The following is a 72,089-nucleotide window of genomic DNA, read 5'->3' as shown; positions in this document are numbered from 1 at the left end:
GCATTCGAGGCCGTCAAAACCAGCATGGTCGCCGATCCAATCCTGGATTGCCCCAACTTCACATACACGTTTGTGTTGCAGACGAATGACAGCGATTATGGACAGTAGTCCGATCAAAGCGAACGAGATATATCCTACTCTAGAAGAATGCTGCACGGGGCGGAGAGAAAATACTGTGCAACAGAAAAAAAATGTTGAATAATAGTGTGGGCCGTAAGTATATGGAGACCGTACCTTGAGAGTTACCAATTCAAAGTGATAACAAATCACATTGTTCTGAAATGGCTGAACAGCATCAAGATCCCGTCCGGAAGGATCGGAAGGTGGGCGCTGGAAATTTAACAGTTAGACTTAGAAATTGGGGTTGCGACATCACTTAACGCAGAAGCCTCTTGCTGAAGAAGGGAGGAAGACGATATACGGTGTCTAGGCAGCACAGAAACCTCATACCGTTGGAGCTCAAGAGCGGGCCCGAGCTTTTGTCGGGGAAAGGACGGCTAGAGTCCGTCTATCAAATTAAGATTTCAACATGGCAGCACGTGCCAAAATAAACTAGCGGAGTTGCAGGAGACTTGCATCGGAAGTGGTTCGATATGTAGTAGGTATTCTGATTCCTACTTACAGCTGGCGTCACGCCTGGTGTCGCAATCCCCATCCCCGATGGGTACGGAAAATCCGGAGAAGATTCCGGATGCCAAGATATCGGACGACGAGCCAATGACGTAGTCCGAAGGAGCAACCGAGGTCGTCACTCTCTTCTCCGAGAGTGAGGAGGACGTCGGGTATGAGACGGTCACCCCGGAGTACCAGTATGTACGATGGGGCGGGGAAATTCGGGTCTTGAAGGCCGAATTAATGGGGAAAAACGCAGCGAGAATCAATTCTCAATCAATAGAGTTGATTTGGTCAGGGGGGAAAGAGGTAAGGGTGACATCGGTAGCCCAGCGGGGCCAGGCACAGAAAATCTAGATGGCGGCGCTGCGATAGCGGCTTTCGATCGATATGGAAAAAAGACTGGAAATACCTGGATTTCGAAACAAGTGATCACACACTATGGATTAAAATCGTCAACGAAAACAATTTCAGCAACAATTTTCAGAACCTAAGCCCCGGCAAAGCTGAAAGACCGTGAACTAAGGGTACCGCGCTGGATCTTTGTTTCGACCTTCGCGTTCCTCCCAAATGGTTACGTCCCAGTCTGTTACAGGTATGTAGTCCGAAAGTGTGTAATTTGTCAATTTTACTGTTGCAGTTGTAAAGATCGTCATTAAAAGCACTTCTAGTATTGATGTTAGTCTAAGATAAAAATAAAAAATTTTAATTTCAATTCTATTTCTATTTCCGAGTATTTGTAATTCTTTTTTTTTATTGTCTTTTATAAGATTGTCTTTTATTGTCTTTTATAAGGACTGTTGATCCTTAGTCTGCTTCCACTATGCCACACTTGGTCGAATGCTTGAGCAACGTCGAGGAATACGGTTGTGCAATATTCCTTGTGCTCAAAAGAAATTCTGAGCTCTGTTGTTATTCTGTTCACTTGGTCAATTATTCCTTGATTTTGACGCAATCTAATTTGATGTGATGGAACTGTGTTACGAGTTTTCAGATGTTGTGATATCGTACAGCACAGTTTGGTAGCTCCATAATCATATTTGGAGATATTAAGTCATGGCCAGGTCCTTTCCTTGGATTCAGTTGTTCTTTGATAACTTTTTCAATTTCGTTCGTAGGAAAATTCAGTGGATCAGTAGGCTGTCCATCAAAAACGTGCGGGAGCGTAAAGCCATTTGTTTGTGGGTTCGGCTGAGACACCTTTTGTAGATGAGCAGCAAATACATTTGGCTTTTCTGCATCACTACGGACCCATTTCCCATTGTTATCCCGAATAGGCATCCCTGCTTCCATAGGCATACTTAGGCAAAGATTGCCTTCCACAATGACTGAATTGTGTTTGTCGGTGATCAATATACCGGTGATGTTCTTTATCCTTCTCATTCTTAAGAGCTTTCGTTAGGGCCGTCTGCCGGATTCAGCCGTTACTTTGTGGCTGGTGATCTGTGGGTTTGCCACTCTCGTCGGAGACGTTGTTTTTCTAGCACTAAGTTCTCTAGTGTTGCTTAGAAGTCATTTAAGGTGTTGCAGCACTAGCAGCTTTTGTAATTATCAACTCAAATGGTTTTACAGAACTTTCAATATCTGAATTTGTGTCTAGCATAGGATTGAGTTCTAAGTGTGTGCTGACATATTTTTTATACTTTATCCAATTGTGGCTGATGTTTTAAGACGACGCGGCCTTTCTTTAATTTCTGGATACGGAAAAATGTTGAAGAGTACGGGTGAGTGGTCAGATAAGAGATTTTCAAATGTTACAGCGTTAAAAAGCACTAAAGGAATTTTTACGATCGCAAAATCAATCAGATCTGGGGGTCTATAGGCCAGTATGTGGTTTTCCCGGGTGATAGACAGTTCAACTAATTTATCGGACTGATAATTGCAGTATATAGCCGTTTGCCTTTGGAATTTACTAAACGGGATCCCAAGTGTGTATGTTTGGCGTTGTCGCCAGCAGCAAAAAATTGATCCCCAAGGGTGCAAAAGAATTCCATAAATTGATTCTCAGTAATTGAGAAGCAAGGCGCAAAGTAGACGGCGGCCAGAGTTATATTACCGCCACTAGAATGGACCACCACAGATGTAGCTTGTTGGTAGTTTTTCTCAAAATGATCAAGGAAGTTATGTTTAATGCGACTACTGATCAAGATTCCGGTTCCTCCATGTGCTTTTTAATCGGGTTGATTAGTGGCTTAGAACACGTAGCCATTTATTTGAAAATTTTACTTGCTGGTTAGATGGACCTCTGAGAGCAACATAATATTAACTAATTTATCTTTCAAGAGCCTAGCGAGATCTTGTTTGTTGCGGGAGACGCCATTCGCATTCCGTAAACATATACGAAGGGAGGAAATTTTTTTATTTTGAATGTTAAGATGCAAGTACTTGTACTAAGGCACGTGTAAGATCCTGCGTTGTTGTTCTTATGAACGACATAAATTCCGTCATCGTTGCTGGGAATGATAACATCATTTCTTCGATGGCACTAATGGGTTGTTGCAGGTCGTCTGGCACGGCTCAAGGTTGCGGCGCTTCTGAGAACTCTGTTGTGGACGCAGGACCTTCCGTTGACGATTTTAGGGCACTAGCAAATGAAACACCCGGTATGGGGCTTACTGGAGGAAGGGATGACATTCTGGCGTTGGAGAAGCAAATGTCAGGAAACGATTGGGAGAATACAATACATTTTTGGGTAGTATTACTATTAGTACTATTAGTATTAGTACTAATTATTATTAGTAGTACTAATTATTATTAGTATTATTAGTACTATAATTATTAGTACTAATTAGAGCCGAAGAATTCGTTTGTTCATGCGACTTTTAAGATCTTCGTAGACAGGGCATCCCCGGTGTGTGTGGTTTTCACAACAATTGCAATCAAGTTTATTAGCCGGGCAAGTGCCAGATTCGTACAGATCCCAGGCGACGCAAACGGAAGGAAGGGTACAATATGTCTTGGTGTGGCCATATTCTTGGCAGTTGGAGCATTGTACTAGAACATTACGGTTCTTACTGGTTCTTCTACAGTAATTTTACGGTGTAATAAGAATTGGAGATTGTAAATTGGGTGCACTTCATTTCTCTTTAGTGTTTGGCTAGTTGGGTCTAGCTCGACCTTATAGAACGGTTAGGCCTTCTTATCTTAATTAATAACTGATTTAACGTTGAAGTCCTTTTTGTGAAGTGCATTCGCAACTTCATTGAGTGTGACATCAGGCTCATTGCCGTTTAGTGCCACTTTACTGCTTTTGAGTTGGTACGTGTAATATTTTGTGCCGTTTTCGTTTAAAAACTTCGAAACCGCATGAAACTGCTTTTCAGTTTTAACCTGAAGCTTAGTTTCTTGAATTTTTTCTCTTCTTTGAGGTATAACTTGAAAATTATTATTTCCTATAACCTTAACTATTTTATTAGCCAGTGCGTTCGTAGTAATATCTCGGATTTATATTGGTGGAGGTTTTGGTTTTTGAGATACACTATCTGTCGTTTTATTAGCTTCCTCGATTGCGTTTTCTGCTAGCAGTGCAAACATGTTTTTATTGTTGGTAGTAGTAGTTTTTGTTTCGCTACCACAATTTATTTTGGCTCTATTACCTGTTGTGCGTTGCGGACTCTGTTTACGAATTACAAAAACGTAGCGATCCATACCAGTCTGCATGACCGAATTCGGGCGGTCACTTATATTGCTCTTTGATTCACATAAATCGGTAATTGTAGCTGTTAGTTGTTTTGTTTGCAATGCAAAAGCCGGTGAGGCCGTTGACTGAATCGTTTGAGTTGAAGAGACTGTTGCGGTTGTTGTTGTTGTCGATGCGATTGCAGTTTTAAGAGAGGCAACTGCTGGTAGTTACTGCAGCTAGGCTTAAGAGAGTAGGCTTCCCTACAATGGTTAACGGAGTATTTGTGTAATTTGTTGTTGGTTGCGGCATTGGGGAAGCGCATTTCCATTCGGCAATGGACCCAAAAGATCACTGGCTATCGACATCCAAGCGCTTGTTGGAAATGATGTTCTCTGCATCGGTGCTGGGCCTAAAGGTTGAGAGACTACTAAACAGTCTCTACATGTGTACGGATTATGAGCGGAGTCACCCGGTGCTTCAGCTGTCATAACAGCGGATTAACATTTTATGTATCGATGCTAATTGAACTGAACTGTATTCTTTCTTTCCTTCTCTTGTAATTTTGCGGTCATAGCGATCAGACGTGATTTTTTGTATATGAAGAAATAAATGAAGTTAAATAGTGTATATATGATTCTTATTTGCGAACCCCATTACAATGATGTCAAAGCAGTGAGGCATCACAACTATTCATTGGTGGCCCATGAGGGGAACCTTGCTCATAAGAATCATAATTAATAATTGCTAAAAGCTGTTTGGCAATTTTATCTTCGTGGTCGGCTTCATCCAGATAAATCACCGTGCCTACGTTTTCTATCGCGCTCGCTCTCATCACGACAGAGCAGTATACGCAAACATTCGCGCTCGCTCTCATCACGACAGAGCTAAGTCCCGTTGCCCTTCGATTCCGTTAGATTTGCCGGAATCTCTGCCAACTCAAAAACAAGACGTCAAAGAAGAACACCGATAACATACGAGCATTTGTGCATATTACATACAGTGGAGCAAAGTCAGTATAAACAATGTCGAAATTTGACCAACTGGTGCGAGTTCAAACTGACCGCATTGAGTCTTTGAAGCGCTTGTTCAGTAATGTGAAAAAAGACTCGAGTGCGCGGAAAACGGAAATATATTTCGAAAAACGTTTGAATCAAATCGACGAGTTTAACAAAGAATTTCATCAGACGCATCACACACTTATATGCATGGCAGACTACGAAGAAAGTGTGTATAAGCTACAAAATACAATCAGCCAATTCGAAGACCTAGGCATGGAAGTTTACTGTTTCGTGGCCGAAGAAAAGAAACGAATTTATCCAGGTACAGTGACGCACAACGAATCAACTAACTCTACAATAACAACACATGTAGAGGAAGTACGGATACCACTGCCAAAATTACCAGTTCCGAAATTCTCTGGCAACTGCGCGGACTGGCCAAGTTTTCATGATGCATTTTTACGCTTAATTCACAATAATGAGCGTCTGGATAAGATTCAAAGGTTCCATTTTTTAAAGGAAGCATTACCAGTAGGCCTAGACAACGACATTCGCCAAATCGCTCTAACTAAAGCAAACTATGAAGTCGCTTGGACCACACTTCTACAACGATATAACAACCCACGAATTGTGTTCGCCAGCCACATGAACATGCTCTACAACTTACCGAATCTTTCGAAAGAAAAATCTGCTGACATACGGTCTATGGTTAGTACAGTCAACGTCTGCATTGCCGCTTGCAATACCGTCAAGGCGCCACTACAGGGAGGAGATTTTTGGCTGACTCATTATCTAACAACCAAACTACCCAAAGACACTCACACAGCTTGGGAGCATCATCTGGGCAGCAAGATTGACGTTCCTTCATACAAAGATCTGCAACAGTTCCTCAATGATCGACTTGTTACGTTAGACGCCATTGAAAGCCGTAACGCGTGCAGCGGCATGAAACAGTCAAATGAAACTTCAGACGGTACTAAACGCGTGCGTGTGCACAGCGCCCACACCAGGTCGGGTGCTTCCGCGTCCGCTTGCTATCATTGTGGCAACTTACACATACTTCGAAGATGTCCGCAATTTCTTTCAATGGATTGCTACCAACGGAAGGAAGTGGGCAGCAAGGCAAAATTGTGTCTAAATTGCCTGGGAAAATCGCACACACAAGCAAGCTGCCCCAGCAATAAGAATTGTCTTCATTGTGGTCAACGTCATCACACGATGTTACATTTTCCAGTAACACAGCCAACGCTGATACCCTCCTCGACATCATGCCAAAGTTCGACAGCCAGTTCAGATGCCAAGCCGACTCTACAGTGCATGTCAACTACAACTTCATCTATGACTCATCGAAAGGTACTACTAGCAACAGCTCGGGTTGTACTCAGTAACACACAGACAGGATGCCAGGCCACGGTAAACGCGCTTCTTGACCAAGGATCGGAAGCAACTATCATTTCGGAGCATGCTGTACAGTCTCTCCAGCTCTCCCGAAGCACCACTCGCACTTCAATCACCGGAGTCGGTCAAGATTCAGGACGACGCTGCAAATTCATCGTAAGTTGTTCGGTGCAAACAGCAACTAACCCAAATTTCTCGTTAAAGGTCGACGATGCTTATGTTTTGAACACGTTGACATCACACATGCCAAGTCAAAGTTTTCCAGCAGGAAACTGGAGTCATATCCATGGTCTCATGCTCGCAGACCCCTATTATTATAGATCCAAGCGAATCGATATCATTTTTGGAGCCGACCTTATGGCACAACTCTTGTTACCTGGAACTAAGATTGGCTTGCCAAACGAACCCATAGCGCAGAATACTCAACTCGGATGGGTTCTGTTAGGCAATGTTGGCAACACGCATATTACACGCCACATTCGATGTAATCATGCCATAATAAACTCCGAAGAGCTGCTTAAGGTATTTTGCGAGGTAGAATCAGTTCCAGAACGCCCAAAGCTCTCCAAAGAAGATCAATGGTGCGAGTCTTTCTTTAAGCAGACCCATCAACGTCAACCAGACGGCAGTTATCAAGTCCGTTTGCCATTCAAGAGGAACTTTGACCCCAGTATGACGCTCGGAAAATCTCATCAGATCGCCCTGAACAGATATCTTCAACTCGAAAGGCGCCTTCAAAGGGACCCAGACAAATGGATCAGATACTGCAAAGGAATTGAAGAATATTTTCAACTAGGTCAAATCACGTTGGCAGAGACGAGCGAAAACTCAACCATAACCACGGATTCCTACGGTCAGCATGTTGCATCATGCGTGCTACCACATCATGCAGTTTTCAAAGAAGAAAGCCTCACCACAAAACAACGTATCGTTTTTGACGCATCGGCCCGGACCTCAAATGGCAGATCGTTAAACGATGTACTATGTGTAGGTCCCACGCTGCAAAATGATCTGCCAGCCGTTCTCTTAAATTGGAGACAATATCAGTTTGTTTTCACTGCCGATATACAACGAATGTATCGCTGTATCAATGTCCACCCTGATGACACGCAGTACCAGAGGATTTTATGGCGGGCGGCGGATGGAGTCATCAAACAGCATTGCTTAACTACCGTCACGTTTGGAACAGCGTCTGCACCTTATACAGCTATAAGAGTCATCCATCAAATCGCTGAAGACACACAGACAAAATATCCTATGGCATCCAACGTTCTCAAAAATGAGATATATGTCGACGACATTCTCTCAGGCGATCATTCACAAGAGGCAGCAATACGGAAAAGTTTGCAAACTATGCTAGCTTTAAAATCCTCTGGCATGGAGCTACGAAAATGGGCTAGTAATGACCAGGATCTGATGGCAACGATACCTCTCGAGCATCGATGCAAGCAGACATCCCTCAGTTGGGACAATGCGGACACCATCAAAACACTGGGTATGTACTGGTTGCCCAAGCAAGATTGCTTCACTTATAAATTACTAGCAAATACTCCAGCCGGTATAACAAAACGAGAAATCCTATCGACCATAGCACGTTTATTTGATCCTCTTGGATTAATCGCTCCAGTTGTAATTTCAGCAAAGATTATATTGAAAGAAATCACACTAGCGAAGCAATATCGCGAGGACGGATCGAGTACATCACTGGATTGGGATGAGCCAGTTCCCAACACCATTGCCGTCAAATGGCAACAATTTCGACAGCAACTAATGAAGGTTAACACGATCAAAATACCACGCAGCGTCAAATTTACGCCACTATTTAGTAGTGAGATACAACTGCACACCTTTTGCGATGGATCCTCCAGTGCTTACGCAGCAGCAGTGTATGCACGCACCCAACAGTCTGATGGGACTTTCTATACAACGCTCATCGTCGCAAAATCAAAAATTTCGCCAACCAAGCCGTTAACAATACCGCGCACTGAGCTATGCGGTGCAGTATTAGCTACCAAACTCACCAAATGGGTGCTGGAGAATAACCGATGGACCAATGCACACATATCTACCTTTTACTGGACCGATGCTACCATTGTTCTGCACTGGATTAAAGGAGACATTACTAGGTGGAAAACGTTTGTAGCCAACCGAGTGTCTTACATTCTCGACCACACCTCAGCGGCTCAGTGGCACCACATAGACACATCGGAAAACCCAGCAGATTGCGCAACCAGAGGCTTACCACCGAGCCAAATACCTGATATTTGGTGGCATGGCCCATCCTGGCTATGCAAACCACACAATATTTGGCCAAACACGCAATCACAATTGCTCAATCCAGAAGAACGGGATCTGGAGGCCAAATCCATAAAAATTAGAGCCTTCACTACCTTGTCAGACACAAAGGATTCTATTATTGACCGATTCTCGTCGTATACAAAACTGCTACGTGTCACGGCATACATGTTACGATTCTGCCACAATGCTCATGCTCGAGCACAACGAAGTCACGGATCACTCTCTCCTGACGAACTGGATGAGGCCCTGTGCTGCATAGCTCGCCTTGCACAATCCGATACATTTCACGCCGACATCCAAGCGCTTAAAAGGAACAAGCCGTTACCACCCCGTAGCACACTTTCAAATCTTACACCGTTTCTTGACAACAATATCTTGAGGATTCGTGGTCGTCTCAAGCATTCAAATCTCTCTTTTTCTCGAAAACATCCAATTATATTACCTCATTGTCACCTATTTACAGATTTGGTAATTCAACACTCTCATCAGCTCACTCTACATGGCGGCGCTCAATTAACACTGGCTCACATACGATACAAATTCTGGATTCCCAGAGGCAGACAAGCAGTCAGGCGAATCATCCGGAAATGCGTCACATGTTTTAAGGTAGCTCCAGTCGTAGCGAAGCAATTGATGGGTGACTTGCCATTACATCGAGTCAACCCCCCAACTCGTCCGTTCATTACAACAGGAGTTGACTACACCGGTGCGATTGAACTTCAAGCCGCGCGTGTACGAGGATCTACTACCTACAAAGGCTATGTAGCCATTTTTATATGCTTAGCAACCAAGGCTGTCCACTTGGAAGCCGTCACTGGACTTTCAACAGAGCACTTCCTGCAAGCATTTACGCGATTCACCGGACGTCGAGGACAAGTTCAACATATGTATAGTGATAACGGCACAAATTTTGTTGGCGCGAGTACATCGCTTAACCAGCCCATCACTTGCAAGGCAGCCCTAAACGAATCGACATGTCAACATGGGACAAGGTGGCATTTCACACCTCCATATTCTCCCAATTTGGCATCTGGGAGGCAAACGTGAAAGCAATGAAGCATCATCTTAAACGGATCGTCGGCAGCCACAAGCAGACGTATGAGGAGCTTACTACAGTTTTGATCAGGATTGAAGCATGTTTGAACTCACGTCCACTTTGCCCGCTAACCGCCGACCCTGACGATTTAGAAGTACTAACTCCAGCACATTTCTTAATTGGTGACGCACTACTGGCACCGCCACAAGGTCGGCCGAATAATAAGCCTTTGCGTGAACTATTTCTCGCACAACAACACATGACGCGACAATTCTGGTCCCAATGGTCTCGTGATTGGTTATCACACTTGCAAACTCGGCCAAAGTGGTGCCAAATCAAAGATAATCTTAGCATCAACGACTTAGTCATTATAAAGGATGATAATCTACCACCAGCTAAATGGACTATAGGCCGAGTCGTCGAACTGCACCCTGGATCGGACTCGCTAGTCAGAGTGGTTACATTAAAGACGAAATCTGGCATTCAAAAGAGGTCAATCACAAAGCTTTGTCCACTTCCGATTTCAACATAATTATGATCAACACACGGATCACGAATAACAAGGAGCCTTCATGCTGGACGACGCATTGGCGGGCGGCATGTACGGATTATGAGCGGAGTCACCCGGTGCTTCAGCTGTCATAACAGCGGATTAACATTTTATGTATCGATGCTAATTGAACTGAACTGTATTCTTTCTTTCCTTCTCTTGTAATTTTGCGGTCATAGCGATCAGACGTGATTTTTTGTATATGAAGAAATAAATGAAGTTAAATAGTGTATATATTGTTACAACGCAACAATGCATACTTTTCTTTCGTCTCACCGCAAATCGGTGATCGAGCACCCTCACCTTCAACTAACTCGAAACTTTTGCCCTCAGCGAACGACAGACCGCGTTCTTGCTCTCCCTCTCTGCCTGCTTCGGCTCACAAGTCGTGGAGCGAAGAGACCGCCTCTCCTACCCCGCTCCTCTCGCAGCGCCAAACGACCGTCCCGGGTAACTGTAACACTGCAATAACGAGTGCAGTGACCTCACTGGCAACTGCCACAACATCAACTTCGTCAGCGGCCCAACTAATTATCGCTGTGCCAGCTGTAAATAATTCAGCAGCACTGACCGTTTGCAACAACAATAATGCACGTAAAGAAGAATCAAAACAAAAGCAGAAGTCGATTTCGACTGTGCAGACTGGCATGGATCGCTACATCCAAATCAAGAGAAAGCTCAGCCCTCAAAACAATAAGGCAGGTAATCAACCCAAAATCAATCGAACCAACAACGGCAATGAAAACTCTGCAGTAAATAATTCAAACCGATATGCTATCTTGGCTGATTCTGCGACCGAACAACCCAACGAAAAAACGGTAGGGGAGCCAAAAAAGACCAGGCCTCCACCAATTTTCATACGAGAACAAAGTACAAATGCACTTGTAAATAAACTCGTTGCTTTGATTGGTGACAGCAAGTTCCACATTATCCCACTTAAAAAAGGAAATATTCATGAAATAAAACTACAGATCCAAACAGAAGCAGACCACCGTATAGTGACTAAATACCTAAATGATGCTGGTAAAAACTACTACACATACCAATTAAAAAGTTGCAAAGGGCTACAGGTAGTACTTAAGGGCATTGAAGCAACAGTGACACCAGCTGAGATAATTGAGGCTCTGAAGGCCAAAAACTTTTCTGCAAAGACAGCTATTAATATTTTAAACAAAGACAAAGTTCCGCAGCCACTATTCAAAATAGAACTCGAACCAGAGCTCCAGGCACTAAAGAAAAACGAAGTGCACCCAATATACAATTTACAGTACTTGCTACATCGGAGGATCACCGTGGAGGAGCCGCACAAACGTATCAATCCAGTTCAATGTACTAATTGCCAAGAATACGGCCACACCAAGGCATACTGCACCCTTAAGTCCGTATGTGTTGTCTGTAGCGAACCTCATACTACCGCAAACTGCCCCAAAAACAAGGACGATAAGTCTGTGAAGAAATGCAGTAACTGCGGGGAAAAACATACTGCAAACTACAGAGGCTGTGTGGTGTACAAAGAATTGAAGAGCCGCCTAAACAAACGTATTGCCACAGCACATACATACAACAAAGTCAATTTCTACTCTCCGCAACCGATTTTTCAACCACCCCTAACTGTCCCAAGCACTACTCCAACAATTTCTTTCGCTAGCGCCCTAAAATCCGGACTAGAAGTGCCCGCCCCACCGACAAGAACTGCTCATTCCGAACACACACCGACAAACATCCAACAAACACAACAAAGTGGCATCGAAGCTATGATGCTATCCCTACAGCAAAGCATGAAAGACTTCATGACGTTCATGCAAAATACTTTGCAAGAGCTCATGAAAAACCAAAATATCCTGATTCAACTTCTTGTATCTTCAAAATCCCCATAATGGCTTCCCTACGGATATCTCTGTGGAACGCAAATGGCGTTTCACGGCATACACAAGAGCTCACACAGTTCATTTACGAAAAAAACATCGACGTAATGCTACTATCAGAAACGCACCTCACAAATAAAAACAATTTTCATATACCAGGATACTTGTTCTATGGTACAAATCATCCAGATGGTAAAGCTCATGGAGGCACTGGAATACTCATCAGAAATCGCATAAAACACCACCACTTAAACAATTTTGACAAAAACTACTTACAATCTACGTCCATAGCCTTACAACTCAACAATGGTTCAACGACTCTAGCCGCAGTCTACTGCCCACCGCGCTTTCCAATCTCTGAGGATCAATTCATGGAATTCTTTAACACACTAGGTGACAGGTTCATCGCAGCGGGTGACTATAACGCCAAGCACACCCATTGGGGATCTCGACTTGTGTCGCCAAAGGGTAAGCAATTGTACAATGCGCTTACGAAGCCAGAAAACAAGCTAGACTATGTATCCCCGGGTAAGCCTACATACTGGCCAGCAGACCCAAGAAAAATCCCAGACCTGATCGATTTTGCAATTACTAAACATGTCCCCCGCAACATGGTCACCGCCGAAGCACTAGCAGATTTATCATCAGATCACTCACCTGTTTTTCTAAATATGCTAACTCGCCCCCACATCGTCGACCCACCGTATAGACTCACAAATTTTAGAACAAACTGGCCAAGGTATCAAAAGTATGTCTGTTCACACATAGAACTAACGACGGCATTATCTACAAAGGAGGATATAGACAAGTCAACGGAAACTCTTGAAAACATTTTAGTTTCGGCTGCAAAGGCTTCAACCCCGCCAGTGACGTATGCAAAACCAAACTACATCAAAACTAATCGCGAAATCGAGCGGCTGGTATTAGATAAACGACGCCTACGAAGGGATTGGCAGTCTAATAGATCACCAATTACTAAGCACATGCTTAAGATAGCCACACGCAGGCTTACCAATGCTCTCAAACAAGAGGAAAAAAACAGCCAACGTTCATATATCGAGCAACTCTCTCCCACCAGCACTAAGTACCCTCTTTGGAGAGCTCACAGAAACCTAAAGACTCCAATAGCGCCAATTATGCCACTCCGAAGTCCCTCTGGCACCTGGTTTCGAAGTGATGAAGAAAGAGCCAGTGCTTTCGCTGACCATTTACAAAATGTATTCCGACCAAATCCCTCTACCAACACATTTATTCTCCCTCCATTAATAGCAGCCAATCTAGATCCTCAAGAACCCTTTGAATTCCGACCATGTGAACTAGCAAAGGTTATCAAAGAGCAACTGAACCCAAGAAAATCGCCTGGCTACGACCTAATAACTCCAAGAATGCTCATTGAACTCCCAAAGTGTGCTATTCTTCACATCTGCCTGTTGTTCAACGCAATCGCCAAGCTTGGATACTTCCCTCAAAAATGGAAAAAGTCGACCATAGTAATGATTCCAAAGCCAGGAAAAGATAAAACGCAGCCATCATCATATAGACCGATAAGCTTACTAACATGTCTTTCAAAGCTGTTTGAAAAAATGCTACTCCTTCGGATTAGCCCTCATCTTAGAATAAACAACACACTTCCAACACATCAATTTGGCTTTAGAGAAAAACATGGAACCATCGAACAGGTCAACCGAATCACGTCAGAAATTCGTACTGCTTTTGAACATCGAGAATACTGCACAGCCATTTTTCTAGACGTCGCGCAGGCATTTGACAGAGTGTGGCTCGATGGACTTTTGTTTAAAATAATCAAGCTGTTGCCCCAAAACACACATAAGCTACTGAAGTCATACCTATATAACAGAGTGTTTGCAATAAGATGCGATACAAGCACTTCACGCGATTGCGCAATCGAAGCTGGAGTGCCGCAAGGCAGTGTACTGGGTCCAATCTTATACACCCTGTATACGGCGGATTTCCCCATAGACTACAATCTAACAACCTCCACGTTCGCTGATGATACCGCGATACTCAGTCGCTCGAAATGCCCAATAAAAGCCACGGCACTCCTATCCCGACACTTAACATCTGTAGAACGATGGCTTGCCGACTGGAGAATTTCAATAAATGTTCAAAAATGCAAGCAGGTTACCTTTACCTTAAACAAACAAACATGCCCACCACTGGTCTTGAATAACATATGCATTCCACAAGCCGACGAGGTAACATATCTGGGAGTTCATCTGGACAGGCGGCTCACTTGGCGCAAACATATAGAAGCCAAATCGAAACATCTTAAACTTAAAGCAAGGAACCTCCACTGGCTCATAAATGCTCGCTCTCCACTTAGTCTGGAGTTCAAAGCTCTTCTATACAACTCCGTCTTAAAACCTATCTGGACTTATGGCTCCGAGCTGTGGGGCAACGCATCCAGAAGTAACATAGACATTATTCAGCGAGCACAGTCAAGAATTCTGAGAATTATCACTGGAGCGCCGTGGTACCTTCGAAACGAAAACATACACAGAGACCTAAAAATCAAATTAGTAATCGAAGTAATAGCTGAGAAAAAAACGAAGTATAACGAAAAGCTGACCACCCATACAAATCCCCTCGCAAGAAAACTAATCCGAGTATGCAGTCAAAGCCGGCTGCACCGCAACGACCTCCCAGCCCAGCAATAAACTTATTAGGGCATTAATGAAAAAAAAAAAAAAAAAAAAAACTATCACTAAGTGAAAGTTAATTAAGTTAGATTAAGATTTGAACACTTATTGTTAGTCTCTTAACACAAAGGGAAGATTCAATAAATAATAAAAAAAAAAAAAAAAAAAAAAAAAATAGTGTATATATGATTCTTATTTGCGAACCCCATTACAATGATGTCAAAGCAGTGAGGCATCACAACTATTCAACATGCTTTTACAAAATTCTCTGCGTCTCCATACCTTTGACCTTAAGAGGTCAAGAGCCACCTTTCAATTCGCGCTGGAGGCTTCGAAGTTGGTTTGAATATTGCCTTCAGTGGTTTGTGATCCGTCACCAGCTCGAATTCTAATCCAGCCAGGTAAAAATAAAACTTCTCAACAGCCCAGACTAAGGCCAGACTTTCTTTTTCCGTCTGTGAATATCGCTTTTCAACATCCGATAGACTCCGACTAGCAAACGAAATTATTTTTAGTTCCTTGTCTCTAGTGAACTGTAATAGTACAGCTCCGAGCGCGACAGGGCTGGCGTCGGCTATCAGTTGTGTAGTGTTATCGGGGTCAAAATAGGACAAGTTTGGTATCTTGGCCAAATGAGATTTTAGGTCCTCGTATGCTTTTTCCTCATTTTTACCCCAATTAAATCTGCAATCCTTTCTTAGCAAACGTCTTAATGGTTCTGAAGTGGAGTGGGCGGAAATGTTTGTTGTTGTTGTTGCTGCGGCTGCTGCGGATTCCTCCAGAAATTAAAAACGCGCGGGGTTGACTTCAACTTTTCGTTCTTTATTCACGCACTTGTAAATTAAGACTACCTTAACACTAACAGTGGAAATACCGCGGGACCGCGGAGAGGTGAATACCTTGCGGAAAGGGAGGAGAGCGAGAGGAGAGAAGGAGAGCGCGAGCAGCGGTGCTTGCGAGCCGTGGAGGAGCTTTGAGTGCAAGCATTGGCCGCTTACACTGCCGCTCAACTGTTTACGCCCTTCCGGCGTGAACATTCTCCCCCCCCCCCCCCCCCCCCCCCCCCCCCCTTGCGTAGGCAAAGGTATCCCTGGCCGGCTAGACAGCAGGATCGGCCTCTTCATTTCGTGCACGTTCCAGAAACGGTCCATCCGAACACCGTGTTCTGCGCGACGGGCAACCCATCCTCAATTTTTAGGAACCCCGGTTGGATCAAATTGGCATATACATCTGATCCCAACACGAGGGAGATGGAGGCCGGCCGGTGGAAGCGCTCGTCCGCGAGACGAACACCGTCAAACTTGGCCCTGGCGGCGTCGCTCAGAGCTCGGATGGGTGTCCGGATCCTTAGGCTGGGTTCGATCTTCAGGACGACGTTGAGTCGGAAGGTGCTTGTTCGGGACCGGAGTGTCACCGAGCAGACCTCGTTGCCTCCCAGCCGAGTGATGGGCAGCCGGAACGCAGCCGCTAACGACCGGTCGATGCTGCTCACCGGCATGCATGGGTCGATCATGGCCCCGGTCTCGAAGGTCTTCGAGCCCGTGTCCAGCACGACGATGGCTGTAGGCAGTATGGGGACAGCCTTCTGCTGCTGCTGACGCGGGCGATTGTTGGCGACTGGGGCTGGTGGCGGAGTGCGGGAAATCCGGACCGGACGAGGTGCAGCGGGATGGCGCTCTCTGCGCGTCGGAGCTGGTAGCGCTGCCGGGTTTGGAGCGGGGAGGACCTCGTGCATGTGGAGTAGGGTGTGGTGGTCTCCTCCACACTTCTTGCATCCCTCTTGGCTGCGACAGTCTCCTCCTGAGTGCTGATGGGCGAGGCAGTTCGAGCAGTACTTATTAATAAGAACTGCCCGAAGGCTCTTTTCAGCGCTCAGTTTGTGGAACCTCGTGCACTTTTGAAGAGGATGGATTCCAGAGCAGACTCGGCAGCGGTAGGATTTAATACCTCGAGTACGTCTGCTCTCCAACGACTGGGTGGCACGAGGACGAGGAGCCATTATTGGAGGAAGTGATTAAGTCTGCCAATAAGGAAATGAAAAAGCTTAGTGTGAGCCGACTACTATATGGGCCCCGGAATGGGGGAAGTGCCCTAATCCCTAGGAACGGAGGACTCTTTGTCCTCCATCGGTAGCAGAATAACTTTGTGGACAGGGCGTTTTATGGTGCCGCGAGACGTACGGATCTCAACGACTCGAATGCGATCGTCGGCTCCTGGAAAGGCAGAAACAATTCTGCCGAGCCGCCATTCGTTCGGTGGTAGATTGTCCTCCTTGACAACTACCATATCGTCGGCTTGTAGGTTCCAGGTCGGAAATTGCCATTTGCTTCGTTTATGGAGTTCTTTGAGATACTCCTCTTTCCACCGTGCACTAAACTGCTGATGTTGTGCCTTGAGGTGTTGCCATCGATTTATTATCGACTTGGCTTCGCCCTTTATCTCGGGTTCCGCCGTGGAAAGCAACGGCCCTCCAATAAGGAAATGGCCTGGTGTGAGGGCCAGCAAATCTGAGGGATCTTCGGACATAGGGGAGAGGGGTCTAGAGTTGAGGCAAGCCTCAATATTAGCGAGAAGCGTCGCCAGCTCCTCAAATGTATATTTGCGGACTGACGTCGATTTAAGGAACAGGGTTTTGAAGCTTTTCACCCCTGCTTCCCACAAACCCCCCATATGTGGAGCCCCTGGTGGGATGAACCGCCATACGAGTCCCTGATGGCTATATGCATCAGTCACGGACTCTTTGATGGCTTGGAGAAAGTCCCTGGAAATCAAAGTTGCCGCCCCCACAAAGGTTTTACCATTATCCGAATGGACCCGCTGAGGACAACCGCGCCTCGCTACGAAACGAGCAAAGGCCGCTAGAAATTTCTCGGTTGTTAGATCGGCAGTGGGTTCCAAATGGATAGCCTTCGTGGAAAAGCACACAAACACACAGACATATCCCTTCGTTATGAAACACGCTCTCCCTGTATAATTTTTTATTTCGAAAGGGCCGGCATAGTCGATACCCGTGTAGGTGAACGCCCTCGAGAAGGAGACTCTATCTGTCGGGAAATCGCCCATCAGCTGTGTTTGGAGTCTCTTCTTGTAAATCGTGCAAATCTTAAACGGATTGACCGCAGCCTTCACCAGATTCTTGATTTTAGGAATCCAATACTTCGATCGGATCAGGCGTACGATCAATTGACTGCCGCCATGAAGAGTAATCTGGTGAGTAAATTGGACGATGAGGCGCGACAGTCTACAGTCATAGGGGAGAATAATCGGATGACGTTCATCATATTGCAGGGTTTTGGAGGCAGTGAGACGGCCGCACGCCCTTAAAAGGCCGTGTTGGTCAATGAACGGGAACAAATTCACCAAAGGACTTGACACTGGAAGAGGCCTTTTCTCGGTCAGATGCTGAAGCTCTTGGCCATATGCTCTGCGCTGCGCAATGGAGGTCAGAGTTCGTTCTGCCTCTCGGATCTCTTCACTTGTAGGGCGTGAATTGGGCAAGAACGAACCTTTGCGGCAGCGTTTAAGGAAGCGTTGAACATAGACCAGAACTCGCAGGGCCTTGTCCAATTTGGAGAAACGTTCGAGAAAGTCGATGGACGGGGCCTTGACAAAATGCACTTTGACCGCGCGCTGCTCTAGCTCTGTCACTGGAAGAGAGTCGCTTTGTGCTGGCCATAGCTCTTTTGGCCCTTGCAGCCACTCTGGTCCGTGCCACCAGAGATTGTTTTCTGCCAATTCATGTAGGGATACGCCTCGACTGGCTAGATCGGCGGAGTTTTGTTCTGAGCGAACGTGTGCCCAACAGTCGACTGGCGTCGCCTGCGTGATCTTGGCAACTCTGTTGGCCACAAATGTGGTCCAGTTGTACGCAGGCTTTCGTAGCCAGGCTAAGACGATTGTGGAATCTGTCCAGCAGCGGATATCTGAACTGGCGGAGGGCATGTGCGGAAGGATTGCTGTCACCATTTCGGTTAACAGCACGGCACCACAGAGCTCTAGCCGAGGAAGGGAGACGGTTTTTACCGGGGCCACTCGCGTTTTGGCTGTAAGCAGGCGAGTCAGGATCTTTTGCCCCATCTCGACGCGGATGTATATAGCCGCTCCATAGGCTCTCTGAGACGCGTCACAGAAACCATGGTGCTCTATGATTACCTCAGGCTGGTACCAGATCCATCTCGGAACGCGGATCTGGTTGAGGTCGGAATACTCGTCTAAAAACGATTGCCACCGCTGACTCATTTCAGTGGGAAGCTTATCGTCCCACCCTAAGTTTTGCAACCAAATCTCCTGCATGAACATTTTTGAACGGATTATGAACGGCGCGAGCCACCCGGCAGGATCGAACAACCTAGCGATTTGGGACAAAACTTCTCGCTTTGTATAGGAGGATTCCACAACTATGTCGGGGGGAACGAAATAGAATTCGTCGGACTTTGCCCTCCACCAAATACCGAGCGTCTTGGCCGTGCTTTCGGCATCGATGTCGAGGAACTCGCTACGAAGGAGGTGTTCGGCCGGGACGTCTTTAAGGACGCTTTTGTTGTTTGAGGTCCACTTTCTTAGCGGAAACCCGGGGGCACTTAGGGCTGCTTGCAACTCTCGAATTGAACTTTGGGCTTCGTTTACGGAATTCGCCCCTGCCAGAACGTCGTCGACGTACATGTGCTGCTGGATGATGCGGCTGGCATTTGGAAATGGCACTTGGATATCCTCTGCCAGCTGTTGCAAGACTCGAATGGCGAGGAAGGGGGCGCAGTTGACCCCGAAGGTAACTGTTTTTAGTTCAAAGTCTAGGATATCTCCTTCCTTGTTTCGGAACAGAATTCTTTGAAACGGGGTATGTTTTGGATCGACCCAGATCTGACGATACATTTTCGTAATGTCTGCACTGAAGACGTATTGAAAATAACGCCATTTCAGGACCTGGATCGTTAGATCGGATTGTAGGACTGGACCAGCATGAAGGATATCATTTAAGCTGGTCCCATTTGCCGACGGACTTGAAGCGTTGAATACAACGCGAAGCTTTGTAGTGGTGCTTTCGGGCTTAACTACCGCGTGATGAGGAAGATGATACGAGGGAGAATTGTGAGTCGGCGGAACTTCTTTCATATGAGCCAGATCCAGGTACTCCTGGATCACGCTGTCATATTGCTCTTTTAAGGGAAAGTCTCTTTTTAAACGATTTTCGTTTCTAAGAAACTGAGATAACGCAATGGACCTTGAATATCCTAAATCGGATCCGGTATTCTCAGGGTCCCGGAACGGGAGCGTCACCACGTACCTCCCGCTTGCGTCTTTTGTTGTTGTTTGGAGGAAGTTCCTTTCACAATAGGAGTCCGACTCTTTTACCATCTTTACTGGTGGATCCTCCACCTCCCAGAACTTACTGAGAAGCGTATCGAGCGAATCAGGGTCGCCTATTTGGTGCACCTGGGTCGTGAAGGATGCGACCCGTTTCGGCTTGCCCTTGGAAATCGGCCCCGTTAGCACCCACCCGAAAATAGTTTCTTGGCCCAGGAGCGAGCCGCAAATATTTTGTCGGGTGCCATCCATCATTATGGATGGTAGAATGTCAGCCCCGATCAATACATCAATTTGAGAGCTCTCAAAAAAGGTAGGATCTGCCCAGCGGAGTGCGGGCAGGTCCTTCAAAGAATTCCGAGGGATCGGATAGGAGGGCAGTTTGCCTGAGAGCTCCGGAAGGACGTACGCTTCAGTGTCTAACTGTAGACCTGGCTTAGTAGGAGAGCGAATCCCGAAGTGACACAGCTTCGAGGATTTCGCGGAGACTGAATGATTTAACCCGGAGACTTGGGTCTGGGTGTTGCGGAATGGCAACTTGATGAGGTTGAACAGGCGTTCTGAAATGAACGTCGCCTCGGATCCCGAGTCGATTAAGGCTCGGGCTCGGTAGCTCGTCCCCAAATGGCACACGTCAATCATCGCTGTGCTCAGTAGGACGGCTGAAGTGCCGGACGCGAAAAAAGTTTGCACCGTTGAGGTGCTTGCCGATGCATTTCTGCTGGAGGGTCTCGGAAGTTGCTGTGTAGGGGGCGAGGTTGAGGAACTCGCATTTTCGGAATTTGGGGGGCTGCGATGCAGCAGCGTATGGTGCCTGCCCTTACATGTAAATCAGCTGTGCGTGCTTGTGCAGTCACGTAGCTGATGACCTCTGGCAAAACAATTCAGACATAGCTGCTTCTTTTTGATATACCCGGAGCGCGAGTCAACAGACATTTGAAGAAAACGCGGGCACAATCTTACCGGATGGTTCTCCTTAGAACATAAGTCACACCCTTTCTGTTTGGTGCTGACCTTTGTCTCGAAGGATTGAAGCCTTTTTGGAACTGCCTGAGTCGGTTTCATATCTTCGATGGCTTCCAATGTCCGATACCTTTCGCTCAGGAAGGCATTCATTTCTTCCCAAGCTGGGATCTCGGATTTGGCAGTTAGCGACTGTTCCCATAAGGACAGGGTCTGCTTGGGCAGTTTGCTCGCGCAAAGGAAAACCAACATACAATCCCAGTTTTCTGTGGATACCTGGGAATGCTCTAGTGCTGTTAAACACCCCTGAATCGTGGATTGTAGCTCTTTTAGAGCATGACCAGATTCTTGCGAAATTGAGCTCAAGTTAAAAAGAAGCTTGAGCTGGCTGTTGACTAAAAGTCGCTTATTTTGGAACCGATCTCGAAGCGCCTCCCAAGCCGAAGCAAAACCATCATTCGTGAGAGGAGATTTCGCCACGATGGCTTTTGCTTCGCCACTTTTTTGGTAAGGAGGTGGAATAGCTTCTCGACCGGAGTCAACCTGGGGTTGTTTACGTAAATTGCCGTGAATAGGTCCCGGAAAGTGGGCCATCGGAGGTAGTCGCCATCGAAGACTTCCGTGTCGCATGGAGGTAAGCGGCAGCCGGACGCAATTAGCGGCTGAGAGGGTGCTTGCGCGACTTGAGGCGTTGCTCTGTCGATTGTTTCGCCAATTTGTGCTGCACATGACTCGTATACTGAGTCATATTTGGCCTGGAGAATAGGCACTGTGTCGAGGGATCCTTCTTGGGCCATTAGGTCAGAGCATGTTTCGTACTCTCTTTCCACTTTGTCCCATAAGGCTCGCACCTGTTGCAGACGGACTTGTAACGTGTGTAGGGACGGAGAGGCTTGATCAGGAGTGTTGATCTTCGCTTCGAAAAGGCTTACGCGATCGCTGACGGCGATGAATTTATGCAACGCTGCGTTTGCGGGCGTTGGCTGCTCAGAGGATGCCATTTTCTTTGTGTTAGAGCGTGTGACGCGGAGGAAATCAGTCCCGACAGCGGAGGGACTCTCGGATTTTCTCGATAGAGAAGACTCACTAGACGCTCGCGTCACTGGTCGGGAAATGACCAACCTAGGAGTTGTCTTCGAACTGGTCGATGGCAAAACCTTTGCTTTCGGAGTGGGAGTCGCGGGTTTGACCCTAGGACTAACGGACTTGGGTGCTGGCTTACCGCGAGTGGATAGCGGAGATTGCGGGTTGAACTTTTGTTCTTTTCCAGGTGCGGTGGTCTTTTTCTTGTCTCCCTCTAGGGGCATGCTCAGCTATGCCCTAAGAGAAGGAAGTCAAGAAGGCCTGCACGCCGCAAACAAAAAAAGTGTGGAATTGAAGAAAAAAAAAAAAGAACCAGACACAGAGGGCACCAAAATCTGGATGGACAAAGGATCCCGTCGGAATTCGGGAGAAAGTTGCAATTGGGATCTGGAGATTGGAGCACGAAAGAAACAAAAATCGCAGTCTTTGTGAAATAAGGCCCAATAGATCTTCAATCAACTGGAAAAAAGCTTAAATGAAGCACAATATAGCTAAAATTCAGTGTGAAAAAAAATAGCTAGGAGGATTCACAAAAGAAAACCAACAGCTAGAGTGAAGTCCACAAGAAGATATAGCTATATTGGTGGTCTAGAAAAACAATAGATCAAATTTATTTAAAAAAAACTATGAATTGCAACTTCTGGAAAAATAGCTTAATAAAAATAGCTACCAGCTGGAGTCTGGATAATAGCCAAGAATTTATAAAAAATCGCTACCGACTGAAAATCCCGAAAAGCAAAAAAAAAATAGCTAATATATAGAAAATAGCTAGAAAACAGCTATAAAATAGCTAGATATAGTTAGAAAATTCAAGTTTAAATTTATAAAAAAAATAGCTACCGGCTGGAGTCTGGAAAATAGCCAAGGATTTATAAAAAATCGCTATCGACTGGAAATCCCGAAAAACAATAGCTAATATATAGAAAATAGCTAGAAAATTCAAGTTTAAATTTATAAAAATAGCTACCGGATTTAGGACCACAATTTTATTATTTTAATTTTGGAAACCAGAAATGGGAGCCAGAAATAGCTTGTAAAAAAAATTATTATTTGGGTTAAATAATTATTAAATAATAATCAATAATAATAATAATTAAAACAATCGTTTCTTTCCTTTTTTTTTTTTTTTTATTAAATTATTTATTTTTAAATTTTATCGTCGGACTTATTTATTTTATTTTGTCTCGACAATAGGGTATTCTCTCGTCGCTATGCGCTGGTTTTTTTGTCAGGGCAATAACGAACAAAGAGGAGACGAAAGAACTTGCACTTGGCAAGTCTGTGTAAGTCGCGACTGTGTGTATGTGAATATCGTTGGAATCTATGTATGACAATGGATATGTCGTAATGTATGTATATGGCTATGTATATTTGTGTGTATGTGAAATTTTTGGTGATTATATGTATGTGTATATTTAATTGAATTTAATTAAATTTGTATATTGTATTGTATTGTTGTATTTGTATTGGGTTGTATATTTTATTGAGGCACAAAAAAAAAACAGCAGTTTAGCAGCGGACGATAACAGTGAATTTTGGAAAGTGTATATATATATATATGTACATGCGCTTGGATATCAGCGGAGCACCGTGAGACGAATTAGGGGGCCGGTATTGGCAAAGTGCTTGTTTATGCACTTAAAAAAAAAATAATCACGGTGGCTGGGCGCATGTACTTATATATTTTCACTTTTCACTTGATACGGATGGACGGAAAGAATAAACGCCGTTGGAAAAACGAAAATGGCGACCACGGACGGAATAGGATTTAAAGCCGTACTTATCTTAAATTTTCCGCAAGGAGCGCTGGCAGGATCAGAGCTCATCCGGCTCGAAGGACCATGAAGTGGAGTGGGCGGAAATGTTTGTTGTTGTTGTTGCTGCGGATTCCTCCAGAAATTAAAACGCGCGGGGTTGACTTCAACTTTTCGTTCTTTATTCACGCACTTGTAAATTAAGACTACCGTTCCGCGACATCCCCTCCCCCGTGAAGCAACAGCATTCACCACATTCAGAACGGCTAACTTCGAAGCTGGACGCAGCACTAGTCCTCACCGAAGCCCGCCGTGGCACTCCATCTTTCCGGGTGAACACCTCTTCAACGACGCCTCTTTTCCACTCCCTGCGTTGTATGGCCGGATCGCAGATGTATACCAGGTCTCCTCGCTGGCACCATTTCTTTCTGCGAACAAGCGTGGGCAAGTACTTGTGCACCCATCGTTTCCAGAACCGATCTCTCATCATCCAAACGATACGCCACTGTTTCCTTGTTGTGCATCTCTCAGATGCCAATTCATCATCTCCAGGAAGACTTGGCACATCGGGCATTCCTTTCAACAGGTCGTTCGGTGTCAGTGGAGCCTCCTGGTCCACTGTGATCGGCAAGTGCGTGAGCGGGCGGGAATTCACTATGTTCTCCGCCTCGATCAGCAAGTTCTCCAGCACGTGCTCCTTGGGTGCAAGTTCCTTCATCGTATGCGCCAAAACCTTCTTCACGCACTGGACCATCCTTTCCCAGACACCTCCCTCAGCTGGGCTTGATGGGCAGTTGAAGATCCATTCGATTCCTTTAGATGAAAACTCGCCCTGTATCTTCACTGGGTCAAATACATCGGTGAATCGTCTGGCCTCTTTATCGGCTCCCACAAAGTTCTTGCCATTATCGCTCCTTATTCTAACCACATGTCCACGGCGGCACATGAAGTTTCTCATAGCGATGATGCATGAATCTGTTGACAAATCATGAGCCATCTCCAAGTGGACGGCTCTCGTAGTTAAGCAGGTGAATAGCGCCACCCACCTATTCTCTGTTCGGCGCCCAATCGACACGAGCAATGGTCCGAAATAGTCCAGGCCAGTGAACTTAAATGGCCATCCATTTGCCTCAAGCCGATCCTCTGGCAATGGGCCCATTTTCGGTTGTGTCGGTCGTGCTTTCCGCAACTTGCATACGTTACAGTCAGCCACCACCTTCCGTAGAAGCCTCCTCACGTTAGTTATCCAAAACTTTTGGCGAATCTCGCCGATGGTGGCCTCCACGTTTTGGTGGCACATCCTCTCATGGTTGTGACGAACGATCATTTCCGCCAGTGCACTTTTATGGGACAGTATGATCGGACGGCGAGCCCCATATGGTACGCATGCCGCTGCGTCAATCCCTCCATTGGCACGCATGATACCCTCTCTATCCAAATACGGCGAAAGTCCTGATAATTGGCTGCTCTTGCTGACCGTTCCTGTTTGAGCTTCCTCGCCGAACGCTTCTCTCTGCGCCAGCCGGACCAATGCGTGCTCCGCGTCAGCAAGTTCGACAGAGGTAAGCCCGTGTTCTTCTCGCTCGTAGCGTTGCCCGCGACAGCGTCGAATAAATCTTAGGATCCATGCTGTCGTTCTTACCAGTCGGTTGAATCTCGAGAACCTCTGCCAAGATAGAAGGGGCGCGTTTACCATGGCCAATACAAACTCACCTGACATCTCTTCTTCCTCAGCGGCCTGTGGAGCGCGTCCATCGGTTACAGAAAATTTGGGCCAACTTTCTTCAGGTCCCGTTAGGAACCTTGGCTGAGGTCCACGCGGCGTTGCGACCTGGTTGCGTCGTCTGCCACGTTTTCGGCAGATGGTAGCCATCTCCATTGGGAAACCTCTGTGGATTCTAAGATTTCTGCCACCCGATTTCCAACAAATTGCTTATATCTCCGGTGAGTACTGGTGATCCAGTACAGCACGGTCTTACAGTCGGTCCATAGTGTGCAGCTGCTGATCGCTACACCGTGTTCCTGTTTAACGGTGTCCATCAGTCTAGTTCCTAATACAGCTGCTTGAAGTTCCAGTCGTGGGATCGACATCGTCCTCATGGGAGCACATTTCGTTTTGGAACACACAAAATGTGCCTGCACATCGTCGTTTGCGTATGTGGCCCGCCAATAAGCCGCCGCGGCGAACGCAGATTGGCTGGAGCCCACGAAGACGTGCAGCTGCAGTGTCCGTACACATCCAGCGCCGAAGTAATAGCGTGGACATCGGAATTCTTCAATGTATTTCATTTCTTGCCGCCAGCACTCAAATGCTGCGGCCAATTCGTCTGGGAGCGGCTCATCCCACTTGACTCTCCTCCGCCAAATCTCTCGCATCAACAGTTTAGCGGTTATCATGTAGCAGCTCAAGAACCCAATCGGATCGAATGTGGACATAACAAGGCTTAGAAACTCCCTCTTGGTAGGGACGCGTTTCCCGTCCATCACACTGCTGGGTACCCGATGGTATTTGATGCTAAACTTGAAGTTATCCGTAGCCGGCTGCCAGTACATTCCCAATACTTTCTCCTCAGATTCGCTCCATTTGACATTCGTGTTGGATCCTTGTGGGTTCAGAGCTTTGACCACATCTGCCGAACTGGAGGAAAACCGACACAAATCAAATCCTGCGTTTGCGTGTATTTCTCTCACCCGTGACGAAACGGCGACAGCATCGTCCTTGCTCAGGAAACTGTCCACATAGTCGTCCACATAGTGGTACTCCTTTATCGCCAGAACCGCTCGCGGATCCGTACTACTATATTGCGAAGCGTTGACGAGCTTCACATAGTCCGCAGCACAAGGAGAGCAAGCTGCTCCGAATGTCATGACCTGCATCTCGTAGGTGTCCGGGTTCCGACGATCCTCTCCATTTCTCCACAAGAATCGCTGGGCACATCTGTCCTGTGGCTGTATCAGCACTTGGTGAAACATCTCCTTAATGTCTGCACATACTCCAACTGCTCCTTCCCGGAAGTGGAAGAGCACTGCTGGTAGGGATTTGTAGCGCTGAGGGCCTTTCATCAGCGCCGAGTTCAGTGATATATCGTTCACTTTGGCTGCGGCATCGAAGACTAGACGGATTTTTCCCGGCTTGTTTGGGTTCTCGACCCCGAAATGCGGAAGGTACCATACCTTGCCGTTGGTGTGGGTTATCCCCTGCGGCTCTAGTCGTCGTGCATATCCCTTCTTGATGTAATCATCCATAATTCCCTTGTATGCCCGCGCGAAGACCTCGTCGCGCTTCATTTTCCGTTCAATGCTGACGAGTCTCTTGAGTGCCATGTTGTAGCTGTCTGGCAGTCTCACCTCGTCGTCTTTCCATAGCAGACCAGTCTGGAATCGTCGGCCTACACGTTTCGTCGTGTCCTCCAAAATGCTTAAGGCTCGCACATCGTCACCAGCTGCGACCGGCGGCGCGGGCTTTACTCCAAAATTCTCAGTTTCGAAGTAATCGCTGACCATCTTCTCTAGAAGATTATCGTGTGACACGGCTAAAAGGCATGATCTCGATACCGGTGGACTTGCACTCCCTTTTACCGGTCCGTACACCACCCATCCAAGTTTGGTGGCGGCTGCAAATGGTCCTCCTGCTCCAAAGCTTCTGGTCCTCAGTGGAATACCCAAATGAGCGTGATCTAAGCCGATCAATATCCTTGGCGTTGCATCGAAGTATGGTTTAACGGGTAGGCGTGCATTTTCCTTTCTTGCCTTAACATTCTCCCGACGCAAGCTTTGCATCGGAAGATTTAGATTCGATACAGCGAACACATTTCGTAGGTCATGGCGCATGGATTTGCCCGTGCCACTTATCTGCAGGCTAACTACCGTAGTGTGCTCTCTGGCGGATTTGCCACCAAACCACTGCACGTTGAGCTGTCGACTCTCTCCCTTTAGGTTCAGGCTCTGGATAATGTCGTCGTCAATAAGCGTTACGGACGATCCCTCATCGAGCAGCGCGTATGTGTCCACTTGCTTATTCCTCCCGTACAACGTCACGGGCAAAATCCGGAATAGCAGGTGATCTCCATCCGGGTCAACGCAGCTAAGGTTTCGGTGTGGCGATTCCTGGCCATCCTCGGCCTGTCCTGCTTTTGGCGTTGCAGTCGTTGACGTAAAGGGATTACGTCGGCGATGGCTGGTGACCCTTTGCAGCTCCTGATCTCGAGTGCTCGTATGCTCCTTCAAGCGGCCGCCGTTCGACTGGGGTAGCCTGGAATTCCCGATTCTATCGTGGAGCAGGTAGTTTTGCCTTCTTTGGCACCCGTTGACACTGCATTTGGTGCCCTTCTTGCAGAACCGGGCCATGTGTCCACTCTCCAAGCACGCGAAGCAGATCCTATGCTTCCTTGCTAACTCGATTCTCGATGTCGGAAGTGCATGATGAAATTCCTCGCAGTCCTTGATCCCATGCTGCCCCTCACATATTGGACAACATTTGTGAGAGTTAGTATCCTTTCCATCCAGACGACTTGTGCTTGCCTGCAATAGCCTTCGCTTCGGATCTTTACTTGCAGCATCCGTGACAATGCATATCAATCTAGCGAGCTCGTGTAGCCATTCGCTAAAATGCACCACTGTTGGATATGGTTCTATCGTAGCTGCATGCTTCGCCCAGTCTAACCTCTTGCTTATAGGCAACTTAGCTATCAGCTCCTCCATTAGGGTAGGATTTCCTAAATGCTGAATGCCGTTCTTTGTTGACTTCAAAAACGCGGCGAGGTTGCTCACCTTTGTGGCAAACGGCACAATTCTGGCTATGTTCGGTTCTGATATTGGCAGCACATCTCGCACGCTCTCCAGTTGACTTCGAATCAGTTGCTCCGGGCGTCCATATCGAAATCGAAGCTGCTCCATAACTTCTTTCACATTGTTGGGGTGGATGAGCAGCGCCTTTACTGCCGCTCGTGCCTCACCCTTCAAAGCCTTCACTAGCCTTTGATTATTCTCCAAGGCTGTACATTGATATGCCTCCGTCGTCTCCGTAAACGCGCACTGGAATATTGGCCATTCCTCGGGCTGGCCTTCGAACTCTGGAAGATCCGGTAATCTACGTGGCGTCCATACATTTGGTATACTTGCCGGTGCTGTCCCGTAAGACCCAGGCGCAGTAACCACTAAGTTGCGTTGTGGCTCCCGTAGTGCATCAACATACCCTAGTTCTGGCTGCACCGTGGCCGTAACGTAGCAAGGCGGAGATAGGCTCACTGTTGTACAGTTATTATTCCGTGTGACTTGTTGCCCACTAGTTCCACTCAATTGTGGCTGCAAATTTGCACTCAACTGTGCGAGCAAATTTGCACTCAGTTGTGCGAGCAACGGTTCATTCAAAGATGGCGTCACAAATTGTTCCCGTTGCAAATTTTCACTCAACATCTGCGTCGTCGCTCTACTCATAGCTGACGACGTTTCACTCATACTTAGCGGTGTATTCGCCGCACCGTTACCGCTCAACCCGATTCCAACGGGATTTCTTGCGGTCTCTACTTGCCCTTCATTTGCCTTGGCCTTGGATAGTTCCCTTTCTAAGGTTGCGATTCTTTCCAGTAGGTTCGCCACCTCTACAGTTGTGGAATTTGTAGTCTGCCCTGCTTTGGCAGGCTGCGGAGTACCACTCGGATTCTGACCGAGTAATCCACTTTCCTTGGAACTTTGAGGCTGCTGTATATCACTAGCCACACTCGTCGTGGGCTCTTTGGACTGATCTAGTCTGGGGCTTCGCCTCAGCGCCGTCATGTTGCAAATCACAGGGTGCGAATAAAGAGTGCGAATAAAAGAAATGTCGAGCCGCCGACAATACCCAGGAAATGCCTTAAACGCTCATTGGCTTACACAAATGAAGATAGTTTTATTCTATAGGGAAATTATACAGTTTTAAAGGCATTACAAATTTCAACTTATATCTATTCTGAATCTTACGTACCGCAGTTTCTCTTCCCTCACTATTGGTATCGTCAAACGAACTGATATGGCGCGCAAAGTACCTTAATTTTAAGTAAATCGATGTGACCAATTACAATAACTATAAAAATGCATACATTTAGTATTTAATGTGACCGAGTGCCCTTGACCGTTGACAAATAACTGAACTACTTATCGATAGCCAACTTATCCGTTCCGCGACACCCACATTCTTCTACCTCATTTATCCACTGGTCAACATCAACACTACCTATAGTACCTGAGAATTCAGAAATACTACCTTAGACATCTTTTAGAGTAAACCATGACCTATTATTTTTATTTGTCGTCATTGGTGCAGTTGCTACTGACTCATCGTCCGAAATGTCTTGTTCTTCATTGTGTAATCTGTATTGAGCAAGGACCCGCTGTTGCAGCATGCTTTTAGTACCACTTGTCTGCAAATTTAACTCAGACAGCTTATTTCGTAGGTCATCAACGCGCAGCGCAAGAATTTCAATCCGATCCATTCTAAATAATATAAAATTTATCAGTACAAAATTCTCAACACGGAATAAAATCAACTGTATATTCTTTGCGTCAAGCTGCAAAACTACTTAACATACCCTCTTTTTAAAGTTTTCAACACTACTTAGCCAACTCTGTTAAATCTATGTTAACAGCAAACGATACACAACTTGCGGCGTCGTTTTCGCCTCTTCGTTGTCCTCGCCTCTTTCGTTCCTACTGCCTCGCCTCTTTCTTTGTTGCTTCGCCTCTCTCGTCGCTGTTGCCTCTCGATCGCCTTCGTATATGTGGCGGCACATTTCGTTGCGCCGTTATTCTTCTGCTTCTTCTTCTGCCACTGAAGCGACTGTCATTTTTCTGATTGCTTCACCGTTCTTCTTCTTCTGTTACACCGTAACCGTCGTTTTGCCGTTCTTCTTCAATTCTCTGCTTGCAATTTCTACGGCGCGGCCTTCAACTTTTGGTCAGCGCCGTTGTGCTTTTGAATAAACACAGCGTCTCCAACACCTTTTGGCTGCTGCCGTTTTTCTCCGAGCATTAGATACGGAATCTCCAACACCTTTCGGCCTCCGTCTTCTGAAGTCTTCCAATGAACACTGCGTCACAAACACCTTTTGCTCGCCGTCGTCGATTGACTTCTAATTGCTTCAGCCTCACCGCGACTCTTTTTTGCGTCGTTGTCGTTTTTCTTTTTATCGATGCGGCGTCACGTTCTGTCTCGCTCGCACTCATTAAATTGGCACTTATGCATACAAGTTAACAACTAAGAGCACAGACATTCATGTCAACAATACACAAACACTAAGTTACCACATATAAACAATGCTGACGCGCCCCAACGGAGTTCAGCGCTCTGCGCTACGAACGGTCAGCAACAGCAACTGGACACCCCTTATCCGGGGTACCAAGCTATGTTGCATAAATGCTGAGTCGGCTTGCCGACCATGGGTTTATGGCGTGATGCATTGGAGCCAGGGTAGATCCATACTTTTCATATTCTTTTGTATTCAGTTCTAAGCTTGCACTTTAACAATAAAGATCAGCTACTCCGGCACTTGGCCGTAAAATACCAATTGTTTTAATTGAACATTCTCGTTGAGCCAAAAGGCCATAGAAAGACCACGGGGGCAAAGTCACGCCCTCCATCCTAATCTTCCTAAGACGTCTTCACCTCTGGCATAATAGCCGGACTTACTGAGGACTCAGGAGAGTCGACGTTGCGCCTGGATAACACCCAGCCCAAGGAGACGACGCACATCAACCCTATACCACGGAGCCATCTGTAAAAGAGGACCACCGGACTATAGGACTTATTAAGTGGCGCCCAGCGTTTATTACGGACCTAGAGTATCTTAACAGGGTAGTTAAGAGAAGAAAATATGTAAGTTCAATGAGTGAATTTAATTCGGCAGTAAATAAAAAATAAAAAGCTAACAATTTGTTGCGTGCTTTTAGGAAGTTGAATTTCCGTTGCATACTTTTACCAAAGTGTTATTTACCGTTGCATACCCCAAGTTACTGTGAGCTATTGCTGCCCAAAGGAATGAATAATAAATAATAAATAGTAAATAAATTATTCCTTTGCGCAAGCCTGTTCTTTTGAAGGAAATTTTGTCGATTTCCATTTCTCGCGCACTTAGATAGTGAAATATATGTGCGAAGTGTCAACCAATGGTAAATGAGTTGGACGGCATATAGAGACACGACGAGTTTGATTTAGAGTCAGTAGGTTTTTGTCCGAATACTACAGATAGCCCTGCAGCCATGGACGCTGCACAGCTACAAGCTATTATAGCTGGAGCTGTTAACCAGGCTTTGACCGAACAGGAAAGCAGACTAAATCAAAAGTTCCAGGCACAGTTAGATGAAGTTAAAAAACAAATGCAGTGCTTGCGTGTGGAAGCACCACAAATAGAGGCATACCAGAAAATACAACCAGACCCTAGCATACCATGCGGAGTCAAGCTGGACATTGTGAAGATATTGCCAGATTTTTCGGGGGAGCAGGACGACTATGTGTCGTGGCGGCAGTCAGCCGTAGACGCATACGAAATCTTCAAACGGTATGAGGGTAGCGAGGCGCATTATCAGGCCGTCTCGATTATCAGAAACAAAATTAGGGGGTCAGCGAGAGGGCTACTAGTTGCCCATAACACAGTCTTAAATTTCGATGCTATTATTGCTCGACTAGATTGCACCTACGCGGACTAAACGTCGCTGCGTGTACTTCGGCAGGGACTTGAAACAGTTAGGCAAGGAGACCTTAGCCTAATGCAGTATTATGACGAGGTAGAAAAACGATTGACGTTAATAACAAACAAGATCGTTATGACTCACGAACCGGGTAGTGCTATTCTGTTTAACAATGAAGTTAGAGAGGATGCTCTCCACGCGTTCATTGCCGGTCTTAGGAAGCCCTTGAGGGCCATAGTCTTGCCGGCGCAGCCCAAGGATTTTCCCTCAGCTTTAGCCTTGGCTAGGGAATCCGAGGCTACCATAGATATGCCGCCAGATATCTGCCAGATATCTGCGTTCTTCCTTTTGGACGCACTGTCACCATTCGATGGTATTGTAGGGTTTGACCTCCTGGCTCAGGTGGGAGCAAAACTCGACGCAAAGAAAGGTACGATAAATTATGGTTCTGTTTCTGAGAAGCTTCAGCATCATAATTGCGATAATGTTGGGTGTGTCTGAGTTTGTCAAGCGAGAAATCGCAGACTTACTGCAGAAAGGCATCATCAGAACTTCAAAGTCGCCGTACAACAACCCAACTTGGGTTGTGGACAAAAAAGGCCACGATGAATTGGGGAACAAAAATAAGCGTTTGGTTATAGACTTTAAGAAACTTAACGAAAAGACCATCGCTGATAAGTACCCAATGCCAAACATCCCCATGATACTGGCGAACTTAGGAAAAGCTAAGTACTTTACGACGTTAGATCTAAAGTCCGGCTACCACCAGATATACTTGGCCGAACATGACCGTGAAAAGACCTCTTTTTCGGTAAGCGGCGGAAAGTATGAGTTTTGTCGGTTACCGTTCGGATTGAAGAATGCGGGAAGCATCTTCCAAAGAGCGATCGACGACGTCCTACGAGAGCAAATTGGCAAATCGTGCTATGTTTACGTAGATGACGTCATTATTTTTTCCGAAAACGAAAATGACCACGTCAAGCATATAGATTGGGTTTTAAAAAGCCTGTGCAATGCCAACATGAAGGTATCCAGCGAAAAGACACACTTCTTTAAGCAGAGTGTTGAATATCTGGGGTTCATTGTTACCAATGGAGGTGCAAAAACCGACCCAGAAAAGGTAAAGGCCATAAAGGAATACCCAGAGCCTACAAATTTGTATGAGCTAAGGTCGTTTCTGGGTTTGGCCAGTTATTACCGTTGCTTCGTGAAGGACTTTGCGGGGATCGCGAGGCCCTTGACGGACTTGCTGAAAGGAGTAAACGGCTCTATCAGCAAACACATGTCCAAGAAAACTCCTATCGAGCTCGGTGATTTGCAGAGAGATGCATTTGAGAGGCTGAGAAACGTCTTGGCTTCTGAAGATGTAATTCTCAGATACCCCGATTTTAGGAAGCCATTCGATCTAACGACGGATGCTTCTGCTAACGGTATTGGTGCGGTTTTATCGCAAGATAAAAGACCCATCACTATGATCTCCAGGACCCTAAAAGAAAGCGAGTCACACTACTCCACAAATGAAAGAGAGTTGTTGGCCATAGTGTGGGCCTTAGGCAAGTTACAGCACTGTCTCTACGGCACTCGCGATATAAATATTTATACGGACCATCAGCCGTTGACATTCGCGGTGTCCGATCGGAACCCAAACCCGAAGATAAAAAGATGGAAAGCGTACATTGATGACCATAACGCAAAAATCCACTACAAACCGGGAAAAGACAACCATGTGGCTGACGCTCTTTCTAGGCAGAACATCAATGCCCTACAAAATGAGCCTCAGTCAGACGCTGCGACTATTCACAGCGAACTGTCATTGACCTACACGGTCGAAACGACAGACCAACCGGTGAACTGCTTCAGAAATCAGATTGTTATAGAAGAAGCACGTTTCCGACTGAAGCGAAGCTTGGTATTGTTTCGTAGTAAAACTCGCCACTTAATCAATTTTACCGACAAAAGCACCATTTTAGAAATGCTGAAGGAGGTAGTAAACCCCGAAGTCGTGAATGCGATACACTGCGATCTGCCCACCCTGGCAAGTTTTCAACACGATTTAATTTCTCATTTCCCGGCTACGCAGTTTCGATACTGTAAGAATATGGTGATAGACGTTACCAATAGAAATGAGCAGTTGAAAATTATCACGACAGAACACAATCGTGCACACAGGGCGGCTCAGGAAAATACCAAGCAAGTACTGCGCGACTATTATTTCCCCAAAATGAGCAGCCTGGCAAAGGAAGTGGTCGCAAATTGCAGAATATGCACCAAGGCCAAATATGACAGGCACCCTAGAAAACAGGAGCTCGGGGAGACACCCATACCTAGCTATACCGGCGAAATGTTGCGCATTGATATTTTCTCAACCGATAAGAAGCAATTCTTAACATGCGTTGACAAATTCTCAAAGTTTGCAATAGTGCAACCAGTGCTGTCCAGAACAATAGTGGACGTCACGGGGCCCCTGCTTCAACTCGTAAATGTGTTCCCAAAAATCCGAACAATATATTGCGACAATGAAGCCGCCTTTAACTCTGAAACCGTCACCTCGCTACTTAAGAATAGCTACCACATTGACATTGTGAACGCGCCCCCTCTGCATAGCTCGTCAAACGGTCAAGTGGAACGGTTCCACAGCACCTTGACAGAAATCGCCAGGGGTCTTAAACTGGACAAGAAAATCAGCGATACGACAGAGTTAATCTTAAGGGCAACGGTAGAGTACAATAAGACCCTACATTCTGTCACTCAGGAGAAACCGGTCGAGATCCTCCACTCGGGTTCCGATGATCGCTGCCTAGGCGTTAGAGACAAGCTGATAAAGGCCCAGAAGAACAACATCGAAAGATGCAACCCAGCTAGACAAAACCGTGTTTTTGAGGTAGGAGACGAGGTTTTTGTCAAAAACAATAAAAGGCTTGGAAACAAACTGACACCATTGTGCACAGAACAAACAGTGCAGGCAGACCTAGGAACGTCTGTTTTTATTAAGGGGAGGGTGGTCCATAAGGACAACCTAAAATAGGTCCCCCCACTTTTAGTTAGCTTTAAGATATTCCTTATGTTTTTTTATTCGTCTTTAAATAGCAGCAACTAAACGTAGAGGGCGAGGAGGCAAATTTATATAAATTTCCAGTAGTAAGCCTGATTTAAGCTAATATGCCGTGGTCTCATTCTACGTTTGGTTTGCAGGTTCGCCCTCATAACACTCATCACCCTGGCAGTGGCAAGTGCTCGGATTACCGACTTTTCCCACGCCAACTACATTCCCGTCGTAGACGGAGATGTACTGGTGTTTGAGCATCGTAATTGCCTGAGGCATTCGAGCAACCTGTCTGATTATATTTACATGGTAGATGAAACAAAGAAATTGTCCGCTTCCTTTCCACAGTCGCATATGCGAAAGTTGTTAGACGTCGATACAGATCACCTTACTTATTGTCCGTTCTAAAAATACATCACCGTATCGCTAGAAGCTTAGACTTCTTAGGTACAGCTCTTAAGGTAGTTGCGGGAACTCCCGACGCCTCAGATTTTCTAAAGATCAAAATGACCGAAGCTCAGCTAGTGGATTCCAACTCCAGACAAATTAATATAAATTCCGAAACCCAAATACAAATAAACAAACTGACCGACACCGTGAAAAAAATTATGAAAGCCCGAAACAACGACTTGGTCGACACCCCGCATCTGTACGAGGCACTACTAGCGAGAAATAGAATGCTGACAACAGAGATCCAAAATTTAATTCTCACAATAACATTGGCTAAAGCTAACATAGTAAATCCCACAATCCTTAATCATGCCGATCTAAGCTCATTAATTGAACAAGACAATCAAATAGTTAGCTTATTAGAAGCCTCTAAGATTAGGGTTCTTCAGTCCGACAGCATTATTCACATACTAATAGCCTATCCTAGTGTGAAGGTCAGATGTAAGAAGGTTCTCGTATACCCAGTATCACATTACCAGACAATCCTGTGACTCGATGAAGACATCCTAGCAGAGTGCGAGGAAGACACCTTTTCGGTCACCGAGTGCATGGAGACCACGCACAGCACCTTCTGCGAGCGGTCTCGACGCGAAACCTGCGCCCGCTCACTCCATGCGGGAAATAAAGCCCAATGCCACACGCAATCCAGCCACCTTAGGGCAGTAATGCCTATAGATGACGGCATAGTCATCATCAACGAGGCAACAGCCCGCATCAGCACGGACGGCGGCCCAGAGGTGCTCGTCAAAGGAACACATCTTGTTACATTCGAACGATCAGCTATCATCAACGGATCGGAGTTCGTAAACTTCCGGAAAACAATAGACAAGCAGCCTGGCGTAGCAAGATCGTTAACAACTAAGAGCACAGACATTCATGTCAACAATACACAAACACTAAGTTACCACATATAAACAATGCTGACGCGCCCCAACGGAGTTCAGCGCTCTGCGCTACGAACGGTCAGCAACAGCAACTGGACACCCCTTATCCGGGGTACCAAGGTATGTTGCATAAATGCTGAGTCGGCTTGCCGACCATGGGTTTATGGCGTGATGCATTGGAGCCAGGGTAGATCCACACTTTTCATATTCTTTTGTATTCAGTTCTAAGCTTGCACTTTAACAATAAAGATCAGCTACTCCGGCACTTGGCCGTAAAATACCAATTGTTTTAATTGAACATTCTCGTTGAGCCAAAAGGCCATCGAAAGACCACGGGGGCAAAGTCACGCCCTCCATCCTAATCTTCCTAAGACGTCTTCACCTCTGGCATAATAGCCGGACTTACTGAGGACTCAGGAGAGTCGACGTTGCGCCTGGATAACACCCAGCCCAAGGAGACGACGCACATCAACCCTATAAAACGGAGCCATCTGTAAAAGAGGACCACCGGACTATAGGACTTATTAAGTTACACAACTTGGGCCTTCCCGGACGGGCCCCCAAAATTGTAGCAAGTTTACGTTATAGTGTTACTTTATTGTTCAATGACAATTGTTTATAGTACACTTTATATTGTTTAATGACAATAGTTCTTGCCTATGTAGTAGTTTTATAGTGTTACTTTATTGTTTAATGACAATTATTTATAGTACACTTTATATTGTGTAATGACAATAGTTCTTGCTTATTATTATTTAATTGTTTGATGACAATTGTGTAGCTCTAGTTACATAAGCATATAGCGCGATTGAAAAACTCGTGACTGCGCTCGTTTACCGTTCTACTCCAAATGCTTCTTTTGTTTTTTCCATTAATAAGCGTTGCCACTGCGCGTTACTCTCTTGCTCTCTGTTTCATCGTTCATTTTAGTTCCCTGATCTGGTTCATTTCCCACATAATTATTTCTTCATTTTTGCCAATTCCGCTCACTTATTTTTGCTACTGCCGAACTAAAATTTTGAAAAAATAAATGCCGAAACCACCCTTGCCAAGAAGAAACATACCCCAATTGGCCTATATGCCGCAAACTCCTCGGTGGGTTCATAACCCACCACAGCAACAACAGCAATATTACAGAAGTAGTAACCAACCACAGGGAAACCACTTTTCGGCACCCCCTCAAAGTCCCAAGTGCAGGCAAGACGCATAAACTACATGAACAGACCTTTTAACGACACCATAACTAAAAGACCATTGGCACAGCAGACATTTGGACAGACTGACAAAAGACAAAGGAACTTCCATGTGACAACTGGGGACGAACAGCAATACCTGGAAAACGCAGAACAATATGTGTCTGAAGTTGAGGAAGTATCAGCTTCCGAACATAGTGAGGCACAAGAATACAACAACGAACCATTGGAATCCGACTTCGTTGATCTTAATTTTTTAGAGTAACATACTCCTCCTTACAGTACATAAACTGCAGAATCGGTGAGCGAGGAATGATCAAAATGCTTATAGACACAGGCTCCAATAAAAATTACATACACCCAAAATATGCAACAAATCCAAAAAAAAATAAAAAACCTTTCCATGTAAGATCTGTTGCTGGCACCGTTTTAGTGACTCACCACGTAATAGCCAACCCGTTCGGGTTCAAAAACAGTTATCTCAAATTTTTCCTTTTGCCAGCACTCGAGTCCTTTGAGGCGCTAATAGGAAATGACACAATAAGAGAAATAGGAATAGACATATTTTCAAGGGATTCATAATGATAGCAAACAAACTAAAAATTAAATTAAATCAACAACCCACACGAGAAGTAAACAATCTCCAACTAGAACACGCCAATAACATTCAAAAACCAATCATGAAAAAGATCTGCTCAGAATTCCAAAAACTCTTCAGCGACCCAAACGAGAAATTAACGTTTACAACAAAAGTGGTAGCAACGATTAGAGGTACTAACACCGACCCTATTTATTGAAGACACTATTCTTATCCAGAAGCACTCAGGAAAGAAGTAGGAAAACAACTACAGGAGTTACTCGAAAATGGAGTCATAAGACCATCACGATCGCCCTACAACTCTCCGATATGGATCGTACCTAAGAAGGTAGATGTATCGGGCCAAAAAAAATTCAGAATGGTGATTGATTATAGGAAGTTGAATATGGCCACCATTCCCGATAGGTACCCGATCTCAGACATTAATTTTATCCTTGCACAGTTAGAAAAAAAAAAGGTTATTTTCCGTTATAGATTTAAAAAGCGGTTTCCATCAGATTCCCTTAAGGAAATCCGACATAGAGAAAACTGCTTTTTCAGTGAATCAGGGTAAATATGAGTTTACGAGATTACCATTTGGGATCAAAAACGCCCAAAAACGTCTATCGTCATCATCATATTTAGCAAAACAGAAGAACAGCATGCAAGCGACATTAGTAAAATTTTCCGAACTTTAGAAGAGGCAAATATGAAGTTTCAGTTGGACAAGTGCGAATTTTTAAAAAAGGAGGTAGAATTCCTGGGATTTTTGATAGCGGACGGTGGAATTAAAACAAGTCCAGAAAAAGTAAGAGCTAGCGCAGAATTCCCTACTCCCAAGACACTTAAATACCTTCGATCCTTTTTGGGACTTTCAGGATTTTATCAACGTTTCATAAAAGACTACGCAAAACTGGCTAAACCCCTTTCAGCCCTTTTAAGAGGGGAGGAGGGCCGAGGCCGAATCTCCAAGACTGCTTCAAGCTAAACTCTAATAAGGCTCGATAAAAATGCAATGGACGCTTTTATGAAGCTAAAGAAAACTCTTGCATCTGAGGAAGTTATGTTAATTCACGCTGACTTTAAAAAGGAATTCCAACTGACAACAGACGCCTCAGACTATGCGATAGGAGCAGTATTGTCCCAAGAAGATTGTTCACGCCAGAAGGGCGCAAACAGTTGAGCGGCAGTGTAAGCGGCCAATGCTTGTACTCAAAGCTCCTCCACGGCTCGCAAGCACCGCTGCTCGCGCTCTCCTTCTCTCCTCTCGCTCTCCTCTCTTCCCGCAAGGTATTCACCACACCGCGGTCCCGCAGTATTTCCAATGTTAGTTTTAAGGCAGTCTTAATTTACAAGTGCGAGAATAAAGTGCAAAATTTGAAGTCGATCCCGGGCGTTTAATTTCTGGAGGAATCAGCCGCAGCAGCCGCAACAACAAGCATTTCCGCCCACTTCATTTCATGGTCCTTCGAGCCGGATTCTTCCTGATCCTGCCAGCGCTCCTTGCGGAAAAATCAAGATAAGTACGGCTTTAAATCCTATTCCGTCCGTGGTCGCCATTTTCGTTTTTCCAACGGCGTTCATTCTTTCCGTCCATCCGTATCAAGTGAAAAGTGAAAATATATAAGTACATGCGCCCAGCCACCGTGATTACTTCTTTTTTTTTAAGTGCATAAACAAGCACTTTGCCAATACCGGCCCCCTAATTCGTCTCACGGTGATCCGCTGGTATCCAAGCGCACATACATATATATATATACATTTTGTTTTTTTTAAAACACTGTCCAAAATTCACTATCATCGTCCGCTGCTAAACTGCTGTTTTTTGCCTCAATAAAATATACAAACCACAAATTCAACTAAATTAAATCAAATATACATATATATACGTAGAGTAAAAGGGTATACTGGATTTGTTTAAAAGTGTGTAATAGGTAGATGGAGGTCTTTCCCACCCTATAAAATAAATATATATTCGCTAGTCAAATCAGTTTGGCCATCTTTATCTGTTCACATAAACGCTGTGATTTCGGAAACTGCAAAAGCTTAAAGATAAGGATTAAGCATGGAGATTATGGAGATGTGGACGCAGTGCAAGTTTGTTTCAGAATTTAATACAGCCCAAAACTGTTACGATTTTGTTTCATTTCAATTTTAGTTTGTCAATTTCTATTTACATGCCAAAACAACGTTCTCCCTGTTTTTTTTCTTGAAAAAGAGTCTTAAATGCAGTGGAACTTACAAAATATTTAAATTACTTATTGATACAGTATCAAACAAGCTCAATTAGTAGTTTTAAAAAATTTCCCAAAACCTGTGTTGAGGAAAACGCAACTAATTTAGCTGTTTTGAAGACCTGTGCATTGTTCCGGTATGTGTGTTTCTGTATAGAGTATCAACACTTACTCAATGTAGTTAACGTGATTGAATTAAAATCAGATAATTCTACTTAAAGAATACTTTGATTTTAAAAAGGCAAATTAAAAAAGAAAAATGTTCCGTAATAGTGTTTTAACCCCAATAGCTTCTACATTATGATGCGGGTCCACCCCCTTAACTGCAATAGAAATTAAAAAGTCGAATCCAATTATTTACATAATGACTTACGAAACCACTTAGAAAGGTTCCTTAACTATGCGCGGATGTCTATGTCGAATTTGGATTATATTTTAAATAAAATTAGTAGTCGTTTGACGAAGAAATTATAGAATTATTATAAAATATAATAATATTATAGTTAATAACATATTTAACAACAAGCACAGAATGGAACAAAACAAAACGAAAAACGTGTCTTTTGAAAACATATGGTAATTAAAGTACAGAATATTCTGTACTTGGTTTATCGCTCGTTCCCTTCGCTTCTCGCGCGCACTCTCCTTAAAGGAAGTTTAAACGAAAAAAGATAACGTTATAGTCGAAAACCCCATCTATCAGATACCACTCTCTCTGCGAGGGTATGCATGCAGCGGCCGTTATTTTATTTCTCAATGCTCCGCGAGCGGATAATGGTAAATTTTGGTCTTCAGAAAAAAAGTGGCTGCACAGCGCAAAACAAATGTATGGCCGTTACGCATCTTGTTATTCTAATGTGTTTGATATTCTCTACAAGGAGCTGTGTTCGGAAAAATCGAATTTTTCCAATTTGAAAGCTGGAATCGTTTGCGCATTTTTGCCCACCAATTAGTTCTTTTTTCCCACGTCCAGTTTTCGAGAGTAAAGGAATATACTAGATTCATTGAAAATTATGTAACAGACAGAAGGAAGCGATTCCGACCATAAAAGTATATATATTATTGATCAGGATCAATAGCCGAGTCGATCTAGCCATGTCCGTCTGTCCGTAAGAACGTCAAGATCCCAGGAACTGTAAAACCTATAAAATTGAGATTATAAATGCAGTTTCCAGATACAGACGCAGCGCCAGTTGGTTGACTCATGTTGCCACGCCTACTCTAAAGCCCACAAACCCCACAAAACTGGCACGCCAACACAGAAAAAATGTTTTGCCATTTTTTAGTCTTAAAAATTTCTATAGATTTGCAAAAAAAAAAACTTTTTGCCACGCCCATTCTACCGCCCTAATACTGCCCAAAACATCCACGCGCAAAACTTTGTTTTAATATACATACATATTTACGCACACACATCGAAAAAAAATAAAAACATGTGGAAAAAAATTTAAACAATATATGGCGAAGTTTTCTTTGAGTGGGTGGCTGTTGGAACTTAACATGTTTGTATGTATGTAGATTTTCTTACACTGCCAGACGCTATATTTTTTATATTCATAGTAAGAAAAGCAAACGACGAAAGGGATAAAAGCAGGAAGAGGAGCGTTTTTGTTGGTTTATTATGTTTCTGTTCAGCCGCATTAAACATGTATGTACATATTTCAATCCTTGTTATTAATTATTATATTTTTAAGTTGTTATTATTATTATTGTCTTGAAGATGATCGTCTACCATTTTTTTAATGGTTTAACAAACGTTTTGGGCACACGCTTTATTTTCTGAGTAGGCCGAGCTTGCCATTAATGTCTTATATTTTCTAAGCTATAGCTTTTTCTCTAAATTCTAAATGGTAGGCAAACGATGTTATTGTGATTAAAAAGAAATGTGAAAAAACCAACTTTTTGATTTTCCAGCATTTTTAAATCTTTTTGAAATTTACATTCGAAAACTGGATGTGGGCAAAAAGAAATTGGTAGACAAACGATTTCAGCATTAAAATGTCAAAAATTTGATTTATCCGAATACAGCTTATTTAAGCTTTAGCTATTGGCTCGATTTAAATAAGGCGATCAATACTTACTTCTTATATCATTGGAGAGGGTTTTTTGATTTTTTTAAACGCAGTTTACATTTTCCACAATATTTATATGATATAAAGTATATACATATATTATTCATCAATATGAACAAGCGAATCGAAATATTTATTCTCGTCCGACCGTTTCTAATCAAACTAGCCTCTCAGTTTTAAAGCTTTGTTCATTAGACTTGTCCAAACCTAAAAACCAAAATATTCAGCTAGTTGGCCACCTTCAGTGTTTTAAAGTGTTAAAGTAGAAAATTAGACCTGGTTGGGGCCGGTGAAGAAATGATAAATTGTTTTTTCAAAAACAAGTCATTTAAAAACATTCCCTGACTCCCAAAGTAAATAGTAAACTCTTCGCCCTTTCTGTTAAAAAGAAACTATAACCCTTGAAAAAGTTATTGAAAAAAAACTCTGCATGCTTATAAAAAAAAACAAAATTTTGTTCTGTAATGGGAATTTATTTTAAAAGATGCTCATAACGCTTAAGTCCGTCTTGCAAAAGTATTTGATACACTGTGCGTGTCAAAAATTGTTTAATTTGTACCATTTTAATGATTTTTAAAGGACAGTATTTTTGCTAAGCCATTTTTTTCTGCTTGCTGCATCATTATTTGGTCCTGGCATATATCCATCTCTTCTGCACTTCCTTTACCTAAGTAGTCCTATAGTTGCGGAGGTCAACTATAGGATTTCTCTTGTTTTTATATTTTTCGGTTACATATTAAAGGTTTATAGCATTTGTTGCCAAACACGGTCCGATCCAACTTATGTACACTGCGTATCATCAGATTAGCGCCCCCTACATCGCTCCGTTTCTTCTGATATTTTGTATTTTGCCATTGCACAAAAATCGATCAATGTAATTGTTTTTGTTCGCTGATATACCCTCTCTCTTTAAGGATAAAAAAGAGGTCCTGAGAAGAACCGTTATCTTTTTTATTATAGTTTGTTTAACTTTCGGAGAAAAATTTAACACGTATTTTTCATCACCAGATTAGAAAAAACTATAGAGATGGCAATAACATTGTCTTTAACGCGGCAGATCGCTGGTCCATACGTCGAATACCTTGCAGTTCCCACGACTCCTCAGCCAAAATTCGAGAAAAAAGTGGTGAAAGCCCAAGCAAATTGTTGATTTAAAGGGTGATTAAGAAAGCTAAACATTTAAAACACGAATAACTAAAAAAGTAAGATAAAAATAACTAAAATAAGTACGACTGATTTTTTCTAGAGCTCATATGACCTGGTCTAAGGAGTGGCATTATGTTGTATTTTCGGACGAGCAGAAATTTATCTGGAGGAATCAAACGGTAATAGTCATTACTATCATGATTTGCGTAAAGAGAAGCAGATTATGGATCGCTTTTACAGTCGGGTGACACCTCCATGGTATGTGGCGCAGTGTCATATTACGGCCCCTGTGAATTTCAGTTTTTAACACCAAAAATGAACGCGAAAGATTATAATTGTGTATTAAAAACTGCATTTCCCTACTTTAAAAACGTTTAAGGAAATCTAGAATGGCATTTTCCGCACGTCAAGGCCCCAATCCACACTGGACGTTCGGTAAAAACATGGATTCAAAGCGAAAATGTAAAAGTTTTGAAATGGCCACCATACTCCCAGGACCTTAATACAATGGAAAAAGTGTGGGGATGGTTGGCTGGGAAGGTATACGAGGGTGGTAAACTCAAGAGGAATCGATCACTGGAATAAAACTCGGTTGGTCTACGATACTTTGGATTACCTCCAAAACTTATGATTCACTTTCCAGATGAACGTGTGAAGTCCTTGAAAACAAAGGAGGATCAACTATTAATAATTTAATTCTAATTTGAATATTTGAGTGTTAATCATCTAATTTTTTCGAAATGAATCGAAAAAACTTTAATTATCCTGATGACCCAATTTTTATTTACCCAATAATGGATTGTTTTTTTTTTTACTTAAATAAAAATCTATAAACAACAAACTGCAGCCCATATAAACTTTTCATTCATAGAATTGTTCAACTTTTATTGGAAAAATTTTTCCAAAGCTCTCGCTTAAACAGTTTTCTAATTATCTCACATCAAAGATTTTTGATCAAGGGACGCTAACCTTGTGACGCGCAGTGTATGTACATATATTCAGCAAAATTTTACATACACATAAATATACATATCCATACATATCCATTGACATACATATATTCCAATAAAATTCACATCTACATACATATATAAGAATCTCTCCATAGATTTAACCAATTTAATACACAAATAAAATATATTACCAAACAATAATAAATAATATCGAACCCGAACTGAGAACAAATTTTATCTCTTGGCTCAAAATAAAACACAAATCTCATAAAATAAAACCTGACTTTTTTCTTCCGAGATTACATAGGTATGTTTCTCCATACATAAATAAATATTGCAAGTCCCCTATTAAACTCCAAATAATACATACATACATACACACAGTCGCGACTTACATAGGCTTGCCAAGTGCAAGTTCTTTCGTCTCCTCTTTCTTCTTTATTGCCCTGACAAAAAACTAGAATCGAAACATAAAATAAAATAAATAAGTCCGACGACAAAATTTAAGAAAAAACTGACCCGATTATTTAATAATTATTTAAGCCAAATAATAATTTTTTACAAGCTATTTCTGGCTCCTATTTCTGGTTCCTAAATTAAAATAATAAAATTGTCGCGATTTTTTCGTTGTGGTCCTAAATCCGATAGCTATTTTTTTATAAATTCAAGTTTATAGCTATTTTCTATATATTAGCTATTTTTTTTTCGGGATTTACAGTCGGTAGCGATTTTTTATAAATCCTTGGCTATTATCCAGACTCCAGCTGGTAGCTATTTTTTAGCTATTTTTCCAGAAATTGCAATTCATAGTTTTTTTTATAAATTTGAGCTATTGTTTTTCTAGACTCCAATACGGCTATATCTTCTTGTGGACTTCACTCTAGCTGTTGTTTTTTTTTTGTGAATCCTCCTAGCTATTTTTTCACACTGAATTTTAGCTATATTGTGCTTCATTTAAGCTTTTTTCCAGTTGATTGAAGATCTATTGGGGCCTTATTTCACAAAAATTGGGTTTTTTTTTTCTTTCGTGATCCAATCCCCAGATACCAATTGCAACTTTCTCCCGAATTCCGACGGGATCCTTTGTCCATCCAGATTTGGGTGCCCTCTGTGTCTGGTTCTTTTTCAATTCCACATTTTTTGCGTGCAGGCCTTCTTGACTTCCTTCTCCTAGGGCATAGCTGAGCATGCCCCTAGAGGGAGACAAGAAAAAGACACCCGCACCTGGAAAAGAACAAAAGTTCAACCCGCAATCTCCGCTATCCACTCGCGGTAAGCCAGCACCCAAGTCCGTTAGTCCCAGGGTCAAAACCGCGACTCCCACTCCGAAAGCAAAGGTTTTGCCATCGACCAGTTCGAAGACAACTCCTAGGTTGGTCATTTCCCGACCAGTGACGCGAGCGTCTAGTGAGTCTTCTCTATCGAGAAAATCCGAGAGTCCCTCCGCTGTCGGGACTGATTTCCTCCGCGTCACACGCTCTACCACAAAGAAAATGGCATCCTCTGAGCAGCCAACGCCCGCAAACGCAGCGTTGCATAAATTCATCGCCGTCAGCAATCGCGTAAGCCTTTTCGAAGCAAAGATCAACACTCCTGATCAAGCCTCTCCGTCCCTACACACGTTACAAGTGGGACAAAGTGGAAAGAGAGTACGAAACATGCTCTGACCTAATGGCCCAAGAAGGATCCCTCGACACAGTGCCTATTCTCCAGGCCAAATATGACTACTGCTACTCAGTATACGAGTCATATGCAGCACAAATTGGCGAAACAATCGACAGAGCAACGCCTCAAGTCGCGCAAGCACCCTCTCAGCCGCTAATTTCGTCCGGCTGCCGCTTACCTCCATGCGACACGGAAGTCTTCGATGGCGACTACCTCCGATGGCCCACTTTCCGGGACCTATTCACGGCAATTTACGTAAACAACCCCAGGCTGACTCCGGTCGAGAAGCTATTCCATCTCCTCACGAAAACAAGTGGCGAAGCAAAAGCCATCGTGGCGAAATCTCCTCTCACGAATGATGGTTTTGCTTCGGCGTTGGAGGCGCTGCGAGATCGGTTCCAAAACAAGCGACTTTTAGTCAACAGCCAGCTCAAGCTCCTTTTTAACTTGAGTTCAATTTCGCAAGAATCTGGTCATGCTTTAAAAGAGCTACAATCCACGATTCAGGGGTGTTTAACAGCACTAGCGCGTTCCCAGGTATCCACAGAAAACTGGGATTGTCTCTTGGTTTTCCTTTGCGCGAGCAGACTGCCCAAGCAGACCCTGTCCTTATGGGAACAGTCGCTAACTACCAAATCCGAGATCCCAGCTTGGGAAGAAATGAATGCCTTCCTGAGCGAAAGGTATCGGACATTGGAAGCCATCGATGATATGAAGCCGACTCAGGCAGTTCCAAAAAGGCTTCAATCCTTCGAGACAAAGGTCAGCACCAAACAGAAAGGGTGTGACTTATGTTATAAGGAGAACCATCCGGTAAGATTGTGCCCGCGTTTTCTTCAAATGTCTGTTGACTCGCGCTCCGGCTATATAAAAAAGAAGCAGCTATGTCTGAATTGTTTTGCCAGAGGTCACCAGCTACGTGACTGCACAAGCACACACAGCTGCTTTACATGTAAGGGCACGCAGCCCCCCAAATTCCGAAAATGCGAGTTCCTCAACCTCGCCCCCTACACAGCAACCTCCGAGACCCTCTAGCAGAAATGCATCGGCAAGCACCTCAGCGGTGCAAACTTTTTTCGCGTCCGGCACTTCAGCCGTCCTACTGAGCACAGCGATGATTGACGTGTGCCATTTGGGGACGAACTACCGAGCCCGAGCCTTAATCGACTCGGGATCCGAGGCGACGTTCATTTCAGAACGCCTGTTCAACATCATCAAGTTGCCATTCCGCAACACCCAGACCCAAGTCTCCGGGTTAAATCATTCGGTCTCCGCGAAATCCTCGAAGCTGTGTCACTTCGGGATTCGCTCTCCTACTCAGCCAGGTCTACAGTTAGACACTGAAGCGTACGTCCTTCCGGAGCTCTCAGGCAAACTGCCCTCCTATCCGATCCCTCGGAATTCTTTGAAGGACCCCCCGCACTCCGCTGGGCAGATCCTACCTTTTTTGAGAGCTCTCAAATTGATGTACTGATCGGGCCTGACATTCTACCATCCATAATGATGGATGACACCCGACAAAATATTTGCGGCTCGCTCCTGGCCAAGAAACTATTTTCGGGTGGGTGCTAACGGGGACGATTTCCAAGGGTAAGCCGAAACGGGTCGCATCCTTCACGACCCAGGTGCACCAAATAGGCGACCCTGATTCGCTCGATACGCTTCTCAGTAAGTTCTGGGAGGTGGAGGATCCACCAGTAAAGATGGTAAAAGAGTCGGACTCCTATTGTGAAAGGAACTTCCTCCAAACAACAACAAAAGACGCAAGCGGGAGGTACGTGGTGACGCTCCCGTTCCGGGACCCTGAGAATACCGGATCCGATTTAGGATATTCAAGGTCCATTGCGTTATCTCAGTTTCTTAGAAACGAAAATCGTTTAAAAAGAGACTTTCCCTTAAAAGAGCAATATGACAGCGTGATCCAGGAGTACCTGGATCTGGCTCATATGAAAGAAGTTCCGCCGACTCACAATTCTCCCTCGTATCATCTTCCTCATCACGCGGTAGTTAAGCCCGAAAGCACCACTACAAAGCTTCGCGTTGTATTCAACGCTTCAAGTCCGTCGGCAAATGGGACCAGCTTAAATGATATCCTTCATGCTGGTCCAGTCCTACAATCCGATCTAACGATCCAGGTCCTGAAATGGCGTTATTTTCAATACGTCTTCAGTGCAGACATTACGAAAATGTATCGTCAGATCTGGGTCGATCCAAAACATACCCCGTTTCAAAGAATTCTGTTCCGAAACAAGGAAGGAGATATCCTAGACTTTGAACTAAAAACAGTTACCTTCGGGGTCAACTGCGCCCCCTTCCTCGCCATTCGAGTCTTGCAACAGCTGGCAGAGGATATCCAAGTGCCATTTCCAAATGCCAGCCGCATCATCCAGCAGCACATGTACGTCGACGACGTTCTGGCAGGGGCGAATTCCGTAAACGAAGCCCAAAGTTCAATTCGAGAGTTGCAAGCAGCCCTAAGTGCCCCCGGGTTTCCGCTAAGAAAGTGGACCTCAAACAACAAAAGCGTCCTTAAAGACGTCCCGGCCGAACACCTCCTTCGTAGCGAGTTCCTCGACATCGATGCCGAAAGCACGGCCAAGACGCTCGGTATTTGGTGGAGGGCAAAGTCCGACGAATTCTATTTCGTTCCCCCCGACATAGTTGTGGAATCCTCCTATACAAAGCGAGAAGTTTTGTCCCAAATCGCTAGGTTGTTCGATCCTGCCGGGTGGCTCGCGCCGTTCATAATCCGTTCAAAAATGTTCATGCAGGAGATTTGGTTGCAAAACTTAGGCTGGGACGATAAGCTTCCCACTGAAATGAGTCAGCGGTGGCAATCGTTTTTAGACGAGTATTCCGACCTCAACCAGATCCGCGTTCCGAGATGGATCTGGTACCAGCCTGAGGTAATCATAGAGCACCATGGTTTCTGTGACGCGTCTCAGAGAGCCTATGGAGCGGCTATATACATCCGCGTCGAGATGGGGCAAAAGATCCTGACTCGCCTGCTTACAGCCAAAACGCGAGTGGCCCCGGTAAAAACCGTCTCCCTTCCTCGGCTAGAGCTCTGTGGTGCCGTGCTGTTAACCGAAATGGTGACAGCAATCCTTCCGCACATGCCCTCCGCCAGTTCAGATATCCGCTGCTGGACAGATTCCACAATCGTCTTAGCCTGGCTACGAAAGCCTGCGTACAACTGGACCACATTTGTGGCCAACAGAGTTGCCAAGATCACGCAGGCGACGCCAGTCGACTGTTGGGCACACGTTCGCTCAGAACAAAACTCCGCCGATCTAGCCAGTCGAGGCGTATCCCTACATGAATTGGCAGAAAACCATCTCTGGTGGCACGGACCAGAGTGGCTGCAAGGGCCACGGGAGCTATGGCCAGCACAAAGCGACACTCTTCCAGTGATAGAGCTAGACCAGCGCGCGGTCAAAGTGCATTTTGTCAAGGCCCCGTCCATCGACTTTCTCGAACGTTTCTCCAAATTGGACAAGGCCCTTCGAGTTCTGGTCTATGTTCAACGCTTCCTTAAACGCTGCCGCAAAGGTTCGTTCTTGCCCAGTTCACGACCTACAAGTGAAGAGATCCGAGAGGCAGAACGAACTCTGACCTCCATTGCGCAGCGCAGAGCATATGGCCAAGAGCTTCAGCATCTGACCGAGAAAAGGCCTCTTCCAGTGTCAAGTCCTTTGGTGAATTTGTTCCCGTTCATTGACCAACACGGCCTTTTAAGGGCGTGCGGCCGTCTCACTGCCTCCAAAACCCTGCAATATGATGAACGTCATCCGATTATTCTCCCCTATGACTGTAGACTGTCGCGCCTCATCGTCCAATTTACTCACCAGATTACTCTTCATGGCGGTAGTCAATTGATCGTACGCCTGATCCGATCGAAGTATTGGATTCCTAAAATCAAGAATCTGGTGAAGGCTGCGGTCAATCCGTTTAAGATTTGCACGATTTACAAGAAGAGACTCCAAACACAGCTGATGGGCGATTTCCCGACAGATAGAGTCTCCTTCTCGAGGGCGTTCACCTACACGGGTATCGACTATGCCGGCCCTTTCGAAATAAAAAATTATACAGGGAGAGCGTGTCTCATAACGAAGGGATATGTTTGTGTGTTTGTGTGCTTTTCCACGAAGGCTATCCATTTGGAACCCACTTCCGATCTAACAACCGAGAAATTTCTAGCGGCCTTTGCTCGTTTCGTAGCGAGGCGCGGTTGTCCTCAGCGGGTCCATTCGGATAATGGTAAGACCTTTGTGGGGGCGGCAACTGTGATTTCCAGGGACTTTCTCCAAGCTATCAAAGAGTCCGTGACTGATGCATATAGCCATCAGGGACTCGTATGGCGGTTCATCCCACCAGGAGCTCCACATATGGGGGGTTTGTGGGAAGCAGGGGTGAAAAGCTTCAAAACCCTGTTCTTTAAATCGACGTCAGTCCGCAAATATACATTTGAGGAGCTGGCGACGCTTCTCGCTAAGATTGAGGCTTGCCTCAACTCTAGACCCCTCTCCCCTATGTCCGAAGATCCCTCAGATTTGTTGGCCCTCACACCAGGCCATTTCCTTATTGGAGGGCCGTTGCTTTCCACGGCGGAACCCGAGATAAAGGGCGAAGCCAAGTCGATAATAAATCGATGGCAACACCTCAAGGCACAACATCAGCAGTTTAGTGCACGGTGGAAAGAGGAGAATCTTAAAGAACTCCATAAACGAAACAAATGGCAATTTCCGACCAGGAACCTCCAAGCCGACGATATGGTAGTTGTCAAGGAGGACAATCTACCATCGAACGAATGGCGGCTCGGCAGAATTGTTTCTGCCTTTCCAGGAGCCGACGATCGCATTCGAGTCGTTGAGATCCGTACGTCTCGCGGCACCATAAAACGCCCTGTCCACAAAGGGGGGGGTGTAGAATGTTCACGCCAGAAGGGCGCAAAGAGTTGAGCGGCAGTGTAAGCGGCCAATGCTTGTACTCAAAGCTCCTCCACGGCTCGCAAGCACCGCTGCTCGCGCTCTCCTTCTCTCCTCTCGCTCTCCTCCCTTCCCGCAAGGTATTCACCACTCCGCGGTCCCGCGGTATTTCCAATATTAGTTTTAAGGCAGTCTTAATTTACAAGTGCGAGAATAAAGTGCAAAATTTGAAGTCGATCCCGGGCGTTTAATTTCTGGAGGAATCTGCCGCAGCAGCCGCAACAACAAGCATTTCCGCCCACTTCAAAGATAAACCCATAATGTTTATTTCAAGAACTCTGAGTAAAGCCGAGGAGCAAACAAAAAGGAGATGCTTGCCATCATATGGGCGGTACAGACACTTCGCAATTACCTTTACGGTTCCACTAATGTAAAGATTTTCACAGACCACGAATCACTCACGTATGCCACAAGTCCCAAAAGTAGGAATGACCAAATGAAGCGCTGGAAAGCAATCCTTGAAGAATATAATCATGAACTTTTACACAAGCCAGGGAAATCAAACGTAGTAGCAGACGCATTAAGTAGACCACCCATTCACACAAACGTCTTCAAGAATCAAATAATACTGAAAATAGGAAACCAGGCCTCTTATAAAAAACCATAGAGGAACCCTTATTCGATTTTGGAAAACTTGTTGATATCTTAAAAAAACGACTAAACCCTTCTGTTATAAATGGACTTCACTCGGACGAACGCACTTTAGGCCTCCTACAAGAAGTATACCCGCAGCATTTTAGTAAATTCAGGACCAGATTTGCATCAAAAATGGTAACTGACCTAACGAAAACAAAAGAGCTCATCGTAGTGCAAAAGAAAATAAACAGCAAATATTAGAAAACTTCTATTTCCCACAAATTAGAGCTAAAATTGAGAAAATCGTAAAAGAATGCAGCGTCTGTAAAGAACACAAATACGAGAGACATCCGAATAAGCCCGAAATACAGAGAACACCTATACCCCAATATCCAGGTCATATTGTCCATATCGACCTGTACTTGACCTGTAAATAAGTTGTCCTAACCGCGATTGAAAAGTTTTCTAAATATGCGCAAGCGAAAATCGTAAAGTCCAGGGCGACCCAACATGTGAAACAACCTCTAGAGGAAGTACTAAGGAATTTTGGTATACCAAAAATCGTGGTAATAGATAACGAAAAATCGCTAAGTTCAGGTCCAATAATGAGAATGATGCAGGAGAAATATAATATAGAAGTGTTCAAAACTCCACCCTACCATAGCGCGGCAAACGGATAAATCGAACGTTTTCATTCAACCTTAACTGAAATCATGAGATGTCAAAAGGCAGAAAAACTACATAGTTCCATAAAATAAAATAAATTTTTTTTATTTTTTGGTAGGAAAGTAGCAAATTATCCTAACCTACAACAAGCAGAAAGACAAGAAACCATTGAAAAACTTATAAATAAACAGGAGAAAGATTTAGAATTCCACAACGAAACAAAAGACTTTGTAAAAACCTATAAGGCAGGCGACGAAATTTACGTCAAGAACAACAAAGATTGGGAACCAAGCTGTCATCTAGATACAAGAAAGAAATAGTAAAAGAGGACAGGAACACAACTGTTTTGACAGAAACAGGAAGATTTATTTACAAAGGACTAATACGAAACTAAAACTTCATTAAGAGGTTCTTACAGGTTCCTACTGGCTGCATGCACAGCTGAAGTACAAATAATTGATTACACCAATTCCGAAATAGTACCGTTGACGACTGGACTAGCAAAAGTACAGACAGGAACGTTTCGATTAATTCACGTGATTGATCTAGAACAATACCAGAACACTCTTGAAAAACTTTACGTCACAGCAAAAACCAAACTAAAATCATATGACCCAATACTACCTTTTATCATTGAGGAAGTTAAGAAATCCCAAACATTAATCGGCAATCTAAGAGTTAAGCATAAGAAGAAAAGGCATATCGAAATGTTAGGTAGCGCATGGAAATGGTTAGCGGGATCTCCAGATAGCAGGGATTTCGATATAATACAGGAGAAGATTAATGGAGTATTGACAAATAATAATAACCAAGTTATTTAAAAATAACTTAGAAATAATAGAAAAGATAAATAACATTACTCAGGCTACCAATAGCATTACCAACAGTCTAAAATATGAGGGAAATGCGCAAAGAGACATGAGTACCACCATTATGTTCCAGACCCAAATGCTGAAGGAAGAAATGCTGAATCTCAACCATGCGGTGCAATGTGCAAACGCCGAAATAACCAGTCCTCTGATATTAGGCGATGAGGAAATTAGACAGATAAAGAAGGTACTAGAAACAGATCAAATGCCATATGTCAATTTCGAAGAATCACTGCATATAGCGGAGATAAGTATAGCGAGCAATGGTCCAATGTTAATATACTTCATATAAATTCCCATAACAAATTCCGAACTTTGCAGCGAACTTTATATTTATTAAGCCAATTAGAATCGAACAATATGTCAATAAAATAGAAAGCGAAAATATAATTAAATGTAAGGAAAAAATTTTCTCAAAAATTTAAAACTGTAATAAATACAATGAAATAACCATCTGTAAACATATAAATATAAGAGAAATAAGCAATTCGCCCTGCCTACCAAACTAAAGGGGAAACTAAAAGGGAAACCTGCCAACTGCACCAGAACAAATAACCAACACGTCCCAAAGTTGGAAGATCTGCTTCCAGGGACCATCTTGCTGAACATCTTTCCGGGCACAATTAATATTGACGGGAAGACCACCAGCCTTAACGGTACGTCCCTCGTAACCTACAACAATTCCACCATAGAAGCAAAGGGTCAAAAATTCGAAGCAAAAGATGCCGTCTACGCGAAGCCAATGCCAGCAATCTTGCAACCTGAAGTGGCCATCACTAAAGTCGAAGAGAAATTATCATTGGAGCTGATGAAAGAATTAAATGCCAAAAACATGAAGACTATAAGTTTACAGAAGACGATATCCCACCTGATCGACATATCTTTTGGAGGCGTTATTACCATCATTATCATCTTGGCCCTAATACGAATGACGATCAAGACAAGGGGAAAGATCAACATCGCCAAAACTCCTGTCATAATCAACTGCCAAGGTGGGAAAGTTAACACCACAAAAGTTTTTGATACGGGGAAAGATCAACATCGCCAAACTCCTGTCATAATCAACTGTCAAGGTGGGAGAGTTCCCACCACAAATGTTTTGATAAGAACATCTGGAGCTGCACGCGTATCCGCTTGCTCAACACTCGTCGAGAGGTACTTGGGGTCGCACGAGCGTCTGGTTGCGAAACATACGTTGCACCTGCATAACATAAAAGTGCAGACGTAGCGTCTGCCCGATTTCCGTGAGAATCAGCGAGCCAGCGCAGCACCGACGCCGGCAGCATAGGTGGGTAGGCTAAGTTAGGTAGGGACAAATTTGTAAAACTAAAATCAGTTCTGTTTTTGCAATCAATTAATAAAGACCTTACGGTCCTAACACAAATAAAAAAATTTTTTTTTATTTAATTGAACACCCTTTGGAGTTAACTTATATATAGTAGCATAATATGCTTCACATATTACGCTTACATAAGCATTGTACATACAATCTTGCACATGCATAAACACATGAAACCAATTCACATTTTTGCTTACATATCGTTCTTTTTGTACACATGTACACATAAACAACCAATTCACATTTTTGCTTACATATCGTTCTTTTTCATATTCTTTTTCGTTCACCCACAAATACACTGACTAGACATTCCCGTTTCGCGCGACTCACTTCGAGCCGATCAAAACTCTGTACAGTAGTCTTAAGCTGACATTTCTCGAATAAAGACGTTCACCGAAATTGTTCGTGTTTCGACTTAAAGTTGTTTCAGCGTTGATCTTTGTCTTTGTTATTGACGGATCATTTATTCGACTGACAAATTAATAACTAAGTAAGTGGCGCAGTCGGTAGGATGATACTAATTGATGCGATATTAAACATATTCAATTCTCTGTGTATCATCCGCTAAAGAACTACAACTTCAAAAGCTCGCGTCGGTAAATCGGTACAGTCAGTTCAGAACCAACAACATATCCGAAACCACAGAGTGATAGTGAAATTGAAAAAACTTAAAATTATATAAAATTTTAAGAAGACGCCTTTGAATTCACTGAGTAGTAAATCCACAAAAGGTACTCAAAACAATGTGAAATGGCTAAGTGCGCAACACTAAATAAACGTAACTACAACTAAGTGAACTACAATAATAACCGTTAAACTAAGTGAAAACTAAACAAACGTAACTACAATTAAGTGAACTACAATAATAACCGTTAAACTAAGTAAAAACTAAATAAAACGTAACTACAACTAAGTGAACTACAATAATAACAGTTAAACTAAGTGAAAACCAAATAAACTTAACCACAAACAAGCGAACAATCATAATAACAATGAAAATAAGTGGAAATGAACCCTTTCGCGCCCAACGTTGCTTGTGAGAAATTTCTGTTTTCAGAGCTAACTGTAAGCGTGCCTCTTGTTTTATCGGCTCATTCTCTTTGATAGCGTGCTTTTATGTGCCTACTCTGAATACGAAAAGCAATAATCAAAGACACAAGCCATTAGTGAGAACGCAAATTCTATCCAAATCAAAGACACTAACAAAAAAATTCAAACCCAACAAACCACAATGGCCGTAGCAGCACCAGCACAAATAGAATTCTCTGACTCGAACATGTTTCAAGTCGAAAGACAAATACACGCAATCGAGGTTTTCAACGGAGATCCTAACATCCTTTACACTTTCATCAGTCGCGTCGACTTCATCTTGGCTCTGTATCAGACCACAGATGAAAGACAAAAGTTAAGTCCGCACCCTCGGAGTAACCAACCTCAGTAGGAGCGAACTCAGGACTCAGCTTATACTTAACTACAAGCGCCAAGCACCGAACCACCAACTTCTGCAAGAATTCAGGAACATACAATATCGAGGTAACATTCGTCATTTCCTCGAAGAAGCCGAAAGAAAACGACAGATACTTATTAGTAAATTAGAACTAGGAAATAATACTAACGTAACCATTCTCTATACTAGATTAATACAAACCACCATCGAAAATCTAATTCAAAAACTTCCAAGCCACATTTTTCTCAGAATAGTTAACTGTAATATTCCAAACCTAAGATCACTAATAAATATATTACAAGGAAAAGGTCTTTATGAGGCACCAACCTCAAGTAAAGATAATATAAAGCCAACTTCAATTCCAAACAAAATAACAATCAACCCCAAAAATAGACAAATGAATAACCAAATTAGACCCATTGTACCCTTCCAACCAGTTTATAATAACGTCTATCAACCCTATCACCAAGCACATTCACATATGCCCAGGTTAAACCCAAACCCGGTTCCTCAATATCAACATATACCCATTTACCCACAATCTTACATACCCATGTCACAAGTACCCAGACCAAACCCAGCTTTTAACAGACAAAATATTGTGGGAAGTCTTAAAACTCCCCATAAATCTCGTGTGGGGGAGTGGCCCAGCAACAGCCGCGATGCAAGGCAGCCAGGGCAAAGCGGAGAGACCGTGAATTAACGGAACCCCGTTAGGTCTTGGACTCGAGCGGGCCAAGGGCACAGGGGTCGAACGGTAACGGTGCGGATGTACCGCTCTGGTCCTTGGACTCGAGTTGACCAAGGGCACAGGGGTCGAACGGTATCGGTGCGTACACAAAGAGAACGCACCGTGAACTAACGGTACAACTGTTGGACCTTGTACCCGAGCGGGCCGTGCGCAAAAGGGAAAATAACGGGATCCCCGCGGCCTATAAAGGGACGGCGCAAGTGCAGCTCGAGGCAGTCAGTCTCAACACGCGAGGAGTACGTGCGCGAGGATAGTCGAGGAGGCGCGAGTCGCACCGTCAGCGCGCAGTCGGAACGGGGTCTGAAGGCGGAAGATGAGGAGACTGTTAGTGAGACAGCGAGATCGCGTACGGAGGAAGGCCGCGCGTCGGAGTGTTAACGGAAGGAGCTCGGAAGTGTGAACGCGCGGTCAAGCTAGAAGGAAAGGAGCAGTGCAAGCATCGGGCGGCAAGAAGCCCGAAGGATTCAGAAGGACGAATCACCACATGCAAGTGGAGATCCTGGGAGTGGAGGAGAAGGATCTGACGTTTCGCAAGGATCAGTGGAGTCAGTGGCCAGCAAAGGTGGTCCCAGGACGAGCGTTGCCTCGCCCAAGGACGATACACCCTGCACCATAACATCCTAAATCTTTTCCGGCCGGCAGAAGGACCTTCAGAAGGGAAGGCAAGAACCTGACGTGTCCGTAAGGGTCAGTGGAGTCAGTGGTCGGTACAGGTGGTCCCAGGACGAGCGTTGCCTCACCCAAGGACGATACACCCTACCCCATAACATCCTAAACCGAGACCGACCGGCGGGTGGCCTTCCAGAGGAGACGACTGCGACGTAGCGGTTTCGAAAAGGACAGTGGAGTCAGTGGTCGGCAAAGGTGGTCCCAGGACGAGCGTTGCCTCGCCCAAGGACGATACACCGTGCCCCATAACATCCTAGTCCCGGCCGGGCCGACTCGTCGTCCACGTCGAGGAACAAGCAGTACCACGGAGGCAAGGCGTTGCAGAAGAAACGCCGCAGGAGTAGTGAGATCACCAAAGAAATAATATAAGAAACAGCAGAATAAACGACTATATTAAGAACCCATTGCTTATCCTTGGTCGGGCAATCACACAAATCATAAATTTGGTGGGACGAACGCACAAACTCTCTGAGCTAGCCGCTGCAATCCGTAGCGAGCGAAATAAGAAAATCAGTTCTTTACATCTGGCGCCCAACGTGATTGTCCTGATCAAGGAGCCAGCATGGAGGACACCAGTTCATGCCAAAGGAGCAGGAGGAGTCTAAGGTCGGAGAAGATTTATAGAAGAGGAAGGGGGAAGACGATACAGAGTATCGTACCCTTCAACTCGCAAACAGAAGAAGGATTTTGGCACAAGCAGAAGCCAAGAGAAGCAGCTACAAACGCGCAGGAGAAGGAGCTCGAGCCAAGAGAAGCAGGTTGCAACCGCACTACGGGTACGATCGCCGGCCCCAAAGAGGCGATGCACGGGAGGCAATAGGAGCGAGAGCCCCAAAAGACAGAAGCCGACGACGAGTGGGTACTGACAGCGTGGAAAAAGCAGGGATGCACAGCGGTGGTTCCCAGCATCGGGAGCAAGGATAAGACCAAACAGCTGCTGTGGATGTAAAAAAAAAAGCAAATAGAGATGGCGGACTGCAGAACGGAAGGCGGGAAGTTAAAATACCGAGCTGGTGGAGAGGAGCAGACGCAAACAAACAAACTCCCCTCAAATCTCTTGTAGGGGAGTGGCCCAGGAACAGCCGCGATGCAAGGCAGCGGAGAGACCGTGAATTAACGGTACCCCGTTAGGTCTTGGACGCGCGGGCCAAGGGCACAGGGGTCGAACGGTAACGGTGCGGATGTCAGACAGGCACAAAGAAGACGCACCGCAAGCTAACGGTACCGCTCTGGACCTTGGACTCGAGTTGACCAAGGGCACAAGGGTCGAACGGTAACGGTGCGTGCACAAAGAGGACTAACGTTACAACTGTTGGACCTTGTACCCAAACGGGCCATGCGCAAAAGGGGAAATAACGGGATCCCCGCGGCCTATAAAGGGACGGCGCAAGAGCAGCTCGGGGGGAGTCAGTCTCAACACACGAGGAGGACGTACGCGAGGATAGTCGAGGAGAGTACCGGCGCGAGTCGCGCGGTCAGTGCGCAGTCGGAACGGGGTCTGAAGGCGGAGGAGAAGAGACAGTTAGTGCGACAGCAAGATCGCGTACGGAAGAAGGCCGAGCGTCGGAGTGTTAACGGAAGGAGCTCGGAAGTGTGAACGCGCGGTCCCGAAGGCCCGAAGGACGCGGAAGGACGATCACCACAAGCAAGTGGAGATCCTGGGAGTGGAGGAGTAGGATCTGGCGTGTCGTAGGGATCAGTGGACTTAGTGGCCAGCAAAGGTGGTCCCAGGACGAGCGTTGCCTCGCCCAAGGACGATACACCCTGCACCATAATATCCTAGTCCCGGCCGGGCCGACTCGTCGTTCACGTCAAAGAGCAAGCAATACAAAGGAGGCAAGGCTATGGAGGAGAAACGCCGTAGGAGTAGTGAGATCTCCAAAGAAATAATATAAGAAACAGCAGAATAAACGGCTATATTAAGAACCCATTGCTTTTCCTTGGTCGGGCAATCACAGAAATCATAAATTTGGTGGGACGAACGCACAAACTCTCTGAGCTAGCCGCTGCAATCCGTAGCGAGCCAAATAAGAAATCAGTTCGTTACCATATTTTTGACCAAAACCGATTTGGACCTAGCCACACTAACGTGCCCACAACATATCCTCAAAACGGAAACGTACAAACCAATAACCCAATAAAAAGACCGAGACCATCAGACAGTGAACAGTCTAAAATATCCCTTACCAAGAAAAACTAAAGAAATTAAAGCCTTTCTAGGACTCACAGGGTATTACAGGAAATTCATACCTAACTTTTCTGACATTGCCAAACCCCTGACCAAGTGTCTAAAGAGAGGAGCAACAATAGATATAAACAGTTCAAAATACTTAGAAGCATTCCAAAGGTTAAAATTATTAATCTCTGAAGACCCGATCCTAAAAATACCGAATTTCGAGAGGAAATTTACATTAACAACAGATGCCAGCAATGTAGCTTTAGGAGCTGTTCTATCACAAGACGGACACCCTGTTAGCTACATCAGCAGAACATTAAATGAACATGAAGTCAATTATAGCGCCATAGAAAAAGAATTATTAGCAATAGTTTGGGCCACTAAAACCTTCCGACACTATCTGTTAGGACGACATATCGAAGTAGCTTCTGACCATCAACCCTTGTGCTTGCTACACAAACTAAAAGAACCTAATTCAAAATTAACAAGATGAAAAATTAGACTTTCGGAATATGACTTCGACATAAAATATATAAAAGGAAAAGAAAATTATGTAGCAGACGCACTTTCTAGAATAAAGATAGAACAAACATTTTTTGGTGAATCTACACAACATAGTGCCGAAGAGGATAGTAACAATTTGATCGGACTATCAGAAAAAGCTATTAACCAATATAAAAGGCAAATCATCTTTACTAAAGGTTCCAATAGTATAGAAATAGAAACTTACTTCAAAAAACAAATTATACACCTTTCTTATAAAGAAATGACCCCCAAAAGAGCCAAACGATATCTACTCGATTATTTCTGTTCAAAAACCAGCGCTCTTTACATCGAAAGCGATGCAGATTTTGAAGTAATTCAAAAAGCATATAAGGAGACAATGAATCCAAGACATACAAAAATTTTCCGAAGCCTCATCTTACTAAAAAACATTCCCACGTACGCAAATTTTAAAGAACTAATTCTAAACACACATGAAAAACTCTTACACCCCGGAATACAGAAAACTGTAAAACTTTTCAGCGAAACATACTACTTCCCAAATAGCCAACTCCTCATTCAAAATATAATTAACGAATGTCAAGTTTGTAACTTAGCAAAAACAGAACACCGGAATACAAAAATGCCACTGAAAGTCACCCCTAAACCCGAACATTGCCGCGATAAATTTGTAATAGATATCTACTCCTCTGAAGGAAATCACTATTTGAGCTGTATCGACATCTATTCTAAATTTGCCACCCTCGAGCAGATAAAAATAAAAGATTGGATAGAATGTAAAAATTCTCTAATGCGCATTATAAATCAGTTGGAAAAAACCTAAAATCCTAAAAGCAGACAGAGATGGCGCATTTTCTAGCTTTGCCCTCAAACGTTGGCTCGAAACTGAAAATGTAGAATTACAACTCAACACTACAAAAACCGGTGTTGCAGATATAGAAGGCTCCACAAGACGATAAATGAATCCGTATTAGAAAAAATTCCGATGACAATGAAGCAAAACCCAGTAAAATAGAAACGATCCTTTACATTTACAACCAAAAAACCAAACACGACACTACTGGACAAACTCCTGCCCACATATTTATTTATGCTGGACAACCACTTTCAGATACACAACACAACAAAGAAATTAAAATCAACAATAACAAAGACCGAACAAAATACAACGTCGACACTAGATATAGAAAAGGACCGTTGCAAAAAGAGAAATTAGAAAACCCTTTTAAATTAACAAGGAACGTCGAACAAACTGACGAAGACCATTACAAAATCACCAATAGAAATAGAGAAACACATTACTACTAGACCCAATTTAAAAAACAGAAAAAAATTAATAAACTTCCCATTCCACAGGCCCCTGGTTCATCATAATATTCCTCCTCACGTTTACAAAAGTATGCCAAGCCCAACAACTTCAAATCAACAACATTGATACTAACCATGGATACCTCTTATTTTCCGATAAATCAATTCAAATCCCTTCAGAATATGAACATCATTGTCTTCACGTAAACCTTTCCGATATAGATAACCTAACCCACTATTTTAACAATAAAATAACTAATTACACTAACATTCCTCAAATTGACCTTTTATGCAATAAAATGCGAAGAGAACTTGGCGGAATAACTTTACACCAGATAAATAGAAAGAATTTAAATATTTATTTGAAACACTCAACCAATATGCAATTTCATCCCTACAACAGTTAACCAGATAATTAAATATGTAGAGCCAAACAATATCCTTACTTGGAATATTTTTATATTAAATACTATTATAGAACAAGATTGCCAAGAAATAAATAAAAATGTAATAATTAACGGCAACAAAATAATAACAATAAAACAATGTAAAATCAAAATAGGAAAATTACGTTAAACGAAAACCAGCTGAATCCCGAATTAATAAAAATAAAACCAATAGAACATAAAGACAATGTAAAACTAATATCAAATAATAATTTTTTTTTTTTTTCGCACGGCCACACCTCCCGCCCAACCGACCGAGGGGCGCTGCCGTGTATCGTACGGCTCGATTCGCGAGAAGATATAGGCGCGATATAAAAAAGAGAACAGGAACGAGGAAATGAATATAATGTGGAATAACTATGTTAAATATTAGTGTTAGTAAGATCTAATTATGTAATAGAAAAGATAAAATCGATATTACAGTCTCTATTATCGTATCACTCATTAGCCTCACAATTTTGTATAGTTTGTATCTACTTAAAACTAAAAATAACAAAAACAATTATAGAAACACAAGATACAAGCCCAACTGCATTACCAAGATTATATGCGTCAAGCCCATTACAAGCATAAGCTTCCTTTTAAGGGGAGGGAAGTAGCATAATATGCTTCACATATTACGCTTACATAAGCATTGTACATACAATCTTGCACATGCATAAACACATGAAACCAATTCACATTTTTGCTTACATATCGTTCTTTTTGTACACATATAGAAAAAACCAATTGTGGCAAGAGTCACATCGGGGACGCTGGACGTACAAACTTATCCCGGAACTAACGGAGTGGGCTGATTGCGAGCACGAAACGGTGGACTACCACATGACCCAGTTCCTCACGGACCATGGCTGTTTCCGAGGGTACCTATTTAGGTTCTGCCACGTGGATACAGCCCAGTGCCTCTACTGCACAGACGCAGTGGAAACCGCAGAGCACATCCTTCTGCACTGCTCCAGGTTCGTCGAGGAGAGGGCGCAACTCGTGGCGCTCGCTGGGTCACCTCTCAGCCCGAGTGGCCTGGTTGCCGCTATGATGGCTGTCAAAATCGTTTGGAACGGGACTCACGTGATCATCGTCACCATGATGAAGCGTGTCCGTAAGGACGAGTTGGCCAATCGGAACTATAGATAAGGAGTACTCCCGTATTTTGGCGGGGCAAGAACTCTACGTCTGTCCGCTCAGTTGGTCGTAAAAAGGCGCTGCAGTGCATCGCAAAAGAAGATGGAGTGCGACTTGGCATCACATCCTGCTCACCGATGAAATACTTTGACTGGCAGTCCAAGTGAGCTTGAAAAGGACAGGAGAGAGAGCGGAGGTTTTTGTTTAGTACGTAGCCATAATGCCTCAGCTGATGGGTATGAATCGTGCATGCCATCCAAGGACGTTTGATGGTATCTTTAGAAGATTTCATTTTCCTGCCGTATATAATAAAAAAAAAAAAAACCCCACGAATTCACTGACTAGACATTCCCGTTTCTCGCGACTCACTTCGTGCCGATCAAAACTCTGTACAGTAGTCTTAAGCTGACATTTCTCGAATAAAGACGTTCACCGAAATTGTTCGTGTTTCGACTTAAAGTTGTTTCAGCGTTGATCTTTGTCTTTGTTATTGTCGGATCATTTATTCGACTGACAAATTAATAACTACGTAAGTATATATATATATAGTTAAATAGTTTTTTAATTGAGCCGAACAAATGATCCGTATTTAAACTAAGATTAACGCTGAAAGTTAAATAGTTTTTATTTTTCAAGTCGAACAAATGATCCGTATTTAAACTAGGATCAACTCCGAAATAAATTAAACACTGAATAAATTCGTTTTTGGTTTTATTGAATATCGGTTTGAGACTTATTGAACTTTACGGTATAACTTGCAACTTAAGACTAATTCCGAATGTGAGTGAGATTGAGGAGGGGCCTCTATGGGTTACAGAAATAAAGAATAGGAAAAACGGAATATCTCCCAAGGTTGTGAAGTGAAGTAATAGACGATCGACACGTAGATAACGCAGAAAATAGCTTTAAACGGTAGGTCAGCAACTGATAAAATCATGTTATGTTAGTTGAATCTTGGGAGATGTTCTTGGATGTTTACGTTGAGGAGAGCCTCAGAGAAAGCAGACGAAACTGCTAGGTCAGGCTTGGGAATCTGTTTACAAGAGCGGCCCAGTTTGGGTGGCGCGAATATTCAATTAACTGAGCGTGATGAGTTGGCGTGAATACGTCACTATATATATATAAAATATATATATTTATAATAAAAAATAATAAATACTAAAAGGAATTTAAATAAAATTAAAAAACACAAAAGTGATGTAAACTAAGTCTTCTCCTCGGGTACACAATTTAATAACTTATTGTAAAACCTTGTAATGTATAATTACAAAATATAACTTCGTTTCTCCCAGTGCAGAATGCAGAATGCCGGTTCGGTGATTTTTAATTTTTCCGATGTAGGGTAAGGTTTGACAGGGTTCATCCAAAGACACTAGAATAACAGGATGCGTATGCCATACGATTTTTTGGCAGGCGATTTTTTGGCCGTGGCTCTAGAGGTGGCTCCAGGCTCTCTCGAATTTTTGTTCGAGAGAGACAGAGCGGAGAGCGATACAGCGAACAGCTCTTTTCTACGCATACAGTGATAGCAGACAATTGTATATGTGCACACGTATGCTCATGCATTGTAAATTTGACAAAATATGCCCTTCACCTTAGAAGTTCGTTGACTTTAAATCTATATTATTTTTTTATCAATTGGCACCATGCGAAAAATTCTTGTTTTGCATTGCCTTAACGTTATTATTATTATTTAAATAAAGCTTTAAAATAGTCATAGCCGAATCTATGTACATCACAAAATAAATTTCGAAAATGACTTTATATTAGAATACTTGTCATTAGGGTATTCAGCTTGCGACTTGAGAAAAATTAATAAGGCTGTGATTGTTGAGTGCTTGTGTCAGATTCAGTTGTTTTTCAGTTTCAGTTTTTTTTTTTATATTCCAATTTGATATTTTTAAAAAGCGCGCAATATCATCATATTGCTACGAAATTTGCCAAAACTCCAAACGTGTAAATTCGTTTCTTCGATCAGAATTGATTTCGGCCCGAAAATCGTCTTCTAGCACAACACGCACACATATACGCGTTCTCGTCTCTTGTTTTTACTCACACAAGCAAGCTAATTCTATTTTTAGATTTCTTACACTCTTACCTTCAGCAGGGCAAGTCACCCGCAGAAGCTTTGTCTCTGGCCAAAACACCGCAGCCGCTAGAGCAAAAGCCCAACTCTGCTTCGAAGCGGGCAAACACCACCCTGACGCCTCCGACGGAAACGCCTAAGAGGCAGAAGGTGGAGAAGAGCAGGCCACTGACTGCTCCCTTCGATAGCCCAAGTACCAAGAGGGCTGCAAAGGCAACTGAGGTACGCAAGCCATCATATGCGACCATAACTGGGACCATTAAGGTTGCGGTCGTACCAGAGGGGTACCCCAAAGTCATCCTCAGCAGTGAGAACCTCTCACAGCTCGAGGACGCACTACTGGAGGAAATTGTCCTCTCCGGTTGGGATTCTCCAATCAAGTTTGTAGGAATCTACTTCACCTGATAGTGGACTGCCGCAACGCAACCACTGCTGAGTGGCTGCAATCAGCAGTCCCCAGCCTCAGTAAGTGGAGCGGTGTCTCCCTGGAGGTAAGGATGGGCGACGACCTGCCATCGTCACACAGTATCACCATCTTCTGCCCCAGGAAAGGGGACAAAACAACAAAGTGGATCATGGAATTGATCAAGAAATAAAATGACTTGGACACTGAGAACTGGCGTCTCATATCAAAGAAGAATGAGGGTGGTGGCTCACTTGTCAGCCTTGGCATTGATGACAACTGATGACAACATGCGCCAAGATTATCTCTAGTGACCACAAGCTGAGCTTCAGGCTTGGAGACATCTCAGTTTGTGGTCTAAAGAAGGCTAAAGCGATCAAATCCGGCCCAAGACAGGTCGAGACTCCTCGAAATCCACCAGTTTTCGCGGAGAAGGATAAGCCCAATAAGCTCTCCGAATCCAGCGGATGATGAGGTTCTTGATGCGACCATCATCGAGATGGGGGATCAGACCCCGTTATCCTCTCAGGAGCTAGGCATGGAACTAGACCTGCTGAGTAAGGAAGAAGCGATACCGGTGGATGGTGATCTGGGTATCTCCAGATCAGCAAAGCCGACGATGGAGCCGATCATCTAATGGCCGGAAGTACAGGGATAGCTCAGGTGAACATCCATCGCGCCAAGGCGGCCTCGGCTGCGCTGGCAAGGATGTTCACCAAACAACATCTTGGGCTAGCCCTGGTACAGGAAATAAAAGGAATGTACGTGAAGAACACACATCACGTGATATGGGGCAGCAGCGACGTAAATCAAAGAGGTGAGTCACTCTTAGAATTTATCTTGAATAACAATCCAGAAATCCTAAATGTCAGCAATGTTCCGACATTTGTTACCAGGGTAAGATCTGAGGTTCTGGACATTACACTTTCCAGCAGATCAGTGGCTTCGCATATAAGCGACTGGCACGTATCTCCTGAGGAGTCAATGTCAGATCACAGAATTATTCGTTTTAACATAGGGCTAAATCTAGAATGCAGCGAGCGTAGGCGCAATCCCAGGAATACGAACTGGGAAGGGTTCAATGCCTCCTTGCTGCGGAATCCAGCTTCTGGGGTAACCGGGAAACTCCGTACCACTCTAGAACTGGAGGCCGCCGTAGAAGATATTAACTCGTGTCTTACTAACGCGTTTAGAGAAAACTGCTCCCTTGGTCGAGCCAAGAGGGAAAAAAATGTTCCATGGTGGAACGACCAATTGGAGAAGTTACGGAAAGCGACCAGGCGTCTCTTTAACAAAGCAAAAAGAGAAGGGAACTGGAATGCCTACCGGAATAAACTGACTATGTATAACCATGAGATCAGGAACGCCAAACGAAGGAACTATAGAACCTTCTGTGAGGCAATAGTAAACACATGTGAAGGCGCAAGACTTCACAGAGAAATCTGCATAGGAGTGCCAGAATCAAATCAGGCACTACGTACGGAGGATAACTCCTATACTATAGGAAGTAAGGAGAAACTTGAGCTACTACTGGCAACTCACTTTCCGGTAAGCACGCTTCAAACGCATGGGAATACCCCGGTAACGGCTCAAAGTAGACCGTGTGCTACTGATTGGGCCAAAGCAAAATAGTAACAACGGAGAGATTAAGATGGGCAATTGGTACATTCCAGCCCTACAAATCTCCTGGTCCAGATGGCATTAAGCCAATCCTGCTACAACGAGCGCTAAATCAGCTCGCAGTGCCGAACAGGAAAATACTGATCTGCAGTTTAGCTTTAGGACACATACCTACTGCCTAGAGTATAGCAAAAGTGGTCTTCATTCCAAAAGCTGGAAAGAAAGACATTACTGATCCGAAGTCGTTCAGACCCATCAGCTTGACATCGTTTTTGCTAAAATCGTTGGAAAAGCTAGTGGATGTCAGCATTAGAAGCACTCTGCTTGTAGAGCATCCGCTCCAACGGACGCAGCATGCCTACAGGGCACCTGAAAAGCCTTATTGAGGATTCACTTACTCATGTAGGAAAATTGCTGGAAAATCGTGGGGAACCTCACCACGCATAATAAGATGGATGTACCTCATGGTAGTCAGACCCATACTAACCTATGGAGTAATAGCCTGCGGTGATAGAGCACGCCTTAGCACCACTAAGGTGAAACTTTATAAGCTGCAAAGAATGGCCTGCATATGCATGACAGGAGCAATGCGCACCTGTCCCACTGCAGCCCTAGAAGTACAAATGGAGGTAACGCCGCTTCATATCGTAATTGAAATGAAACGGAAAGCCACCCTAATAAGAAGAGGGAGCAGGAAATGACTGCAACTTTACAAGAAAGGATGCTGAAAGCCCAAAAAGGGATATCCCTTTGCTGATGCAACCAAGGGATGAGATGCCAGCTGAGCACAGGTTCGCTCAGAACTTCAGCACTCATCTCAGTAATAAAAGAACCCTCTAATTGGACCCGAACCATTCTGTGCTGTTGGTCACCACAGAGTACTGGGCTTACTTAAGTCAATAGAGGAAGAAAAACGTCTGTCTTCTGGGAACACCTTCCAGGACTTAGGCAGTCTAAGATTCTCCTTCGTGAATATAACCACAAAAGATTCAAGACCTTAATGACACACGGGAAAAACACCGTGCATTTTAACTGGCCTTCTTACGGGGCACTGCCGACTTCGCAGTCATTTGCATAAGATTGGCATTTCAGAAAGTGAACTCTGTCGCTTCTGTTGCATGGAGGAGGAGAACTCTGCACATATTATATGTGACTGCACGGCGCTTTCCATCAGGAGGAACAGACTCCTGGGCATGTATGTAGTCCCACGGGAAACAATTGCAACCCTGAACCCCAATATTCTGGCTTTTATACAATGCATTGGACTTCAGGGAGATCTTTGAGTCATGAAGGGTTAGTACAATAGATCCTACTGGGTCGCAGTACACATAGAAACCCACTTAATAATAATAATAATAATAATAATAATAATAATAATAATAAATATGTACTCTTAATATATATGTACGCATACCACATCTCCCTCCTTTTAAAAAATAACGTAACATAGTGTAGTTATTTTATTCTATAATTATTGTTATTTTATTCTATTATTATTATTTTTTTTTATTTCTTTTTTTATTTTTATTTTTTTCTTTGTGACATGTTAAATTGTATTTTTCCATTATTATAATGCTTTTTGTATTAAATCATGATGTAAATCATGAATACAAAACTTTTAATCGATCATACATAACTTAAAGTACTATGTGTTTTTTATTTTTTCTGTTTAATATTGTTATGTTGTCTCTGTCTTCTATCTTTTCTACCTTATAGGGTCCCGTATATTTAAAATCTAATTTATGACCTATTTCATTTCTTAATAGAACTTTATCTCCTACTGTTATTTTTTTTTTTTTTTTTAGTTTGTAAGTCATAATTTTCCTTATTTTTTCTTTTATGCTCTTCAAGCATAGTTCTAGCTCTTTTATATGCTACTTCTAATCTATATTTACTTTCCTTAGCATTAGCATCTATATTGTATATTGGTTTTATGCTAGTTATATTAGTGAAATTTCTGGGTAAATAATTTGTTCTACCAAATACAAGTTCATATGGACAATAAGTACGTACCATAGAAGTAGTAGCCATACATTCCAATCAGTTTTATCAACCGATATGTAAGATCGTATGTATTCATTTAGAGGTCTATGCCTTCTTTCGACTACACCTACTGTTTGATGGTGGTGAGCGGTAGACGTTATACTTTTAATTTTTAGGTATTTGCAAAGGTCTGTAATGATTAAATTCGTATACTCTGTACCCATGTCCGTAATGAACGTCTTTATTGGACCATAAGTAAGAATAAAAGATTCGAAAATTGCTTTAGCGACTGTTGTTGCGCTTTAATTCGGTATGGGTATTGCAACTAAATATTAAGTTAAGTCACAAATGACAGTGACTGCATATTCGTTGCCATTTTCCGACTTCGGTAGAGGACCTATAGTGTCCACTATCACTCTGCCGAAAGCATGATCAGGGGTTTCAGTTAAAGTCATTGCTGTCTTTTTGGTTTTTGCAATGCCTGTATGACCTCCTTGTAATGGATCATCATGTAGTGTAGACAAAATTGCTTCTTTTTGTTTTTCGTTGTTTATTAAGGTCACCGGGTCGAGTAGCGCTACTCTTAATTTTGTTATAATTTTATTGCCCTTTTGCTTAAAATTATCTATTGAAAAATATTCAAAGATATTTTCCCACGGTGCCATTTTTAGGTGATTGATTTTATATATACCGGCCTGCATTTCAAGCCTTTGGAAAAATTGATCTAAATCAAGAACTCCATTTGTATATAAATCATCGTTATCATATCTTGCAGTAATCTTTTTTCCATTTTTAAAGAAACATATCATATTTTTTACTTGCAAGGTCACTACTTTACGTACCTCGTCAATATTGATGACTTGGTAAACGTTGGGCATTGAAGCTTTTTTATTGATTGAGTATGCAATTCAGATTTGTTTGTTTCTTCTGCGCAGGATTTTTGTCTACTTTGTAATCGTGTATTGACTTTCTTAATATTTCCGGTTATATCTTTCAATTCTTTGATAGTTATTCTTAATAACGCATCAGCTACATAGTTGTCTTTACCCCTCAGTAACTCTACTGTAAAATTATTTTCCTCCAATTCAAGTCTCAAGAGTCAATTTTGAGCCAGGACTAGTCATTGAAAATAAAAAGGTTAGTGGTCTATGATCAGTTTTGACTGTAAAATGTGTACCATAGATATAGTGTCTGAACTGGGTTTTTGCCCAATGTATTGCTGCTAATTCCTGCTCAGTAGTACTTTTATTACTCTCGCCCTTAGTAAATGATCTTGATGCGTATGAAACTGGAAGTTGGTGGCCATTGTGGTCTTGACTGCGCCACATGCCATTTTACGAGCATCTGTTGTAATACAAAATTCTTTGCTAAAATCGGGCTATTGTAAGAGAGTAGGTTCCATCAGTTTTGTTTTTAGGTGTAAAAATGATTTTTGACAGTCTTCTGTCCATTCAAAAGGAACATTCTTTTTACATTATCTAGTTATGTGCCGTGAATAGTTACAAAATGCAACGAAATGCCTTGCGCTATCTGCATCATGAGGTACTGGGTAATTTTTGATGGCATCATACTTCTTGTCATTTGGCAGTATTCCTCTATCTGTGCATTTATGTCTCAAAAAGCTGACTTCACGCATAAAGAATGAACATTTCTCTGGATATAGTTTTAGATTGTATTTCCTGCATTTGTCAAAAACATCTGATAAGTTTTTAATCATATGGTTTTCGGAACAACCTGTGAGGAGTCTTAAAACTCCCCACAAATCTCGTGTAGGGGAGTGGCCCAGCAAAAGCCGCGATGCAAGGCGGCCAGGGCAAAGCGGAGAGACCGTGAATTAACGGTACCCCGTTAGGTCTTGGACTCGAGCGGGCCAAGGGCACAGGGGTCGAACGGTATCGGTGCGTACACAAAGAGGACGCACCGTGAACTAACGGTACAACTGTTGGACCTTGTACCCGAGCGGGCCGTGCGCAAAAGGGAAAATAACGGGATCCCCGCGGCCTATAAAGGGACGGCGCAAGTGCAGCTCGAGGCAGTCAGTCTCAACACGCGAGGAGTACGTACGCGAGGATAGTCGAGGAGAGTTCCGGCACGAGTCGCACCGTCAGCGCGCAG

The 72,089-nt window shown here is 43.8% G+C and overlaps 4 protein-coding genes across 5 annotated transcripts; 2 read left to right on the top strand and 2 right to left on the bottom strand.

The window, feature by feature from the left end:
* Positions 1–5,786: 5,786 nt before the first annotated feature.
* Positions 5,787–11,097, top strand: LOC120284434. 2 transcript variants are annotated; one of them, XM_039292280.2, is made up of 2 exons: positions 5,787–8,125; positions 9,392–11,097. In XM_039292280.2, exons 1-2 carry the CDS (start codon positions 5,878–5,880, stop codon positions 9,973–9,975), a joined length of 2,832 nt encoding a protein of 943 aa, XP_039148214.1. In that variant the 5' UTR covers positions 5,787–5,877; the 3' UTR covers positions 9,976–11,097. The 2 variants fall into 2 exon arrangements, with proteins under 2 accessions (XP_039148214.1, XP_044778553.1); XM_044922618.1 differs by having other exon boundaries at positions 8,270–11,097.
* A 13,227-nt stretch (positions 11,098–24,324) lies between these two features.
* Positions 24,325–25,563, bottom strand: LOC123327177. The gene has a single exon (XM_044922841.1). The coding sequence runs from the start codon at positions 25,561–25,563 to the stop codon at positions 24,325–24,327; it is 1,239 nt and encodes a 412-aa protein (XP_044778776.1).
* A 374-nt stretch (positions 25,564–25,937) lies between these two features.
* Positions 25,938–29,918, bottom strand: LOC123327176. Its single transcript, XM_044922837.1, has one exon. The coding sequence runs from the start codon at positions 29,916–29,918 to the stop codon at positions 25,938–25,940; it is 3,981 nt and encodes a 1,326-aa protein (XP_044778772.1).
* An 18,217-nt stretch (positions 29,919–48,135) lies between these two features.
* LOC120285216 lies at positions 48,136–53,707 on the top strand. Its single transcript, XM_044922835.1, has 4 exons — positions 48,136–48,368; positions 48,886–49,024; positions 49,157–51,071; positions 53,670–53,707. Exons 1-4 carry the CDS (start codon positions 48,136–48,138, stop codon positions 53,705–53,707), a joined length of 2,325 nt encoding a protein of 774 aa, XP_044778770.1.
* Positions 53,708–72,089: the final 18,382 nt, after the last annotated feature.

Source organism: Drosophila simulans, chromosome 2L (genome assembly GCF_016746395.2).
Source record: "Drosophila simulans strain w501 chromosome 2L, Prin_Dsim_3.1, whole genome shotgun sequence".
NCBI classification, from domain to species: Eukaryota; Metazoa; Arthropoda; class Insecta; order Diptera; family Drosophilidae; genus Drosophila; species Drosophila simulans.
The sequence above is the reverse complement of the archived record's forward strand: the minus strand, read 5'-3'. Positions and strand labels throughout refer to the sequence as shown.

What these genes read in the sequence shown, in the direction of transcription:
- LOC120284434 (XM_044922618.1), top strand. Translation starts at nt 5,878, where the DNA reads ATGAACATGCTCTACAACTTACCGAATCTTTCGAAAGAAAAATCTGCT. An exon ending in GGACACCATCAAAACACTGG is followed by an intron (nt 8,126 to 8,269) that starts GTATGTACTGGT and finishes TTGTAATTTCAG; the next exon opens with CAAAGATTATATTGAAAGAA.
- LOC123327177 (XM_044922841.1), bottom strand. Translation starts at nt 25,563, where the DNA reads ATGCGTGCCAATGGAGGGATTGACGCAGCGGCATGCGTACCATATGGG.
- LOC123327176 (XM_044922837.1), bottom strand. Translation starts at nt 29,918, where the DNA reads ATGACGGCGCTGAGGCGAAGCCCCAGACTAGATCAGTCCAAAGAGCCC.
- LOC120285216 (XM_044922835.1), top strand. Translation starts at nt 48,136, where the DNA reads ATGATTGACGTGTGCCATTTGGGGACGAACTACCGAGCCCGAGCCTTA. An exon ending in ATCATCTTCCTCATCACGCG is followed by an intron (nt 49,025 to 49,156) that starts GTAGTTAAGCCC and finishes CTAACGATCCAG; the next exon opens with GTCCTGAAATGGCGTTATTT. An exon ending in GAGGGCGTTCACCTACACGG is followed by an intron (nt 51,072 to 53,669) that starts GTATCGACTATG and finishes AGGTTCTTACAG; the next exon opens with GTTCCTACTGGCTGCATGCA.